The following is a 63,807-nucleotide window of genomic DNA, read 5'->3' as shown; positions in this document are numbered from 1 at the left end:
ATCCTACCAGTTGGAGACGTTGCAGAAAACCTACCTTCATCAAGCTCCTTCCACCCTCCTCCTCTTGCAGTACAATTTTATTAAATATTTCCTCTCTATATGTTGACGTTGACCTCCAGCCATGTTATGCTCTTTGCTTCCACAGACATGATTTACAGAACACAAGAGGAGAAGGAAGGTCTGTTGCGTTGACCCCACTTACTGTTGTTCAGCTTATTACGTCTTTGAGCTCACAGATTCTTTTCTTCTGTCCCCAGTGTTTTACTTTGGTAATTCTATTTTGCAGTTCTAAAATTTCCGTTTGGTTCTCCTCTGTATCATCAATTTCCTCACTGAGATTTTCTACTTTTTATTTGTTTCAAGTGTATTCATAATTGCTTGTTGAAGCATTTTTATGATTCTTTAATATCTTTGTCGGGTAATTCGAACATCTGCCCATCTTGGTGTTAGCATCTTTTTTTTTTTTTTTTAAATTTGAGATTTTCCTGGTTCTTGGTGTGATGGATGATTCTGATTGTATGCTGGGCATCTAGGTGTTATGGAACTCTGGATCTTATTTAAATCTTCTATTTTAGCAGGATTCCTCTGACATCATGCCCGTTGTGGGGAGGGGTCACCTCACTAAGGCCAGGCAGTGGTGAAGGTCTGGGTTCTCTGCTTAGTCTCCTTTATGAACCCAGGGTTAGAGAGGTAAAGCCTCCCTGCTGGGTGGATACGGTATCTCAGACCCCCAAGGTGGCCTCCTCTGACACTTTGGCAAAGACAGCGAAGGCCACTTTGCTATGTCTGGATGGGGAGCTCATTGTCTCTGGGCAGGAATGGAAGTCCTGGATCCCCACTCTGTCTTCTCTGATACTACTAGATACTCCCTGGGGTGGAGCATGGGGAAGGGTATTTCATTCCAGCTGGGCAAGGGTGGGGACCTGGGATTCCCCTTGGGCTCTGCTTAGAGGTGGGGGTGGGGCCACAAGGTTTTCCATGGTGTTTGGCTAGAGTAACTATTGGCAACTATTGTCTAAAAGTTTTAGGTCTTGTTGGGTTGCCTTCCCCCTGGTTTTTTGGCTACAGAAAGACAAGCAGGCTTTTCCCAAGACTTTATTTTGTTTGTGCCCATGGGCATTCCTGGGTCGTTCCTCCAACACCCAATCTAGCACGTAGGAGTCAAAAAGCAAACTCAGGGAACTCATTGCCACGTCCATCCTCGGGTTCGAAGGTCCCAGTCAGTCTGCCTTCCCCTTCTCACCTTCTGGAAACTTCTTGCGTTGTTTTCCTATAAAACATCCAGGGTTTGTGCTTCACGGGAGGAACTGGAAGAACTGAATGCACTCCTGACGCATTTCCTCCCTCAGGGCCTCAGAACACCTTGACGCCCCATCAGGATTCAGAACAGGTGAGGGCAGTGAGAGCCACACGAGTTGTGGCTTGAGGACTCAGGGTGGAGCCCAGGCCTCGCTCTCCAGGGCTTGTGACCTCGGTCAGGTCATGTCTCTGAGCCTCCATCTACTCTTCAGGGATGCGATGATAGTGGTAAGGCAAGATTATAGGTTTCCATGGGACTGAAACAAGCTTATAAATGCCTAATAACCTTCCAAGCCGTGCAACTGTATACAAATGCTACAATGTTACAGTTAAAAGGTTCTTTTAAATAAGAGCTAGGGTGAGTGGGAGGGAAGGGAAGAGGGACAAGGCAGGGCAGGTTGGTTCTGTCCAGGCACTGTGAACTTTCAAAGTGCTGTGAACGGATCCCCAGCTCCGGGAGATCTGTGCCAGCTCCAGCTCCCTGGAACGTGCAGATGTTACCTAATGCACAGAAGACGTGACTGTGCTGAGCATCTCGAGAGGAGGCACTCTGCAGAGGTTATAGTAGTGGGTCCCAAGCACCACATGCGCTCTTGTAAGAAAGAGGAGGAAGGAGTTGTGGGAGAGACAGACACACAGACGAGAAGGAGAAGGTAAGACAAAGCGAAAGAGGCAGCCACAGGCCAAGGAACAACCACAGCCACTGAGTGTGGAAAGGCCAGGAAGGGATTCTCCCCGCCGAGTGTCTGGAGGGACCACAGCCCCTGATTTCAGGCATCTGGCCTCCAGGACCGGGACAAAATAAAGTTGTGTTGTTTTCAGTCACCACACTCGTGGTCGCTTACTACAGCAGCCTCTGGAAACGGATACAGGAACCTTGCAGACCATGTGTCCACGTCCTTCACCTACCGGAGGAGCTAACCGAGGCACGAGAAAGGAGAGTGACCGAGGGCGCACACCCACTGGGCCAACAAGGGAAGGCCTGGGACCCTGCCTCTCCTCCGCTAGTCCACCCACTAAAGCACACCATCTCTGTTGTGTTGTTATTTTTTAGACATCCTCAATGAGGTATGACTCACTACAAGTCACCCACTTAGTGCAGAGCTCAATGTTTTTATGTACATTCACAGGACTGTCCAAGTGTCATCGCAGTCCAATACGAGGATCTCTTCATCCCCCGCAAAAGAAGGCCCTGCCTGTTAGCACTCTAGTCTGTCTTTTCTGCCTCCTCGTTTCAGAGGCACTGGGCTCATCTCCACTCCTCAGCCAGACTGGGCTGCGCCGTCTGTTACTTCTCATACTCCTCTCTCATTTCCCAGTCCGTGGCTTCATTCAGGGTGGTGGTTTAACCGGCTGCCCCGTACCCCTGTTAGAGGGGTCCTGAGAGGCTTCGGTGGAGCGCTGGGCCTGCCAGTTTCCCTCACCTCCCTGGTTGGGAGCTGACCTGCAGGAAATGGCCAAGCCACTCACCACTCCCTGAACCGACCATCAGAGACGTGCAGACCAAATGGCCCTTCAGTCCCCGAGTTGTGAAGGGCCCCCAGCATCCCCGGGGGAAACGCTACTGACGCACAGCACACTGGGCTTCCCACTGGCTGGGTCAGCATCTCTGGATGGCCCGGGACGCCCGAAGAGAGAACAAGACCTCGGACATGGTACTGAGGGACACTTTTTCCGCACTCCTGGGGTCTTCTGTCTTGGAGCAGAGACCCTGTTTCCAATACTCGTAGGCTCTTGGCATCCCGGCTTTCACTCCCTCTCCCCGGTGAGAGAGCACCCACCGGGTCTGCTCCTTCCCGTGACTTTTACGGAAGCTCACCTCATGAAGGAGAGGCCTGTGGTTCTCCACCGACCAACAGGATGGGGTGGTGAGTCAGTCTGATCCCGGTCTTCCCATGAGGAAGCCCACTGTGACTGCACATGGAGCGTTATCTGCTACAGAGGAGACTCCTTCCACCTGCCTCCATCTCTGTGGTGTCTGCAGGAGCGGGGGCGTCCATCATCTCCTGCCCCTGGGCATTCACGACGCCGGTTCTCAGGCCTGTGGACTTGGACTGAATGACAGCAGTAGCTCTCCTGGGTCTCCCTTGACTCCCAAGGGCAGATCGGGAGACGTTACTGCCTACTTGATTGAGGGAGGCAGTTCCCATAATCCACGCACACACACACACACACACCCCTACGCGTTCTCCTTCTCCGGCAAAGCCTGACGACCCCTGAGCCTTCTCACCTCCCAGCTTCCGGCCTGTCCCAAGCCCTGCTGACCGAGAGCCTTCAGGTTTTTGTCACTGTTGTTGTTGTGTATGTGTAGAGCACTTTAAACTTCTGAAAGGGAAGAGAGCAAAGAACGTTCTCGGAGCCTCCATGAAGACACATCCTTAGTGTTTCGACATCGTTTTATTTAAAGCGGTAACTCAGAGACGGCAGCAGCAACCCCTTAGCGCCTCTGTCTCTCCTTACCCTGGCTGTGGGGCGAAGGGCTGCACCTGCTCAGTCCTCTCGGGCACCTGAGGCTCAAGAGTGTGAGTCTTTGCTCCAAGTCATGCAGGAATCAGTTCAGAACCAGACATTTAACTTGAGAGAAACAAAAAATCCAACCTGGGGCTCTTCTTACTCCAGTGCTCTTTGTACTGTGGTTCTGTTCTTACATCTCTCGGAAGCCCAGATGATCCTTAATGTACCTGGTATCAGTGCACGCTCACCCGCGGGGCTGCTGATGGCCTCTGCTCGCCCCCGGCTCCCTCGGTCCGGCCAGCACTCACTTGACTCCCAAGTGCCACCTCTTGTGTCCACCTGCAGCAGTTCCTTCCTGCTCCTCCAGCTCTCTGCCCTTGACCCAGCAGACACGGGCCTTCCCGCAGGGAGCCTTCATGGCTAGAAGCTGCTCTGTCCTCATCACCTAAACCCACAGTCCCCCTTGCCCCCCGGCCTGCTAAGTTTGCACATTTGTCCTTCCACCAATTCATTTACTTATTCATCCCAAACACGTATCGAATGCGGATTTGCAGAAGAGGCCGAGCCAGGAGCTCTGGGCTGGGGCTGGGGGAAACAGTAATAAATCAGAAGGGAGATCTGGGGAAGCTGGCATGTCGCACACGACCATCATGCCAGGCTGAAGCCATGATGATGCCATCCACAGTCCTTCTCCAGTGTGGGCACACCCTTCTGGCCCGAGGGTTCTTGCTTTCTCCCTCTGAGTCTCTCACGCTCATTTGTAATGTCTCCAATGGCTCTTTCTCGGCACAGCACAGGAATATTCATATTACCATTCGTGGTAATATTGCTGGGCACCTACTATGCACCAGGCAGATACTGTATGTAGTCGGCTGTGTGACGGTTACCCGACTTTATGTCCCATGCTGGTCCCCCGAACATGTGGCTGTGTTACTTTCTACAGTGAAAGGACTTTACAGATACGATTGAGTTGAAGGTTTTGAAACGAGGGCATTGTCCCAGATTATCTGAGTGGACTGGATGTAATTACAGGAGACCTTTTAAGAGTTAGACAGAGAGATGATGTGACAACAGAAGCAGAGAGACAGAGAGAGGGAGAGGGAGGGAGAGAGTGGGAGGAGTGGAAGGTGCTGCGTTGCTGGCTTTGGAGACAGAGGAAGGCGCCATGGGCCGGAGAGTCCAGGCTGCGTCTGGAAGCTAGAAAAGACAAATAAACAGATTCTTGCCTACAACCTCCCCAAAGGATGCAGTCCTGCCAGCCCGGTTTAAGACCTATGATCTCCAGGGCCATAAGAGAAGAAATCCGTTTAGTTTCAAGTCACCAGGTGTGTGGCAGTGTGTCGTAGTCATGGGAAACAAATACGCCAAGCCAAGTCTCCCTTACCTTATAAAAACCAAAACAACCACCAGAAAACCCTCCCCGGATGCTGTGTTCTCTCTCCTTCCATCAGAGCCAGGTGAGCGATAAGAGCCGTCTTCATCTGTTTCCCTGCACCCCTGCACCTAAACCCACTCTGATCCCCTGCCCAAGCCCACCCCCCAGCCCGTGTTCTCCAGAGCCAACAACCGTCTCGTCCTCCCAAGTGTACGAGCCTCTCCCCATTTATCTGGGCGCGTCAGGACCGCCCAGCCCCTTTGCTGAGCTGCTCTGTGCCCCGCAGCTCTGGAAGCAGCACCCCTGCACACTGCTCCTCCCTCAGTGCCCCTCCTTCCCCCCTCATCCACTGCCCTTTTGCATGCTGCATGGTCCCTCCGGCCCAGCTCCAGGCTTTGATTTCTGGAGTCTCCTCTGCTTGTCCCATCCATTCTCCTGTGTCAGCCTGCATGTCTGTGGTCCTGTGCCTGCGTCCAGATGGCACCCCCGACCCCAGGCTCTAGGTCCCACTGCATGGTCCTGTCCTGCTCACCCCTGCAGGGCAGCGTGAGCACCACAAGCCGTCCCCTCCACCCCATCCTAGGCCTTCCTTTCCCGTCTGCCTCTCCCCTGTCCTCACTCCAAAGTAAGAAGCGCAGCAGTCTAGCCGGCCTGCGCGTCCTCCCTGGCTCCTGTCCTCACTCAGTTTCGATACCCCCTCGACCCCACTTCTGAAGGGCCCTCCATACCCACCCCTCCTCCTGACCCTCCTGCTTCCTCCTCCGTTGAAGCATTCATCTCCCGGTCCTGGCTCCTCCTGCAGGGTTGGTCGGTTGGCCCTCATGCCCTCTCCAGCAGCCTTATTCCAGGATCATCCCCCTTCTCGAGTTAGCAGAGTATTAGCCATACAAGGCAGACCACTTTCCTCTTCAAAATCTGTCATTTGCATTCCTGTTACCTTGAGATAAAGTCCAAGTGCCCCACATGGTGTAGAAACTGCATTCACATCCTGCTGAGCCTACCTGCCTCGATTAGTCTCCTGTCCCCTTTCCCACGCATCTCGTCCTCTTTCTCCAAAGAGCATTTTCACCAGCCTCCAGAGCCAGGTGGCCAAGGGGCGAACGGCTGCTGCTGGCACTCACACTCCTGGTTTGAGGCCTGGCTTCAGCACTTACTGTGCAAACTGTGATTGTGTTCAAGTGTTTTCTTCACTTCCCTGCCTCCATAAAATGGGGTTCATCACAGTGCTGATCCCAAAGAGTTGTAAGAATCAAACAAAGCAATACTTGCCCCGTTCCCAGGGGCAAGGCTCCTCCAGCAGGCTCGGCGCTCAGCAAGGCGATCTGCTTCTGCCACCGCCTGGCCTCTGCACTTCCGCCTGCCGCTCTGCGTCTCTCCCCTCTGCTTCTCTGTGCACTCAGCTCCTGCTTTAAGGCTACAGTTATTTTCCCTGGGACCTGGACCTGAACCTGCAAGCCATACATGCATAGCCCCATCAGAGTACTTGGTGCTCAGTGACTTGAGAGCAGGAACTGTCTTTGCCGTAGTTTCCCTGAAAACTAGCATGTAAATAATGCTCATATACATTTGTTGAGTGAACAGCAGAATGTGATGCTCTGGGTAAGCTCAAGTTTTAGTTAACCCAGAAACTTGGCTCTTCAGACAAAGCTGCCGCCCCCGTTGTAAAGGAGAGAACAGACAATTCAGGGCCAGAGATATGGGAGGGTCTTTTGTCTGGAACTGCCTCCTGGGAACAATATTCAACTTTATCCTAAGGCTCCGAAAGCCAAGCAGCACTTTTCTGTTAGCCTGTGGGACAAACCTGTCCTTTCTGCTCTATCGTGGGGGTGTAGAGAGGGAGAGGACAGAGGAAGGAGGCTGTAGCTCCCGAGAACTCTACCTGGTGTCTCAGCATAGGCATATGTGCTCCAGGAAGCTGTCCACCCGTCATCCTGTCCTCACCGGCGTGAAGGGCCCCAGCCAGACCCGCATCACAGCTCCCTCACTCCTTCCAGGTCAGTTAACAGTGGCTCGTTGGACAAAGGAAGGAAGGATGTCACATCCAGAGGCTGTGGTGGAGGACAGGAGATGCTGGGGCTTCCCTTCCACTGCAGTCACAGTGGGAAGGAGATCCTCTGGTGCAGAAGGATCTATGAGTTTCCTGAAAGTTACGTGAACAGTATGGAAATCAGCAGGGCCTGAGCAGTCTTGCTGGTTCTCCTCCCAAGAAAACCGGTAGCCCGGGGAGCCTTGTTCACCACCAAAGGGGAGCCTGAGGGCTTGCGGAAACAGTTAAGCTGCAGCAGATTCCCCTTCTGGGATGACGCAGTGGGGAGAGCCTCCAGAAAACTCACCTGTGTGCCCGTAAGAGCTGGCATTTGGGCACCTTTCCAGTGGAAGGTGTCCATGACCAGTCAGCCTTACCCTGAGAGGCAGAGAACCAACAGATGATTGTAATTACGTGCCCAGTCAGGTAAAGGAACCCCTGTCCTTCCTCCCTAATGAGTCCTCCAGCTCCCAATGCAACAACTTGTTTAAATTAGTGAGAGTTCTACTGAAGGACCGAATGCACCAGTTCTCCAAACCAAGCCCTACAGGAAGCCTGGCTGGAGCTCGGGGCGGGATGAGATTGGAGCTTTAAAGCGGATTCACTCGACTGGACTTTTGATAGCCAAGGGAGCAGAAAGCTATAGAATCCGTCTGAGCCAGAGTGTGGTGGAAGGCTCTGGAAGAAACCCCATCAGGACGGCGCTCCGCAGAGCTCGGGATGCTCATTAAATTGCTTCTATAGGAAAGAAGCCCTTGGGGAAGAGAAAGCCTGGTGCGTTAAAGGGACTGCCAATGTGTGAAGATGGTTGGAACACAGAGTGGGACAGCTCTGCTGTAGGAGGCGGCGGGCCATTATTCTGGGGTAAGGGGGAGCCGTGGCATGTTTTAATGATCATATTTGCATTTTAGAGGGATTCCCACCGGGCTGGGGTGGGGGCCAGACCCAGGGAAATCACTTAAGAAGAGACGGCGATGATCTGTGAGCGGCGGCAGGGATGGAAGAGCGGCCAGAAGGGAAGGGGCGCAGCAGAGAATCGCCGGGACGTGCAGCGGAGGGACGGCCCGAGCAGCCCGTCCTCTCCCTCCCGGCCGCCCCTTCCGGCCGCCCCGCCTGCGGCTGCTGCTCCCGGGGCCGGCGCTGCACCTGCTCGCTCGTCGGGCTTCTCCGGCACTGGGCCCAGCGGCCCGGCGGCCCCGGGCGGCCCGCCTGGGTGCACAGCACCGGCCACCGGCCCAGGGCGGCTGTAGGTGACCGGCAACCCCACGGCCGTCGGCTACACAGGGCAGATTGCAAGCCCTGCTTTAGGGCTTAAAAGAAAAAATAACATCTCATTGCTGCATCCTGAAGTGAAACATGCGTGGGGGGGAAGGAAGACTGCATTTCCCCAAACACAATCTTTAGACTGGCTCTGGGAAAAATCAGAGCCGGGCGGCCTTCACGGACAGGCGGCCAAGGGAAGACACGGAACTGCGCATGCGCCACAGATCCCAGGCCCGCCCGGGGAGGACGGGAAAGTGCGCATGTGCGTCAGGTCTGAGGCCCGCCACGGAGTATAGGGAAAGTGCGCATGTGCTTTAGTTTCTAGGCCAGCCACAGGGAAGGTAGAAAGTGCGCATGTGCAACAGGTCGTAGCACGACCCGCCCCGCCAGGAGGAGAATGGCGCATGTGAGCCAGTGCGCATGTGCTGCCATCCAAGGCCCGCCCCAAGAGGTGGGGAAGTGCACGCGTGTTACTGTTCCAAGCCCCGCCCCGGATGAAGAGCGGACGGATGTCAAATGAGGGGCGTGGTACAGGCCCTTCGCTCAAGTAACCCGCGTTTCGTTAGTGAAACCCAAGCTACCAAAGATCCCATATTTGGACCTAGGACCTAGGCCTTTCGTTTCTTGTCCAGTACCGCACTTTTGGAATCCGCGAGGGAGAAGCTGAACGGGTCACGTGACAGAAAGAGCCCTCCCTTCCGGTGGTGTTTCTGGGGCAAGGAGGTTGAAGAAGCCCATTGGCTGACGGGGGCGGAAGAGGTTGGGTCGCTCTTCCTGTGCGTGGGGCATGTTGGGTGTTGTAGTTCAAGGGAGGGCTGCGGGGTTTCGGACGCGGGTCTCTGCTGCGGCGCGGCGGAGCTCTCCGCACGGGAGAGCCTGGCGGGGCGGCGCGGCCTGGCTGCGGCGTGGTCCCGCCGTTTGTGTTCCGGTGGCGTTTCTTGTTTGCCTGCGGGGCCTGCGCTTCGTCCCGCTCCGGGCTTCCGTCTGCAGAAGCGCGTGTCCCTGCAGACCTCGGTGCCCCCCGGCTGGCCTCGCGCCCGGTCCCGGGTCCTCCGCGTCCTCGCTCGGGGCCGAGCGCGTCTCTCCGGGACCGGGCAGACCTGGAGGGCAGACCGGGGGCGGCGGGAGACGCGGGAGGACCCGCCGGGCGAGGCCGGGGGACGTCGGGGGCCGCGGCGCGGGCGCGGGCGCGGGAGGAGGCGCCTCTCCTGCTCCTGCGCGGCCGGTGGCGCGGGCTGTGCGCGGGGCCGGAGCGCGCCTGCCGGGGAGCGCGGGCCGGAGCGGGCGGGCTGGCGGCGGGCGGCCCCGGGGGAGCGCCCTGCGTGTCCCCGGCTCGCTCCGCGGGGTCCGCTCTCCTCGCACCGCCCTCGGCTCCGCGCGCTTCCCCCGCGCACCGGCCTGTCCTCCGCGCTCCGGCCCGCGCCGGCTCGGCCCTCGGACGCCGAAGGTGCTGCCGGGCGGCCGCGCTCGCAGGGAAACGCGGTGCGCCACGTCGGGCCTCGCTCCTGTGCGAGAGGCGCCCGCGATCCTCCCCGGCCGGCCGCGGACTCGCTGCAGCGCCCGGTGCTCCGGCGTCCCGGGCCGCCCGCGGAGCTGCTGTCGGCGCCGTGCGGGGAGGCTCGGAGCTCGGGGACGCGGGGGGACCCGTCCGCGTGCGGTGACCAGTACGGCCAGTACGTTGGTGACCAGCACGTTTCTGGTTTTTAAAGCCTGCCTCAGTGGATCGACCCAGCCGGACCGGAAGAACGGCCCTTTCGGAAGATTTCTTTTTCTTTTTGAGCCGCTGGTCAGTCTGGTTTCCATCCTTCTCTAAATGGTCTTCCTGGAGGCCGTGTGGTGGGGGCCGGGCGCGGGTTCCCAGAGTAAACACTCTCACTACCGCAATTCTTCACGTTAGGAATGCGTCGCATGCCTCGGGGCGGTGTTTGCTTTCCTCGCTCCGGACACAACGAAGGGAAACTTCCCCCAAAACGGTGTTAAAGTGATTCCTCTCGAAGCCCCTACTTGATTTGGCCCCCGCTTCACGCTCACATGTCCCTCCTGCTCTCCTCGTGTGGCCCCTCGGCTCTGGCTACTCTGACTTCATCGCTCGTGTGTGAACGTGCGGAGCTCCCCTCCCTGGAACAATTTCTTTTTTTTTCCAGGTGTCTGTTGGGGACTTTACCCAGATACTCATCTCAGAGAGGCGCGCTCCAACAGCCTTACCTAAAAGGGCGCCCTAATCACGCTATCATTAGATCTTCCCCAATTTCCCTCTAGTATTGTTAGTACTTGAAAACACCCCCCCCCCCCCACTGGTTACACACACACACACACACACACACACACACAGGTTCCTTGTTTATTGCCTGCTTCCCAAGTAGGAAACAAGCATCGTGAGAGTATGTTCCTAGTGTTCGCCTTTCCTGCAAAGGGGCTGGTCCACAATGAAGCTGGAAGCCCACGTCTTCCAAGAAGCTGTGTGACGGCTCTCCTCTCCGGCCCACGAGGGACGAGTTTCCCCCCGGGTCCACCACTGCTGTACTTTCACACCTCTCTAACCTGTTACATCGTGGGTCCTTTGAGGGTGGTCACATGAAGGGCTGTCTTCATGGCATTTCAGGTCACAGGCCTCAGAGTCCATCAGGCCCAGGGTTCAATTCCAACTCAGGCACTTGGAGGCTGTATGTCACCTGACTCAGAGTTGGTCTCGAGTAATCTTACTATCTTTGTACCCTCGGTTTCTGGCACCGTGTTTAGTGCTGTCGGTTTTATTTTCTCTGAAATGTTCCCACGTTCTCTGCCCTTCTGCTATTCATGTGGGTCCTAACAAGCTAATGCGAGGGAGTGACGGGAGAAGGTGTCTGTGTCAGAGAGAGGATGGAGGTAGGAGTAGTGTGTGTGTCCCCCCACCCCACCCCCCAGTGCTGCCATTGACTGTTAAATGTGCCCAGTGTCTGTGTCATTAGGGTCAGTTGGCGGCAGTGGGGTTAAGTGTCAGCCACGTGGGGCAGAATCAGATGACAGATTAAACTCAAATATTTGTACTTGCATTTGTAGCGTAGAACCCACAAGGACAACCAAATTTGGGTGTAATGTCTGACATTGCTGCCTTAAATCAAGGGTGGATTTATTTTGATTCGCAGTCTGTACTGTAACTCAGTCATGACTTTTGTCTCAAATGAAACCATGGAAATAGGTTTCAGAAGTTCAAAAGGGGTCATTTGAAGTCCAGTTAGATCTGCTTCAGAGAAGGAGTTAATCATATCTCACACTAAAGTCTCACTTCAGCCTCACATTCAGAAAAACACTTGGTTCTACTTTTTAAAATATTTTTTATTTATTTTAGAGGAGAGAGTGCGAGTGCCTGAGTAGAGGGAGGGGCAGGGAAAGAATCTCAAGCAGTTCCCCTCTGGGCCCCATGTAGGGCTCGATCCCACCGCCGTGAGAGATCACAACCTGAGCTGAAGCCAAGACTGTGCTTAAGGACAGAACCACCCATGCGCCCTGCTTCCTGCAGAACCATCAAAGAAGATATTGAAGAGAGAACGTACTTTATTCTGCGGTCGAGCGGGGATAACTGCACACGCTCTGCAGACACCTGCTGGTCTACCGGAGAAAGCAGCGGGCTCTAGGAGGCAGTTCTGTTTGAGCTGAGGAAGCTGGTTAGCCACGGCCATGCCTCTGACGGCATCTGCTCCCCACGTCGCCTCTCTGCTGTTTTCCCCCAGCCTCTGTGGTGTGGCCCCGTTACTCTGTCACTCTCGGGGTTAAGCTGTCCCTCCTGGGTCCTTGTGGCTCAGTGTCTCACATGGGTGCTTATGGTGTCACGGCCTCCGCTGGCCTTGACCGCCGGCTCCTTCCTGCCACCTCTGAACCGTTCCTTCGCCCTTCCGTCTCAGCCACAAATGGACGCAGATGAGACAGTAGCCGACAAGAAAGGGCATGTATCCATGATGCCTTTCACCTTCACATCCACTTGCCGTGTCTTCTTTACCCGCGGAAGCCTTTCCTGAGCCTCCAGTCTACACTCCTGGTGTCGTCGGTGCTCAATAAACGCTTGTTGAGGGAAGAGCTGAGGGAGCGTGAAGCCCACCTCTCCTAAGTCCTGGGAAGCCTTTTTGCTTCCTTTTCCCCATCGTTCTTCTGTAGCAGCAGGATCTGTGAAAAGTGCCTGTGTGTGTTTCTTCCAATCTTAGTTTCCTTCTTTTAAAGTAAACGTTAGGACTCTGTAGCTCTTGAGTCAGTATGACTTGAAGATAGAATTTCCCTGGTAGAATTTCCCCGGTAGAATCGTTTCTTGCTGGTTGCACTGAAATGCAAGCAGCTTTCCTGGCAACGATCAGCGTTGAGTCATGGCCTTGCGAAGAAGTGAGGTTTGAGAGGAGGTCCCTATCTCCAGTTTGGGGGCCGTGTTCTCACGTGACCCTATTTAATACTGGGAAGTCTGACGGCTTCCCACACATCCCAGAGCTGGAGTTCAGAGTCCCCATTCGGGGTTCTGGAAGGACCGTTGTTGTGCCCTCTACTCGTTCTCTGTCCTGGCTGTATTGACTGTGGCGTGTCTCCCCAGAGATGTAGGCGTCCCAGAGACTGTCCCTCCTCCACCTGCCTGATTCCTTGCAAAACTGTTCTCTGCCACGGCCTCTGTTGTTGTCAGTGTTTCTCTACCCTTCTCACACCATGTCGAAAAGACTGCTCTGGTGGGGCACCTGCCTTCAGCTCGAGTCAGGTCCCAGGTCTTAGGATCGAGCCCTACACCGGGCTCCCTGCTCAGTGGGGAGCCTGCTTCTCCCTCCCCGCCTTCCCCTGCTTGGACTCTTTCTAGCTCTCTCTCCTAATAATGGGTAAAATCTTTAAGAAAATAAAATAAAAGACTGCTCTGGGATTCAGGACCTGGGATTTAAATTCTTCTCACAAAACAGTTTTCCTGGAGACATTTCGCTTTCACTTGAAAAATGAAAGGATCGGATTAGCTGGATACTGAAATCAGTCTAGCCCGCTCTGTCAGCGGGAGTCGGGCTCGCCGCTGTCCTCGTGCTGGGGCTTCCCTGGGGCTGCACACTGTGTCTTCCCAGGTGACTCGTCAACCCGACTGGAGACCCTAGCTGCTGGGAAGAGAAACGGCGGAGGAAGGGGAAGCAGGAAGAGGAAGAACAGTTTACTTAAAAGGAGAGACGCTACTTCTTGAACTCTGTTTGGAAGAGGTCCTACGATGGATTCATTTATCCTCTTTTAGGCCTGAGGGTTCCCGCTAGGCTCCTGGGCCACATGTGCATTTGAAACGCACAGAAGAACCCCGAGAAGGTGCAAGGGCATGATTAGGACTGCAAGGAGCAAGTCTTGTCGGGGGGGAGGCAGGCGTGTGTTTGGAGAAGCTGTAGGTGAGGAGAGTGCCTGTTGTAAGCTAGGCCTTCCTCCTCTTCCTGATCACGGTGACTGGTAGTGGGGAATTTTAGGACAGGGCTGAAGTCACCAGGACCTCGGAGGCCCATGTCACCTGGTCCTGAACCGAGGGAGCGTTCCCGGATTCAGTGAGGTAACCTCTTCAGACGGTGGTGCTGACCTTCCCATGTGAGGCACATTGACCACGAGTGAAACAGCAGCATGTCCTGACTCACTGCTTCAAGAGACAGAGCAGATGAGAGAACCAGGGTCTTTCTTATAATTCCTGTGCACTCTCTCGGCTAAGGAGTGCAGTGGGAATGCAGGGCAGTGGAGTGATTGGCGTTTCTGGTACCTCCCCTTGATCCTACCCCAGTGGGATGCTGTTGGGAAGGGCTTCTGGGATATGGACGTGGAGGAGGTGCCTGCTGAGTGGGGACGGCTTGTGCTCCTGTCTCCTGCCCCTCGGCCTGACATCCTGGCCTCTGAAGACTCAGACACACTCGGTGCTGACACACGCACTAGCAGCTTGACTGCAAGGAGAGATCTCAAGGCAAGGGAGGCACATTCGGGGCAGAGTAGGAGACCATGTTGGTCCTCAGGTGTCTTTGGGGATACTGCTGCTTTTCCTCAAATGTCCCATGTCTTTGGTCTGGTTATGTATGTGTCTGGGGTGGAGTGGCTGGTGCTTCAGGAGAAGGAACACATGTTCTGGGCTCTGCGACCTCATCTGGTCCTGCTGGAGGCCGACCTAACCAGGAAACCCTCCTCTGTTTATTCATTATCTGTTGCTTCTTGCTCAAAGCTTCTGGGTCACCTCCTCCTCTTGCCACCAGGAGGTCTCTGCAGATGGACCTCTGAAGAAGCTTCTGGAGAATCAGCCAGCATCTTGTTTATGTTCTTGGGGTTAGCAGAACTCACAGAAAACTCATCCTTTCTCTTTATAGGCTCAGGAAAGAGACTTTGCTTCCTGTGCTTTATCAGGCTTGGCTATTTGACTATAAATTGAAGTTTTTCCCCCTCCCGTAGATTATGAAAGCAACATTTGTATATTGTACGCATTTCAGAAACTCATAAAACTGAAACAAAAGTCCCCTATTTACATCCTTATTCAGAGAAAGCCCCGGGAACATTGCGGAGATTTCTCTTTTGGTAGCTTTATCTGCACATGTATAAGAAGTTCAAATACACAACGATCTTTAATATATTTTTAATTATAAGCAAAAACGTTAAAGCTATGGCGGAGGACCAAAGTGTCTGTAGAGTCAGCAAATTAGTAGCATCTTTTGTGAGTATTTTTTTCTGTCCCTGGATTCTTAGAGAACAGCAGGGGGAACGGTGAACAGCGCCAGGCTGCCGGCACTGCGGGGCCACGCGGGACTCCGGGGGAGCCCGGGCACGTGGAATGTTGGTGCCTGCCCGCAGCACTGTGGCCCTGGTGTGGTTTTCTGGACCCGGCGCTGCATGGCATAGGGCTGGGCCGGCCGTTCCTGTGCATCAGACACGGGATGGGCAGCAGCACGCACGGAAGCCAGGGAGACTCAGTGAGTCAGGCCTGGTGGGTGAGCGCGGCTGGCCACACAACTGCGTGCCTGAGTTAGAATGGGCCTAAAAGAGCCATGTCTGCTAAAAATAGAATGGAAGCCACATATGTAAATGAAAAGTGCCTGGTAGTCATGTCAGAAAAGGTAAACAAAACAAAACAAAACCAACAGATACGCTTTATTGTAGTATATTCAGCCCAATACACCCCAAATATGGACGTTTCAGCACGTGACCAGTACTTTTAAAATTATTCATCATGTTTTCTCATCTGTGAATCTGGGTAACAACCTTACCAGGCTGTTGTGAGAACCAAAAGAGAAAAATGAGCGTCCAGAGTTCGTGGAGTCCTGGACAAGTACCCGTTCGGCGGACCCTAGGGGTGAACGGCTTACACCACAGAAGGCAGGCTCACTTCCTTAAGCTCCTTTCCCTCACTGGTTTGAACTTTGGTTGACCTGTCATGCCCCACGATTGGTCGAGGCTGTAGGTGGAACAGAAACCACCCCAAAGGGTCAGGCCCAATCTCTGCCAGAGCAGCCACAGTGTCAACCCCATTTTGTTTAAATAACTTCCACTTTTGCTGGGCAGAGCTTGGCAGGCATACGGCCATCTGGGATGAGGGCCAGAGCAGAAGGGAGCCCGGAGACAGAGCAGGGAGAAGAGGGAGGAGGAAGTAGGACAGAGGAGGGGATCCAGGGTGGTCAGGAAGGAGGGCAGGGGGAAGACGGGGCAGGGCGGGGGACAAGAAGACTGAGAGATCCCTGAGATCCGAGATCCGCGAGATCCGAGATCCGTGAGATCCCTTAGACAGAACTCCTGGCAAGTGCAGCTATGTGTCTGTTACAAAAGGTTTATTCTTCAAAGGCGTTTGGTTTGTGAAGTGTGCGTCATGGAGTTGTAGACCCAGTTCCTCTCCTGGAAGTCAGAGTTGTAGACTGCGAGAAGGCAGCCATTACGACATGTTTCCTCCATCTTTTGGTGAACCTGTGAACTGTGTTCTATTTCATTGCTTAGGTTGGTTCCTGGAGCCACAGACCATAAAAGGAGAGTGCACAAGATTAGACTTTGTCACGAAACTGAAGAATCATAGAATCAAAGACCTTATTCCACACAGTAATTTCTTTCCCAGCATATTTGGCAAATGGTCCCCCAGGTCCAGTCTGGGCCCCCCTATGGGCAGAGCTCACACACACACACACACACACACACACACAAAATCAGACCATCTTTGATTGAATAACGCTGGGGGCTATGAAGTTGTCTCGCTCTTGTGTTGCGCTACACTTTGTCTTCTGGTGACTTTCACACGTAGGGCCCAATGCCACCTGGCAAGGCCACTGGCAAGTGAATGAATGCCTGTTTCTGAAGGTCAGACCTCAGACCCTGGCTACTCTGGCTAGTCCCTTAAATTGTTCTTCATTCTGATGATTTCAGACCTTTCCCCATTTTGAATGACTCCTTCGGGGCAGGACATCCTTGTAAATGCTCTTCTATAATCCAGCTGCCCAGAACAATATCAAACCCTGTAGTGAACAATTTCCAAAACACAGTAAGGTAACAAGGACTGCCTTCCCACCCCAACACGGAGTTTAAAGACTTACAGATTTAACCCGAAGATGATAACCCAGTGAGGCTCAAACCTGCCTCAAAGGAAAAGAAACATGGGCTCCGTGACAGTCAGGGTGAGTGACAGTGGTAGTTCATGTGAATTTAAGTCCTGCTTGCACCTGGCTGCTGGGGGCTGAGGCGTTGCAGGGTCCTGTGCAAGGACAGGAGACTTGGCCTTGGTATTGTGGGAGGTAGAACTTGCAAAAGAGGTCACCTTCATAAAAAGCTGGATCCTCTAACAAGTGTAAAGTCTATGACAAAAAGCCAAGAAAGCCCTGCCGCAAGCCTTAGAAAGCTATGAGAAAGCTTGCTAAGGATTTGGGTAAAATGAAAAAAAAAAATGCATATGTATGTGTGCCTGTATGTATATACACACACACAGAGAAGAGAAATTACCCCCAGGCCTGTGATATGTACTGGCTAGAGGCCTTGCCATTTGTCATCTGCCTAGACTATGAGACACACACTGAGGAGTGACGTAAGAGCTCATCCGGGGCCACTGGCATTCCAAAGAAGTTGTCAGAAGCAAATGCAAAACGGTTCTCCATAAATTTCCCTCAAGGTCTAGGTCAGATGGGACTGTCACAGGGAAACAATTATAAAATATCAATGAAACTTTGTACGATGAGGAGGACATAAGACATATACGGGTTAGTTGTCAGCAGACACAATAAGAAAATTCACATCCCAAAATTGCAGATAGCAAAATAAGGTAAAAGACATAATAATAAAACAAGTATGCCAAAAATGTTAAAAGAGGTAAGAAAAGGGACTGTGTGGAGAAACCCTCATGGAAAGAACAGCATGCTAAAAACAGGAGGATTTTCTAAAAAATCAAATAAATCTTTTAGGACTTAGCAACTAGTCTCCAGTATGAGCACATCAACAGAAAAGTTAACAGCTCAACAGAGATCATTGAGTTAGTGAAGCAGAAGGTGGCTCCCCAGAAAGGACCCAGATGTGCGTGAAGAGAGAGACAAGGAAGGAAAGAAAAACCAGAGCTGAAGAGATGCGGGAGAGTCAGGAAGGCCAGCCTGTAAAGGCTGTGGAGAGGCACCTCTGGAAAAGATAATAAAGGAGAGGATTAGAAACTAAAGAAATAGATGAAAGTGTCACTTAAAGAAGCACAAGTACTCCCAAGCTGATGGCCCCAAACCGTTTTCAGTGTGGGCTCCTTGCAGACACCACTGCCGTGCACACATGTCGGTGCATGTGTGTCAGAGGGCATGTGTGTTGGTGAGCACAGGAGCGCAGGCTCACAGGGGCGGGCGTGCACGATGCCCATAAGGTCACGATTCACTGTGCCTTTGCAGACCTGATGTGGGGCTCTTTGAACTTAATTTGTGGTTTTGTGACCCTGCTGTATGACTGTAGCACACGGAGCCCAACTCTTTACCCGGGGAGCATGTCAGGAGAACATGCGTGAGTTGCCCACTTCCCCCCGCCTCCCACTGTCTCCTTGGTGCTGGTCATTGCGGTGTCACCTCGATGAACACTGAGCAGTGGAATCACGCACTTCTGTCCTAATTTCCTCTTCCATTCTCCCTGACCACCTTCTCTGCCGCTGTGTCTCTTGGGCTCACATCTGTATTCACATTCCCGAGTTAGGTTTGACTCTCCCAGGAGAGCAGGATTCTCGAGTATCTTCGGGCTGAAGTTCCCACACTCCCTCACCCTCACCTACTTCCCCAGACTTCGTCCCTCACCACACCTCCCCAGCACATTCAGGGGTCCCCCGGGGGTAATACGAGGAAGGTGCAAAGTACAGTGCAAAGAACACGATATCTGGGAAAGAAGACACCTGAGTTGTGGTCCTAGAGTCAATATTTATGAGCTGATGAAAGGTAGTGAAAATCTCTTTTGTGAAAATCATTTTGCCCAGCAATAAAATGTGCATTAATACCACCTATCTTCATTTTTTGGAAAAATACTTGAGTGCCTAAACTGTCCCAGGGAAGACTCTAGGTGCTGAAGACAGCAGAGAACAAAACCAACAAGAGACCTTTTGGGGTCTTTACCAGGATTCAGTAAGATACTGCTGCAAAGGGCTTAGAATGCTTGCAGGCTTAGAAAATGTGCTCAGCAATATTTTTGCATAATAAAAACTGAGTATCTACAATGTTGCAGTCAGTATTGTAGCCCCTGAAGATACAGTATTGATCAACACCAGGGGCAAGAGGTGAGAGCATGAACAAGCAAAATAAATGAGTCCTTTAATTTCAGAAAGCCCTGCGCTTGCCCCATTCAGGAGCAATCAGTCAGTGCAAACAGAAGCACCTGGAGATCGGTGGGGAAGTTTTATTTCAGAAACTTAAGCCAAGGCAGCCACTTGAACAGTAATGCCAGGTGTGGAGGGACAGCTGAGGAAAGCAGCCCGCTGTGCTGCGATGTGGCCCAGGGTGCACAGGAAACCCGCCTGAAGCCTGCAGGTTGACCAGCCGTGCTTGGGGACATCTCTTCCTCTCCTAGGAATTGGGTTCTGGTAAAGCCCTCAGATCCTGGGCTTCTGATAATGACTCCATAACTAGTCTTCTTTGTGGCTATCGTTAGCCAAATCATCTGTAATTCTCTGATTCTACTCCAAACTTACTCCGATCTTAGACATTTCTACTCTTCTCCAGCTGTGATGTCCTAGGGTTACACACCCACAAGGTGGGAAGAAACCGCTGGAGTCCTGTCATTGCTGCACCTCCGAGTAGGGGGTGGCCCCTCAGAAGGCGGTCCTGAGGAAACAAAGTTCTTCACCGGGGTTAGCAGATGGCGATTGGAGTGCTGGCGCACGTCCACTTTGGTCGGTCTGCTTACTGACCCATTACAGGTAATGACCCCGCTAGCAGTTGAGATGGGGAGTAAGCAAAATAGGCTATGTGGAAGCACTTTGGGAATCCAAAATGTTCTAGAAGTGAGGGCAGGATTGATCCAGGGGCATGTATGGCAGCCAGCTCCTGGCACTGGGGGAGCGCTCTGACCCCTTCTCCCAGGGACACCTGTGCCCTGCTTTAAAAAGTGACCTCACCATGAGGGACCTAGCCTTGCTCCTGGCATCCTTTGACTCAGTGAGTCTCCTCCTGAAGGAAGTGGCTAAAGTTGTCATGGCTAAAAGCATCTGATTCAACCGACCTTTGGAAAATTCGTTGGTGTATCTCCATAACCCCAACATCTGAAGGTTATACTCCCTGGCTTTTGTTTCTGATTAGAAACAAACAAACAACAACAACAACAACAAAACCAGGTCTTGTTTTTAGTCTGAAAGGATGTTATCAGAAAATTTCAGGATGCCGATCAACTAAACAGAACTTTCCAAGTTTTACAGGAAGTGGGACACTTGGAGAACGCCGGTGAGGCCCTGGCTGTGACTGAGCTGTGAGTCCTACAGTTGTTCTTTTGACTTCTGCCCCCCAGTCCCCTCCCACCTAGGCCTCCAGCGATTTCGTATCTTAATTTAATCATGAACCACTTACTGGTAGCAAAAAATTTTTTTCTGTGTGATCTCCAAGTGTTTTGGGGCCACGCTGAGCACACAGAGGAGGACCAGACGTAACCTCTTCTCCTCAAGGACTCTCCCTGTACTCTGGCGGGGACCTGGGAGGGCTGGCAGCGACAGAGCTCCCCTGGCCCTGTATTTACCAACCGATGTGTGCGGGGGTGTGGGTGGGGGGTGACGAAGCTGGCAGCACGGGAGGAGTCCCGTTAGGGCCGACCTGTCTGCCTTTGTTCATGCAGGGGGATCTGGGAAGTCCCCCTGAGAAAATGACGTTTGAACAGAGATCTGGGTAGGAATAACTAGACTTCAGAAGGGGGTGAGGGGAGGAGAGAGTCTAGAGCTTTCCAAGCAGAGGGAACTTTGTGCAAAGATGTCGGGCAAGAAGAAGCTTTGCATGTTGGAGGAACTGAAACCCTGGTGGCGGGGCTAAGGCACAGAGCAGGGGAGACTAGGGTGGGGAGGGAGACAGAAGGGGACCAAGGTCAGGTCAGGCCAGGCATCAGCCCGTAGGCCTTCAACCTCTGTGGTCTCTATCCTGAGAAACCCCTGTCAGAAGATGTGGCAGGTTAGGGCAGCGGAGGAGGTGGAAATGTAGAGAAGGGGACACACTGGAGAGATGTTTCCGGAGAGGTAGCCTAGAGGAGTTGCCCAGGATTTGGATAAAAGGAGTGCTGGGAAGGGGGGTATCAGGGCGCCGTCCAGGTTCTGAGCCGCCGAAGAGGGGCACTGGCCGTTCTGAGCCGCGCCGTCCGGATGTTGGTCCTCCGTGTGAGCCCTGGGGCCGCCCGTCGGGGTGCACACCACAGTGTGGTCTAGTTTCCCGAGCAGAAGCTCAGGTCTGGAGAGTGAGTGGGGAGCTGCAGGAGACAGGGAGCTCGCACAGAGGCAGCGGGGCTGAACCGGGGTGAGTGGGAGGGGTACCCGGAGATGCAGGAGGAGAAGGAGGGGCTGGGGACACCAGGGGGGTGAAGGTCAGAGGTTAGAGGTCAGGGTGCCTGTGGGGTCAGGGGGATCAGAGATTCCAGGAAGATGGGGGCGGGAAGGTCCGAGGTTGGAGGGGGAAGTGGGGGCGGGGATCAGGCTTTTGTGGGGTTCTCGGAGAAAGTAGGGGGAGCATAAGAGGTTGAAGGGGAGGGTGGAGAGGGGAGATCAGAGATTGTGCGGTAGAATGGGCCGGGGGGGGGGGGGATCAGAGCTTGCACAGGGGAGGATGGGGGGTTCAGACTTCTGAGGGGCGGGGGTGGAGCGCGGGGGTGGGAGGGTAGGAGGTCGGAGAGGGGGCATAGGGCAGGAGAGCCGAGGTGGGAGGGGGACCCTGGGGCGGGGATCAGACTTGAGGGGTGGGGCAGGGAGGATGGGGCGGGGGTATCAGCTTGGGGGGGAGCATAGGGAGGGTCCAGGAAGGACTGAGACAGTTTTGGGGCGAGGGGGATCAGAGATGCGAGAGGAGGGGGCAGACGGAGGTGGGAGGGTCGGGGGCCAGGGGCGGGGCGACCAGAGGTCCGCAGGCTGGCAGACAGGCGGGACCTTTCCGAGTCCGACCCTGGCGCCCTCAGGTGGCCTCAGTCCCCGCCGCTCCGGGGGCTCCCCCAGGTTCCGGGAAGTCCTGGGGATCCGTGGGGCAGCGCGCGCCGGGGGCGCCGGAGACCGACGGTCCCGGCGCCTCCCGCGGGACGCAGCCGGCGCCCCCGCGCGCGGGGAGCGGCCCCCGGTCCGGAGCCCGCGTGGCTGGTGGCTGCTGTTGCTTTGGTCGCTGCCGCTGGCCTCGGGCGAGCTGTGCGCCCCGCTGGCGCGCGGCCGGCTGCAGTGCCTGCAGGTGTCGGTGTTCGCCAACCGCAGCTGGGCGCGCACCGACGGCCTGGGGCGGCTCGGGGAGCTGCAGGCCTACAGCTGGGCCGACGGCTCGGACGCCATCCGCTTCCTCAGGCCCTGGGCGCGGAGCGGGTTCAGCGAGCCGCAGTGGGAGCAGCTGCAGCAGATACTGCGGGTGTACCGCCGGAGCTTCACCAGGGACGTGCGAGAATTCGTCAAGATGCTGCGGCTGGACTGTGAGCCGGGGGTGGGACCCAGGGCCGGCGGGCGCTCTGCCTCCCCCTCCGAGACGCCCAGCTCGCGCGCGCGTCTCCGGATCCCCGCTTCTGCCCGGGGCGCTCCCCACCCCTGACCCCGCACACTGCCTCCGTTCCTCCTGCCGCTTAACCCCCACTCCTCTCCCGGGACTCGGCGTCCCCAGGAGAGCGCTGACATGCATTTTTCCTCCTCGGCCCCTTCTAATCCGTTCGGCCCTTCTTTGGTCTTTGGCCTGTCCCCTTCTCAGATCCCTTTGAGATGCAGGTGTCTGCTGGCTGCGAGCTGTGCCCCGGGAACACCTCGGAAAGCTTCTTCCATACGGCATTTCAAGGAAAAGAGATCATGAGTTTCCAAGGAACTCATTGGGTGCCAGCCCCCGATGCCCCCTCTTGGGCAGGCAGGGCCACCAAAGAGCTCAATCAGGACCAGGGGACCAGACAGACCCTGCAGTGGTTATTAAACGACACCTGCCCGCAGTTCCTCAGAGGCCTCCTGGAGGCAGGGAAGTCGGAGCTAGAGAAGCAAGGTGAGCCCGCTTCTTTCACCCCTGCCCTCCACTCCTGCGCTCTGGCTGGTTCTCCCCCTTAGACTTCACAGCCCTTGGATCATCCTGGGGCCAGAACTGCTGAGGAAGGCATGGGCGAGGACTGAGGGTCATCCCACAGACATTAACTGAGCCCCGACTGGGTTCCATGAACTGAATTAAATACACACTGGGTCAAACAGGGTCTCTGCTGAGGGGAGGATGGGAACGCAGAGCCTCAGTTACAGGCATGTTTGAAACCCTTGCAGAACACAGGGCGCTCCAGGGGCCAAGCAGATGCTCTCACGGGAGCCTGGGATGGGGCGTCAGGGAAGGCTTTCCTGCAGAGGCCAACGCGAATGGACAGTCACGGGCTCCACCTCCAGAGGGGGAGATGTGGGCTGCAGAGTTCCGGCCTTGACACCCCCCACTTCCTTATCGGACACAGTGAAGCCGGAGGCCTGGCTGTCCGCCGGACCCCCTCCCGGTCCCGGCCGTCGGCTGCTGGTGTGTCACGTCTCCGGCTTCCACCCGAAGCCCGTGTGGGTGATGTGGATGCGGCGTGAGCAGGAGCAGCAGGGCACCCAGCGAGGCGACGTCCTGCCCCACGCGGACGGGACGTGGTATCTCCGAGTGACCCTGGACGTGGCGGCCCGGGAGGCGGCCGGTCTGTCCTGCCGAGTGAGACACAGCAGTCTGGGAGGCCAAGACATCGTCCTCCACTGGGGTGAGAAAGAGCTGGGGCCTGTCTGGCCATGGCGGATGTGGTCCTCAAGCATAGAGGGAGGCACTGGCCATGGGGTGGGTTTGGACACACACAGGATAGAAAAGTTTCCAAAATGACCCCCCCCCCCCAAACCAAGAGGGTTAGAAGAGGGAGTTTCAGATACTGGAAGGAGGGGTATTGAAGTCTGAACTCAGAAAGGGTTGAGATAAACGACCCATATATAAGAAAAAAATAAACCCAACAGTTCACAGGTCTGGAAGCTGCTGGTAAATAAATAGTCCCCAGAGAGCTCACCATGGATTGTGGAAAGGCTGAGGCTCGGGGCCGGGGGAGCAAGGCAGTTGCCGGGTCCTAAGTGCTCCTTGACTGCCCAGCATGGCGTCCACTTGTCCCCGGCTCCTCTGGGACAGGTGCCATCCTCCTCATTTTACTGTCGAAGACGTGGAGACGGAGCGAGGTCAGGCTCAGTGCTCTCGGTCTCATGGGCGGTGGAGAGGGGAGGAGCTGGGTCCAGGCTCAGGTCCCCGTGGCTACCTGGTTGTCCTTCCTGTGCTAAACCACTGTGTGCGGAAGTGAAGGGGCCCCGGCCCCCAAGCCCTGAGACAAGAGGGGGCCTCGAGACCGCCGAGGAATGGGAGTGGACACTCCACCTGCGGGAGGCAGCGAGAGGCACCCGTGGCACCCTCCCATAGGCTTAGACCATGGCTGGGACTAGGGAGGGTCCTGGGCTGACAGCCCGTGTTCTGCACGCAGAGGGGAGCCTCTCCTCCACGTGGCTCATCCCGGTGGCCGTCCTGGGGTCCCTCCTGATGAGTGGATGCGTTGGATGCTTAGTCTTCTGGTGCAGGAAGCGTGGGTAGGTCTCCCCTTCCCAACCGCTCCTACCGTCAGCCTCTCCCCCTTTCCTCATTCCTCCAGCCCCTCGCCCTTTCCCTTAACATTCTCTCCCTTCCTATACTCTCGCAGCTCCTATCAAGGCATCCTGTGACTGTGGTCGCTGCACCTGTCTGTCTGGGACTCAGGACCCCAGCTGCTCAGGAGGTCAGCTCAGCAGCTGAGGTTGCAAGGAGAGGTGCCTTGAAGCAGCAGAGAACGCAGGGCAGCTCTCATCACATCCTTTAAACATTTTATCTAAGATAGCTGAGGTTCTTTTTCTGTATACTGCAAGTTTATAAACTCCTATGGTTCTGTAAAAATAGACATGCAAATGTCTGGGGACAGGCAGATACAGGCTGGGGTGTGATGTCGTGTGTGGTCACCGTGTGGGTGGTGTGATCTGCCGTGAGCTGGGAAGTGCCTGCCCCTGGGAAAGCAGGTCCAGCTGTTGCCAACAGTCAAGGAAGAGCGACCAACAAAATGAGTGAGTTTCTGAAAATAAGACCCTGGCTGGGCTGCAGTCTACATTTTTCAAGAGAAGCAGATGTCTGGATTTTCGTGTGAGCATGCCTGATATAGGACTGTGCACTGAAGCTTTTACGAAATGTTTGGGACACCCCAGATACATCCATCTCTGTTTCTTGATGGCCATGTGGGGGCTTCTTGAATAAAAGTTGGGCCTAAATGACAAATTGGTAGTTTTAGGGCAGGGTTTCTTCTGTGAATTTGGATTTATAAAGGGGGGGCATTTTCTTCTTTAAAAGAAAGTTAAGTTGTAAGGAACAGATGTTTCTTAAGATTTTATTTGGTGTAACTGATTTATAAGGAGAAATCATAACGTATGTCTATTAGATAGGACAGAAGTTACTCTGGGTAGGGGAGTTTCAAGTGACCAGTTGCTTTTTTCACATCGGAGGAGGACAGTCATAAGGTGTCTCGGCAAACAGGCTTCCCCACTTACAGGTCTTCAGTGGGACAATGCTCCGAAAGGGGTGAAGCCACTTGGGCAGGTGTGGGCTGCACAGATCAACACCAGCCGTCTGCCCTGTTCCTAGTTAAGGATCCTTGAACATCCAGAAAACATGGGACTAAACCTTCAGAGAGTCTTTGCTTAAGAAAATTAAGATTTGGCCTCACTGGTCGAGCCTCGGGTGTGGGTGAAGATCTTGCCAGTTCCTGAACCGGTGGTTCCCAACTGTGACGTCCTGACCAGCCAGCAGCCTCAGCACCACTGGGAACTGGCACATAGTCTGGACCCTGTCTCAGACCTCCTAAATGAGAAATGGGAGTGGGGCCCCGTGTGACCTGTCTGGTGTTTCAGGCTCTGTGCTTTGGGTCATGCGGGGCTACAGATTCCTCCGAATGGTAAGTGAAAGTAACGGCCTGGGTTTTTCAGGGAAGGCTTTCTGGAAGGGGCACTGACCCAGGACTTGGACAGGTGGTGAGGAAACCAGTGCCCTGGCTCTAGACATCAGAGTTCTGGCCTTGGAGTCCGTGTCCTCCTGCATCAAGTGGAACCAGGAAGCAGATCCTCAGTCCGGCCAGAACCGGCTGCTGCCCTGGTCTTGGACGGCCCCCAGGCCTGGGAACTGGGAGAGATGCCTTTCCATTGTTCGTCAGCCGCTCCTCGGACGGCTTTTGTCAGTGCAGCCTGCGCGGGCGGAGACGATGCTCTCACAGAGGGTAGGGAGCACACGTGTGCTGTGTGTGGCTGTCTGCAGTGCCTTCAAACTGTGGGCCTCTTACTGTCTTTGGTGTCTCCCCACCTCACCCCCCAAGCCATGCTGTTCAGCTTAGCTTCCTCCAGCAGCATCCGGGCTCTGAAGCCGACCCGACAGGCTGTGTTCTTAGGGCGAGAGTGGTAAACACCCTTCTGAAATCGTTTTGGAAATGCTTCAGCATGGACTTGCAGAAACTCTGGGTCTTTTTAAAGAAATTGATTTATTTTGGAAATAAAGTCCTGTCTCTGGGAAAATCTGTCTTGTCTTCAAATCCTCAGCCCAGAACATCTCAGGAAGCCCTGAGAATTCATTTTAGACTGTTGACACTCTCTTCGTCCATATCTCTTCATTATTTAGGGCCAGGCTGCTTGTCCCTGCGCTCCAGATTCGTCCTTCTGTGCTCGGTGACAGGTGACAGTGGGTGGAATTTCTCTGATCACTTCTTTAAAGTTAGCATAGCTTTAAGCTTTTTCGGTTGAGGGCCCTAGAGAGACACTGCGGGAGGAAGGGGCTCTGCTGCAGTTTCCAGCTACCGCATGACCGTGGCTGGGGGTGGCAGGTCTGCAGAGTGGGCACAGAGGCACCCGGTGCACTGTGGTCCCAGCCATGTGCCCAGAGCTCACGGACCCTGGTGACCTTGGAGCTTCAGCCTGGCCATAGTCTTCCCATGCCCCGTTGATAGGGACACTGGCACCTCCTGCTCCTGCTGGTGCCCCTTCCCTCGGCCAGACCCTCACGTGGCCTGTGCTTGGTCCACTTAGCGCCTGGAGGTTTCCCCTGAGTGCAGTCAGTCCCCGGGCTGAGGTCTGCAGAATTGCTCCCAGCTCATCCAGTGACTGCAGGCCAGCGCTGGCCTGGACAAGCCTGCGAACATCTCTGCTACACCTTCTCCGATGAGGTGTGACCCCAGCCTTGGGGAAGGGTTACCTTTCCAGGCATGGTCCTCCTTGTATATTCTCCCCCAGCCCTGGAGTTTTATAGAATTTTGTTTTATCTTCATTATTATCTTATCATAGTTCACAAATTCTACTCAACCTCTTCTGCTTAGCTTATTGTTTGGTTTCTGCTTCCTAATAGGACCCAGGTAGATGCACGTGGGTGCGTCTGTGACCCTCCCGAAGCACTGGTGAGTTTTACGGGGCTGTGACTCAGATTTACTTTTGTTCTCCAGTCTGTGGCATCGGGTCGATGCCCTTTGCCGTGAGCTGTAGCTTTTCCTCCCAGAACTTTGACTCGATGTTCTTTGCCAGGCTATCCTCAGAAGTTTAGGGTGTAACTGAGAGGGGCTCTCAATAAGCCAGGGCAGGTGTAACCTGGGACAGATGCTCTGGTGACTGTTTGCTGTTTGTGCTGAGCTGGGGCTCCGTCCTGGCTGCTGTGCCTCTGCTTCTGGGCCGGGCCTGTGTTCCGAGACCAGGCATACCTTTCCACACCACTGTCACTTCCCCGGCTCTCTCGTCCCCTCCGTCTTCCCTTGGCTTCTGGGCTCAGTGTGGCTCCTGCTCAGTGATGCGGCATGAAGAGGCTTTACCCTCTTCATCTTTTTTTTCTGAACTCAGGCTGGGTTTTCCCATGGCTTGTATTTTCCTTTTGCTGATTCTTTTGAACCATCCCTTGAGGGGCTCTTCCACATTTTTGTGCCCTGGCTTTTCACCCTGCATTGAGCTATTTTTCCCATTTTCTTGTGAAAGTCGGGATTACCCAAAACAATTTCCACATCTTCCTCCTTCCTGGCTCACAGGGTGAGTGATTTTCCGCTCATCCCCTTCTGCAGGGAGATGTCTGTCTTTGCTAAGCCAGAACCTTCCATCAGGGGTTTGCTTGGCACAGCCCTGGGGCTCACGTCGGTGTCTTGCCACCCACAGTTTCTCCACGTTTAGCACACCACTGTTCATAGACAGCCGGTGACGTTTACAATACAAACACAAAATTTTTGCCTGTGGGCAAAAGCTCCTCTTTTTGAGAAATCTTGAAGTTCTGTATCTGGATAATATTTAACATTTTAACATATGTCTGAATTCCTTTCCTTGATACTTTGTTTTTCATTCTTATCCATGTAAGATATGCAGCGCATTTCTGTGTGCCTCAGGGGAAGAATGTGGCAGAATAGAAAACAGAATCTCTAGCCTATGTTTCCGAATGTTCGGTGATGGAAGACAGAACAGGATGTCAAGCCTAAACAGAACATCCTCATGAAACAAGAAGATCTTCCTACGCCAGAGCACAGTGTTTCTCCGGGGCAGAGAGGTGTGTAGGGGCTCTAAATGCAGACGACACCTGTTCCCTCACGCCTGGCAGTATTCCCAGGGAGGCAGCAGCTCCCAGCAGGGTGGCACTCCCGGGCAGCGGAGCAGGGAAAGCTGAACAAAACTTCATGCTCATGTTTGTGGCACAGAAATGTCAGAGAGTGCGCAGGGTCTGTGAGGCTGCGCAGGAAGCGAGGTGAATATCTGAGCAGTGACCTGTGTGGTTCAGTGGATGCGCACCAGGGGCTGTTGGATTAGAGTCAGGACTCCAGGGACTGGGGCAGAAACCGAGGAAAGCTATGGTTACACCTCCCCGACCACAGAGTAGAGCGATGCTTAGACTTAGAAGTTAGAGGTTAACCAATAGAAACTGAAGAAAGTGCTATTTCTTGCCCATTGAATTTATAGTCTAAGATTTACACCTGTTACCGGCGGGTTGCTGCGTCCTGCATAAATGATAGCCCTTAGCACTGGATCTGGTGCATGTAGAGACGGGAGACGCGCTGGGACTGTGCTGGAAAATGTACTGCGATGCTTCGTTGGCAAGTGGACACACGGTGACGTCGGGTAGAAGAAACAGAGGGTCAAAGTAGCCTTGTTAGAACTTCCAGAAGTTAGATCAACTTCTTTGGGTTCCAGAAATACAGCTCGAAATGGAGGGAAGTGGGAAATTACATCTGTGTCTCGGTTTCTAGATTTCAACAGCAGTGACCACATCAACCCTAGCCCAACAGCTCCATGACAGTCCTGGCCTGGGGAGCTCCATCTTAGAAATATAAGCCTGACTCCCAGGAAACACGTTTTGCAAGGTACGAAGGTGCACGTTCTGTGCTGCATTTCAGACTTCAGAGTCCTGGTGCTTCCAAAAGAGAGAGAGGGAGTGTAGTTGGTTTCTTGCCATGTGATCAAAGAGCGCCGAACACAGAATGTGCTGGGAGGTCCAGGCCTTGCTGGTGAGCTGTCCTGAGCCTTGACAGTCGAGATGTCTTACTGGCTTGGTGGCCTTTGGAAAGGTCCTCTTGTCTTGGGCCTGAAAGCCAACTGCCAAGGCAGAGGGACCCTTGTGTCCCCTACAGATGTGACAAAAAGAACTAAACTTAGCTCTTTCCACAGGTGATAAGGCCATGTACCTGGGAAACCCAAGCAACCATATTTGATAAAGCAAATAACAACTTGAATTTGAACAGGGATTTTTGTCATGTGGACAAGGTAAGTGTAGGAAAATCAAAGCTATTCTCTCTATTAACAACAATCAATTAGAATTGAAAATGTGAATAAATAGTCCATTCAAAAAAAGTGGCAGAAATATGAAATTCTTAGGAAGGAATTTCACAAGAATGGTACACACACCAAATGAAGAAAAGCAGAGTCTTCCGAAGGGCAAAAGATGTGTTCTGAATTAATGGAAATATATGGCCTATTCTTGGTTTGGAATAGTTAATATAATCAAATATCAACCACTAAGATGTGTAAATTAAATGAAATTATAAGTATTAAAATGGCCAAAAATGTGAAAAAAAAAATGGTGTGGATATGGGACCTGCCATACTGAATATTAAAACCTAGAGGCACCGTCCTCAAAATTCTATGGGACAGGGCAGTGGGGATGGCACAGGGAGGGACAAGACCGACCACGACTGGACAAAGTTGAAGAGAGTAGCAGAGAAGTCCTAGAGATTCTCATGTACGGGAGAGGGAATACAGAGCCACCCGACTTGCTGAGAGACCAGATTTTAATGATCCCAACCCTTAGAAAACAATCATTATGTGACGAGAGAGAGGCGGTCATTACTGCTACGACGGCAATCCTGTGACAATGTAGAAATGTATCAGATTCACAGGTTGTATACCTTACAGGTACACAGTGTTATGTGCTAGACATATGGCAATGGACATAAAATAAATTAAAAGCTAAGAAGAAAGTAGTGTGGTAATAGAACTGGAGGTAAGGGATAGAGTGATTTCATATCACTGCAGAAGAATAACCGATGAAGGGCTGGCTCTCCATCCAGGAAAGAAATATTGGAAATCTACCTGACAGCATTAATAAATTCCAGATATATTAAGGACTGAAGTTTCAGAGATTTTTATTATTTTTATTTATTTATTTATTTATTTATTTTACCAAAATAGGAACTCGGAAACTATAAAATAAAATAATACATGTTAAAAAACTTAAATTTTGTATGGCAATAGATAACATCATCGACCCTAGATTGGGGAAAATTACAGATAGCTCGAGCTGGTATTAATGATGAGAAACATCTCTTCGTCATTTGTAAGAACAAGCTCAGTGCTCAGAGAGTAACGGCAAAGACTGAACAGGAAACTCAAAAGAGCAAATCCAAGTTGGCTAAGAAACTAGGAAAGATAATCATAGTCCTTAGTAATCACGGAAATGCAAATTACAGCAACAGGAGACACCGTTCTTACCAGGTGGGCAACAAAAAGGGAGAGAAATACAGGATTTTTTCCAAACAGACTTGGGGAAAGCGACTTGACAGACTCTCTTTGCATGAAAAACGGACAGACCTCTCCACCCAGACATTCTCCTCTTGAGATTGTATTTTGGGGAAATAAAGGCGCGAGAATGTGAGACCGTGCCTGTGAGGCTGTGGCCCTTCACGTAAGGATGTAGGAGAGCCCGGATTTCACAAGGACGACAACCTGTGAACAAACATCGGCTAGGCCTCGCTCTAGTTGCTTGAGGCAGGAACAGCCCAAATAACAGAATAACGCGGCAGAAACAGACTACAAGTTCATTCCTCTCGCTGGATGGACACCCGGAGGAAGGCGTTCACAAGCGGATCCGTGAAGGGAACAGGGACCCGCGTTCCTTCCTGCTCCCCGCTGCTGCTCACGGTCAGGCTCCTGCGGGAAACGCCACCGTTTTACCCACCAGGAGAGCGTTGGGGGCAGGATCTGGGAAGGAGACACCCCCTTCTTTGCACCTTACGGTGACTTCTCAGGAGAAGGACACAGCCAGCAGAGCCTTTCTCCGTATGTATTCCCCCGTGGGACAGGTGCGTTTTGCTGGTGATAACGTGCCCGCTCCATGTCAGGTGATTTGGGGAGGCACCTGCCATCTCTGCAGCACAGACCAGAGCAGGGGACCGCCACCGACGGAAGTGATGAGGTCTGTGACAGCTGGAGGGGCCACAGCAGCTTTATGAAGTTTTCAGAATCCATGACCGACTTATTTCTCTTAAATTTATCTTTCCTTGATTCACAAGGATGGTGATTAACACATAAGTGTGGTTTAAGAGAACCCTTAAAGCTAGAACATGAAATGATCAATATTGTGTTTTTGTGCATTTGTCAGATTTTCCTTCCCTAAAGGGAGCCTAAAGTATTGTCATACTGACGGTCGAGGGCATCCTAGTATGATGAAATATGAAAATAATTAAAATTAACCTGGGAAAGGCTGAAGCAACACGAAGACAACAGGTGGTCCATGACTCCGGGGTCGTACTTGCTGGAGATGGTGCACAATCTTCACTCTTGGTCGTCCCCCCCAAACAAGAGCGACACGAGAGCCCTAAATGTGGGCTTCCTGGGCTACATGGGAAACTCTGTGATCCTTTCAAGGCTGGCTTTGGGTGTTAGGCAGGAGGAGGGGTAGACCTTCGTCAGCATGAATTGTGACCCTGGCTTGTCACCTTTCATCTAACCATGTTTCCTGGGGTAACAGGTGGGAGGGCTCTGCCCGAGGCCCCAGGGCCTGCTGCACATTGTCTCCTGCCTGCCACTCTGCCCTGGAAGTGTATCCTCCTGTGGCCGCTGAGCTCCCGGCATATTGTCAGCCCAGGGACGCTGCCTGGCCCCCTACTCATCCCACCCCCGGCTGTGCTCAGAGACTCCTCAAGTCCTGGGCTGAGGTGCCTGACTCAGCCTCCATGTGTTCCCTCTCGCAGACACAGGCTGACCTGTTCCGCCCAACGTCCAACGTCTGTGCCGTACGCACTGTCCATGGCTCTACCTGGGTCAGGCCCGGGGTAAGTGGGTTCTGCTTTTCTGTCTTGCGGGCAGAGGAGGTCCTTTCATGTGATCTTGGGAAGGCAGAAACTGTGTGAACTTTTTCCTACTATGGGTTTCCTCACTCGAGTCGTGGCCCATAAGGTCCTCGGCGCCCGTCTCTACTTCCCATCCTCCCCACCTCGGTGTGTTCAGAGACAGTGGCCGTGGTTAGCAGCGGTTGCAGAAACTCGCTGACCCGGCGTCCTACTCGCTGGGCTAAACCACTGTGGTGTGGTCTTGAATTTGGTAGATGAATGGTCCTTTCCTCTCCCAGTAGCCACTCTGACCCAGGTGTGAAATGCCCAATGGAGTGACCATGTTTTTTGTTTTCTGTATTTTATGGTGTTTTGAAGTCTTGAGGACCTAGCTGGCCAGGACAGACTGTCCCTCTAGGGCTGGCTGATTCCTAACTAGCACATGACTCCCTAGGAGCACACCTTTCACAGGCAAACCAGCCAACCCACGTCCCGTGTCTGCAGCCACCTTCCTCCTCTAACTCAAACACCAAACTAAGATCTCCCCCTCCTCTAATGACCCAGGGCACCAACCAACACCTTCCTGCTTGTTCACAGCCCGCTGAAATTATTCGGACTGCCTTACCCTGAGTCGCCGACCCTCCTGCCGACCCGCCTGCCTTGCCATTGCTGTGGAAACCCGCAGGAGAGGCTCCCACCCTGCTTCTCCTTGCCTTGCCTCCAGTCCGAAGTGTGCCGTGTTCCACGTGGCCCCTTCTCCTGGGGTTTGTACGTAATAAAACTCTTCCTTCAAAGGCAGGAGGTCTGTGTCATCACCTCCACGGCTGACTGCTGGAAAGCCTGGTACAAGCTACGGCCTCTGGGAGTCACTTCGGCTGCTCTCAGCCCACACTCTCATCTCTTCTTTCCAACAATTGACAACGCCCTCTTGCCTGTGTTCAGTCTTTCACCGCACAAGACGCCCAGGCTGCTGCTTTCTCTTCCTTACGGACTGCTCTGCAGATTCACACGGCAGGCCCTATAAGAAGAATTTTCATAGTGATATTAAAAGTCATGGGTGAAGGGAACTGAGTCTTGCTGTAGGGTGGGTGGGGGAAAAGAGCTCCTTGGCGGAATGCCTGCCTCATCCGGGAACAATAAGGCCAGGCTTCATTGCCTGGGTTCGTCTACAAACACTAAGTCTCTATCTTGAAGTATTTTTTTTTTTTTTTTTAAATCTATTTTAGAGAGGGACAGAGAGTGAGAACACGAGCAGGGGGAGGGTCAGAAGGAGGAGAAGCAGGCTCCCTGCTGAGCAGAGAGCCCGATGAGGGGCTCGATCCCAGGACCCTGGGACCATGACCTGAGCCGAAGGCAGAGGCTTAACCCACTGAGCCACCCAGGCGCTCCCCAACCCTGAAGTCCTTTAAAGGGCTTTTCAGGATGATCTGAGTTTCTTCACGTTCTACAGGACAGGGGGTTGGGTCAGCTGAAGGGGCAAACCCCACAAATCCTGAAGGTATTTGTTGTTCTAGAATCTGTCATTAATTCCGTGGATATTCAGGCCGAGGAGATACTCAGAAGTTTTGGAGACATACACACTGCTGTAATATTCTTTTACGGATCGAAGAAGTTCTGATCATTGCCACTGGCAGCCAGAATGGCCCTGGGCCACCTTGGGACTCAGCACACACCTGAGAAGGGCGAGCCCGAGTCCAGATCACAGACTGCACGCTCTCCAGCCACCAACTGCCCAGCTGCTCCCTCTGGTGGCCACACGGCCCACAGCCGCGCCACCGCCCACACCTTCATCCCAGCTCCGTGGCTCCCTCTCGCCTTAGTGGCTGGGGAGGTGGGTCTCGGAAGAGGTGGCACAGCCGCAGGAGGGGCTGCCGCAGAGTTCCTTCCAGGCTGGGGCGCCGGAGGTTGCAGAATGGGGCTGGGGTTGGTGGTCATTTCCTGTTGAGAGACAGATAGTAAATGCTCTGGGCTTTGCGGCCACCGTGTCCCAGTGACAACAGCTCCGCTCTGCGGATGGGGCACAGAAGCTGGAGCATGTAATGACCAAGTGTCTGTGCCGACAAAACTTGATTTATGGATGCGGAAACGTGAACCTCGTGTGACCTCCATGTGTCATGCACTGTTGCGCTTTTGATTTTTTTCAACCATCTGAAGATGTAAAAAAACCACTTAAAAGTACACTGGACATTTAAGGGGACTCGAGAACTATTTGCTGTTTTAGGTACGATCCTGATATTGTAACACGCGCCGCAGTGCTTGTCGATAAAAGGGTAGGACCCCTGGAATTTGTGGGGGTGTGGAGGTGTGCGAGGACAGTGCAGATACGGGTGGGGCTGTCGCTGTGCAGGGGGGTGTGGGTGGAGGTGTGGAGGGCGTAAGGGGGGGTGTGGTTATGCAGGGTGTGGGTGTGGAGGGAGTGTGGGAAGAGTTGTGGGTACGGAGGCTGTGCAGGGGGGTGTGGGTATGCGTGGGGTAGGAGGGGGCGGATGGGTGTGGGGGCAGATACGGGTGCGGTGTGAGGGGTGAAGAGAGGTGTGAGGGCTGGTGTGGAGGGGCAGGGGTGCGGGGGTGCCTGTCGGAGAGCGTGTCGGGGGACGACCAGGCCCATGGCCCACGGGGGATGAGCCACTTAGCTCCGTCACAGTACTGTGCCTTCCTTTGCCTCTTCCATGTTTAAATTCTCCACAATAAAGCCTCCATGATAGGGAGATGCAAGATTTTGCCGATTACCCCAGACTTTGCGAGCCGCCATCTCCCAGGAGCACCATTTAACCCAAGAAAGGCTGAAGGCTGTGAGGCCCGGGAGCAGTCCCCTGTAGGCCCGCTGGGGTCCCCCCCCGTCTGGTCCGGACACCTGCTCTTCCACACCTCAGGCTGGCCAAGGAACCCATAGGAGCGTGGCTGCGGACACTGCTGGCCAAGGGGCCGTCCAGAGAGACCTGCAGGCCCCGTGTGGACCCCGCTCTGGAATCAGCTGTGTGTTTGGCCACTGAGGCTTTCCTGGGCGCGACCCTGTAAACCAGGAAGGGACTAAACAGCCCCGCCACACCTGCTCGGGCAGAAGGTCCTCGCGAGTCACAGCGGCTCTGGCTGTGGTGGGAGGGTGGGGCTGTGGCCGGGGACCCCCTTGGGGTGCGAGCCTGTCGCATGTGTCCTGATGTGGAATTCAGACTGGATCAGAATTTGTATTTGCCTAATTTTACCAGGAACCGAAACTCCATCAAATCAACAGATTGACAATTTTTCCAGAACTGCGTTGAAAAGATAAGTCCTGCTTCATGAAAATGATTGACAGGTAAAAAGACTCTATTCAGGACCACTGCTAATGTTTGAAGACGAGGACTGTTTTAAAGAATCTAGCTAAGACGGCGGATCTGAACGTCTTCATGTCTACTGTTCAGTTTCCTTTCTCTCTCCGTGTCTGTGACGCCCCGGGTGAGACCGTGAAGCCGCGCCCGGCCCGCACGTCCCTTCGTGGCTCGCCCGGAGCTGGGCTTCACAGCGCCCACGACGGCAGACGCTCCAAGTCCCACGCGTGGCAGCTCCCGTTCACCGCTCTGCGGTGCCTTTCTGTTCTCCTACTAAGGATCTCTTCGTCTACGGGTCGGGCGTGAGACACCGAGGGTCGAGCTCATCAGACTCCTCGGCTCAGGGAATGTCAGTGTAGGACAAGGACAAGGGCAAAAACACTTTCTTCTGCTTAAGCATTTACTGCATTTGTTCTTATCAGCCACTTACATGCCCAATTTCATACACACACAACCACTTTCCTATTGGGTGACTTCTAATTTCTGTGTATGTCCTCTTGCAGATAGTTTTGTGTGCACGCATTTTACATTGTCATAAACGGTGTTTGATAGCGACATTGCTCTGACCCTTCCCATGGTTTCCCCCAAACGCTGCCTGAAGACTCATCCCACTGCGTGTGTACATCTAGCCCATCCATAGTCGCCGTGTGAAGGGGCGGGTCTGGCACACAGCGGCTGTCACTCACCTCGGGGGACCCAAGTCACCTCTGATGCCGCACCGTGAAGACCTATGTTTGTTCCGTTATGGGCATGACACTATAAGCCCTTTACCAAGGTTACAATCTTTAGGGTACCGAAACATTTTCTCAACAAAGGTCTCGAGTATTTTAATAAGGAGTAAGTGGGCACAGCCATGGACTCCCCAGGGCACAGTGGTTGGCAACTAGGATTCCCGCTGATGAACACACAGTACAAGGAGCACCAGGGAGCTCCCACCGCCTGCTGATCTGGAATAGTCTGCCTCGGGGGGCTCTATTTCTTACTTTTTACTTACACTCTCCTGTTGTGTATAGAGAGGTCTTAGGGATGAGCCGTGCTGGCCAGTGGAAGTGCCACACACAGGGCAAGTGGGCAGAAGCTCCATTCCTCCCATCCATATGGCCTTTCCTGCTGCCACAGCTGGCATGGTCCTGAGGACAATGGGGGAGACAGGCTGTCCCCCTCAGGAGCAATTCATTATGTAGGTAAAGGAAGGTAAGTGCTCCCTGACCAAAAAATCAAAACAAAGTTGAACAATAGGGGTCCTGACCCCAGAGGACAATGTACTACACTGACCCCGTATGTAGCAGGATACAGCAGCAGAGACCATGTCCCTGGCTCAGGTACGGTCATCGTCTGTCAGGGCACTTGTGCCGTCTTACCGAGAATTTGGGGTGGGTGGGCGTTTCCACGAACCACTGAAAGCAAAGACGTCACGGATGCTGCCATCTGGGTCTTCCTTTCCCCGAGGACACTGCATACCTCGCTGGAGTCAGGTGTTCAGATTGGCGTGTCTGCTCAGCCCCACTAAGAACACACGATCATTCATGGGTCCTTCCAGCGTGGAGAGCAGCGACTGGAAAACACGGGATGAGAACAGACGCCCTCCGGCAGAGCCACGGCGCGCCAGCAAACCAGGAAACAGAAGGGGAGGCGTCCCACGCCTACATGACGGGCCATCGACAGGCTCCTTCATTTCAGACCAGACTTCAATAGTTCAAACAAACGGAGATTCCGTGTGGCAGAAGGGACAGGAAGCTGTGTGGCTTTCTCTTCTTTGGATGCCTCCTCACGCCTCCTCACGCTGTGTGCTGTGTCGACCACTACAAAGTCATTGTAACTTCAAGATGAAAGCATCAGCAGCTTCTTTGCAGTGAGTAATTCCAGGCTCCTGAGGGATTAATCTGTGACTCTCTGGTGAGGACTGAGCTCCGAGCGCCTGTTCCAGACTTAGTTCTCCCTCCTTGTAGTGAACTTCCTGCAGAACCATCAGGGTTCCCATGCCCTGCTCTGCTTCTGCGTCTCTGGGCTGGACCCCTGATGCCCTTGGCTCCCCACTGTTCCATTGCCTGCCCTCTGACATCAGTGGTTTACTTCTCTGGGTCTCCTCTGTGTCCCAGAGCGGAAGCGCAGCCGCTGCCCCTTCCTCCTTCTCTGCAACAACTCCTGGCCCTACTCCTACTGGTTTTTCATCTGTTACACATTTTGTGTGTTTGCTTTTGAAGAAGCCAACTTAGAGAGACCCTAGACTCTGTGGGTCACAGTCTCCAAGAGTATGTCCCTTCTGCGTTCTATGTGCACAATAGGATCTCCTAGGTTCGTGACACAAAAAGGGAATCCTAGATCCCGTACCGAGTTTTAAATGTAACTGCCTTCTTTTCCTCTTTCCGTTTTTACACCAAGCAGGAGATAAGTACCATAAGAACCTCATGTTAGAAAAAATAAAATAAAGAGAAACTGTAGTTTTCTTTGCAATTTGGCTAGAATTTAAACACAATAAACCATTTCCTGGCTGAGATATGAAAGGATGTAGATCTTTGTTTTCATTGTAACACCACAATGTTTAGGGAGTATAAACACTGTACTTATCGATGAAGCCACTGAAGAGACGTGGAGGCACGAAAATCCCCAACGCACAGATGTTCAAAGAGAGGCACTCTTTACACATGACCGTGGAGGCAGCTCTGGAGAAGAAAGCCTGCTGACGTTCCAAGAGACACGCCGGCCGTGGTGGGGGTGGGGGCGGCTGGGGCACTGGGGTCTGAGAGACTCTCAAATTCAGCGATAATTTACTTGAGCTAACAGTTCTCGCTGACTTCCCTCCTGTAGTGCTGAGGAAAGGGCAGTGTGGGTGAGTCCGTAAGTAGAAAGACTCTAGTCTCATGTACTCTTGTGATTTTTAGAAACAGAGGACGCTACCATTGACTCAAAAGGTGAAACACGTCCAACTCCCACCGGGCTCCGGGATCGAAAAATTGAGGAGACCAACAAAGTCCGACTTGGCTCTGGGAGGAAGGCTGAGAGGCGAGGTCAATTTTAAAAACATGCCTAGGCCGACCTAATTTCATACCTGGGACAATCTGGATACTGACTTCCTCACTTGAGCAGCCGTGCGTTGGACAGAGGCTGCACACTCCTAGAAATAAAAACAAAGCAAAAGAGCTGACTATTTAAGCCCCCCCCCCCATTATCTATGTGCGATGCCCAGCACGTCATAAAACACTGTGAAGTATGTGAGGAAATGGGACACATAAAAAAAAAATTCGAAAGAAAGGGATCCACTGATAACCCCGATGTTGAAACTAGCAGAAAAGGAACTTAAAACTAGTATTATCAATATAACGCTATTATATTGCAGCATTTGGCTGGCTCTGTCCCTCAAGTAGAGATCACTGCTCTTCTCAGAGTGGTTGACTCTGTGTGACTTTCTCCCTCTGGGTTCCAGGAATGACTCCCTCTGTTTGGCTAATAGGCCCTGAGCTGGGGATGGCTCTGTGGCTCCTAGCTCTGGGTTATGTTGCTTGAGGTTCCCCTACACTGTGTAAATAGTCCTTTTATAAATGAAACCTCTTTCCATTAAAAAAAAATACATATATGTATCTAGAAATTTACAAGTCAAGATTAAAAAAATGGGTGAACATATGGACAAACATATAGAATATGTGAAAAATTTATTTTTTAAAGGTTTTATTTATTTATTTGATAGAGACATCACAAGTAGGCAGAGCGGCAGGCAGAGGGAGAGGGGGAAGCAGGCTCCTGACTGAGCAGAGAGCCCAATATGGGACTGGATCCGAGGACCCTGGAATCATGACCTGAGCTGAAGGCAGATGCTCAACAGCTGAGCCACCCAGGCACCCCCATATGAAGACTTTACAAATGCGTAGAATGTGTTCTGAGAAAAGCGTAATGGATGATCTCAGTAACAGGATAAACACTGTGGAAGAAGGAGTCAGTGATCTGGAAGAAAGGGCCATAGAAAATACCTGAAATAAAACACTGGGGGAAAAGCTAAAATAACTGAACGGTACCTCTGACTAGTGTTATAATAACTAGATAGAGGCAGAAAAACTATTTTTAGAAATAATGGCCAAATATTTCTCAAAATTGATGAAAGTTCCAGAACCCGTATCAATGTATGTCATAGTCAAAATGCTGAAAACCAAAGAGAAAGAGAGAATCCGAAAAACAGCCATGAAGAAAGACACTACGCACAGGACAAAGGTCAGAATGGCATTGCCTTCCTGCTAGAAACATAAGCTAGAGGACAATGGAATGGTATCTTCCCAGGGTTAAGGAAAAAGCAAACAAAACTATCAACTTAAAGTTTTATAGAATGCTAGATATAATCAGCAAAACTATCCTTCAAATTTAAAGGTCAAGTAGAGATATGTCCTGATAAATGAGAGCTGAGGGGATTTGTTGACAGTAGACTTACTAAGAAATGCTACGGTGAGTCTTTCGGGATAAAGAGAAATGATACCAGCTTTAAACTTGGATATACAAGAGGAATTAGAAAGATCTGGGAATAGTAAATAAGAGGAATATTTAGTAATGATAAAATGATCTATTCAGAGGGATGCCTGAGGACTCAGTCAATTAAGTCTCTGCCTTCTGTTCAGGTCATGATCGCAGGGTCTTGGTGTAGAGCCCGATGTCGGGCTCCCTGCTCAGCGGGGAGTCTGCTTCTACTGCTCCTGCGTACTAGTGCTCACTCTCATATTTCTCTCTCTCTCTCAAGTATATAAATAAAATCTTAAAAAAATAAAATCTTAAAAAAGGGATTAGTTCATAAAGAAAGCATAAAAACCGTAAATGTCAATGCACCTAATAACAGAATTTCACAACTCCTGATGGAAAGATTGGCAGAATCAAAGGGAGAAATACACAAATAGAAATCATGATTGGAGAGTGTAACACACCTGTTCTCAGCAATTAATAGAATAAATGAACAAAAATCAATAAGGACATAGAAGACTCAAGCAACAGGATAACAATATGACTAATATACACCCACTGAACGTTGCACCTTATGAATTCTGGATATATATATGAATTTCCACTGTGCATGAGCAAGTATCACTGTAGACCATTGTGGGCCATAAAGTAGTCTCAGTAAATATCAGAGAACTGAAATCACTCTCTGTATTCTCTGATCAAAATGGAATTGAATTTGAAGTCCATAATAACAAGACATTTAAAATACACAAATATTTGAAAATTAAGCAGCACAATTCCAAATAATTTATTGGTTAATGAAGGATTTGAAAGGGGAATTAGAAAATAGATTTAACTGAGTGGTAATGAAGACATAGCATATCAAAGGATGTGAGATTCATCAGAAGAGGTACAGAACAAAGAGGAACCACAGAGTTTAAAAGCTTGTATTAAACGTGGTGAGAAAAATTTAAAATCAGTGATCTATGTTTTCCTTTGAGAGGCAAGAGCAGAAAGAGCAAAGTAAACCCAACAGAGATGGGAAATAATAGGATCAAGAGGAAGTCAGCCAAGGAGAAAACAACACAATCAATGAAGCCCCCTGTTTGGTTTTAAAAGGATTAATTGAATTAATTTATAGAAGTTTACCAACATGAACAAGGGAAGAGGAAAAAACAAAACAAAACGAACGACCAGTATTAAGAAGAAAAGAAAGGATATTACCACAGACTTTATTACTAAAGGAATATGATGGGAATTCGGAAAACTTCACGCCAACACATTGGAAAACATAGATTAAAAACAAAAAGCCTCCTGAGACATGCAGTTCCCTGTAACGAGAAAAGAAGAGGGAGTACATCTGACTAGCTCCGTATTAATGATTCGTTAGGAATAGAATAAACTTTAAATAGTAAAAGTAGTTTACTTAAATTTTGGAGATTTAAGGAGAATGCCTCCCCAAAGCTGGAGAAATTAGGACTTTCATTACAGATGTGACATAGAGATCTCATTGGAGGCTGACGGTGGCTGTGGGAAAGAATGGGGGATGTGGCCCACAGTCAGATAAAGTCCCGCACCTGCAGCAGAGCCTTCCCGCAGAGCTCCCCACGTCGATGGAGGTCGCTTACAAGGCACCAGGTTGCACCCGCCTGCTCTTCTTAAAGTGGTGGTTAAGATCAGGGTCCCCACCGACGAACAGATGTCACAGCAGGTGACGGGTCACACCCGCTGACAGGCACTCGGTACATCAGGCTCTGGGTTTTTAATTCGGAACGAGCGAGTCTGAGCCGCACGGAATTCGGGCGGTTTCCGCAGACATCATGCCAGCATGGGAACTCGGGGCTTGTGGATGTCTGTATTCCCCGGGCGTCCCTGGGGGCACGTTCCTGAACACACTGGTGTCTTGAAGTCTCCCTATGAAAGAACTGGGTGATTTTCTGTATAGATTATGTTTTGCTTGTTTGCTCATAAAACCCTGTGCCCTGCCTCACCCCTCCTCAGCCCAGCTGCTGGGAACCCGCTGCAGCTGCCCTGCTTATCTCCTGCATTTTGGCGCCACGGTGTTTTCTCAGCATGTGGTTGGGGCCCCCGAGTGAAGCGGGTTATGACTTGTGGGCGCTCGGGAACTGCAAGCATGGGGAAGTAACAGCCCACCGGGCAATCCTGGACTGTTGGGAGGGTCTGGCTCTGTGCTGCCCTCACATTCCTCAAGGGTACCATTGAGGATCAGGGCTTCTGGTGACCACTGTGAAAACATGCCGTTGTGCTGGCTTTCTCGCAGTTCCCGGTCTCTCTTCCCAGCGTCCCACAGCAACGGCCTGGTGTCATGTCTTAACCTATGAACGCCCCAGGTCAGTGCGCTTTTGATTCTCTCTCCTTCCCTGTTGTGAAGGAACCTACGCGTGACCCAGTGCCCTGCTGAGGAATATTCTCAGCACCTGGTAGTCTCCCTCGTGGTCCTTTTATTTTTTATTTATTTTTTAAAAGGTTTTTAAAATTTGTTTATTTGACAGAGAAAGAGAGATCACAAGTAGGCAGAGAGGCAGGCAGAGAGAGAGAGGAGGAAGCAGGCTCCCCGCTGAGCAGAGAGCCCAATGCGGGGCTCGATCCCCGGACCCTGGGATCATGACCTGAGCTGAAGGCAGAGGCTTAACCCACTGAGTCAGCCAGGTTCCGGTTCATGGTCCTTTTAAAGACAGCAGATTTCCCCTCTCCATCAGCACAGAGCAGTTTTGATTCTGTCCTTCACTTCCCGTCACTAGACTCACGTGGTGTGCCCTACTCTGTCTGTCTCCCCCCCAGCAGGGTGACTTCTCCCAGGCTTGTCCATGTCATGCCATGGAGTGGTGGCTCTGTAGTAAGCCACCGGGTAAATATACCACAGTCTATCCATTCTGCTGGGCACGGACATTTGAATTGTTTCCTGACTTTACCTATTTTGAATCGTGCTGCTTTGAACGTTTTTGTATATGTCTCGTTGCGAACGTGACCACTCATTTCTCTCGGGACTGTGTGTGGAAATGGAATGGCCGGCTCACAGGTCACACGTGGTTTTTGCATTTGGTGGATGCTGGCAAACAGGTTTTCACAGTGGTCCACCTTCCGCCTTCCCCACATCCTCCTCTATCCTAGGTACTAATCCTTTGAATTGAAGCCATTCTGATGGGGACATAGTATATCCACTGGTTGTTTTAGTTCCTGTTTGGTGACTAACGGTATGTACCTTTCTCTCATAGGCCCATTAGCCGTTTGGATACTGTCTTTAGTGAAGTACCAGTTTAGGTTTTTAGCTCTACGTGTTGAGGGGAGGGGTCAGTCTTTTTCTTGTTGATTGGAAGTTCTTTATCATTTCTGTATACGAATCCTTGGTTGGACATAAGATTGTGAATATTTCCTGCCAGGCTCTGGTTTACTTTCCAGTTTTATAAAGTCATATTTGGGTGAGGAGGATTTCTTTTTAACAGGACAAAGTTTGTGGATGCTTTTCTTTATGACTATAGTTATCTAATCCTGTGAATTAGTCACTCTAGTCCTGAGGTCACGAGATAATCTCCTGACTCTGTAATTCTCAAATTTAAGTGGAATCACCTGGAAGGCATTTTAAAGCACAAATTGTTGGCACATACCTTTAGAGTTTCAAATTCCTTATATTGGGAAAGAGGTCCAAGAATTAGCATTTCTTACAATTCCAGATGATGCTGTTTCTGCTGGTCTGGGGATCACCTTTGAAAACCACTGTAGTATTTTACCTTTGAGAAACTCAATTATTTTACCTTTTACATTTAGATCTATAATATACCTGGAACTGATTTTTGTGCCTGGTGTGAAATACAGGTAAGATTTTTATTTTTAGCAATGTTAGTCACTTCACTAAGGCCAGTGCTATGTAGCACCAATTACACTGGGTCTGTATATACGGATCTGTTTCTGAGCTCTTGTCCCATTCCTGTGTTTTGTAAGTCTGTTATGCAATGAAATCTGCTGAAGTAATCTTAATTATTTAGAGTTATAAGAAATCTTAATACAAAAGTAGCTCTTCCTTTTTCCTCTTTTCAAGTGAATCTAGTGGAAGAAGGGGAAAATGTGTTTCTTTTTCAATTTGATAAAGAAACACCAGAATAATTTATACATCTTAGAACATAGATGTTGATTTAAACATAAACACCAGAGCTGTAACTATTAATAAGAAGACAAAACAGAGTCACAGGCTTTGGGAAAGCGGACATTATTTTCACAAGCCAGAGCAATAGTCTCTGAGGTCTAGAAATCAATAATACCCTTGTTAAACACACACATACATGCACACGTACACACACACATGTGCACACATGTATGTATGTACACACACACACACACACACACACACACACACACACACACACACTGGATGGGGTGCCCGGCTGGCTCACTGGGTTCAGTGATGAAGTCTTGGTTTTGGCTCAAGCTGTGATCTTGTGGTCACGGGTTTGCGTGCCACATCAGGCTCCGCACTGAGCATGGGGTTTGCTCTGGAGTCTCTCTCTCTCGCCTTCCTGCTCTTTCTCTCTCTTAAATAAATAAATAGAATCTTAAAAAAAAAAAAAAAACCACATTTGAAAGTGAAGAAGATTTTGAAAAGTGAGCTGAGCTGTATCTCCTGGGAATTCATATTTTGAAGCCTTAGCACTCAAGAGTAGGGCCTTCGAAGAGTCATTAAAATGAGGCCTGAGGGTGGGCCCTAGTCTACTCTGAATGGTGTTCTTAAAGAAGAGGAAATTTGGACATTGACACGTGGGGTGTGCAGAGAAAATGTGATGCAAGGACACAGGGCTAAGGTGACCATCTGTCTACAAGCCAAGGAGAGGCCTTAGGAGGAACCAAACCTGCTGACCCCTTGGTCCCAGACTTCCGGTCTTTGGAACTGTTAGAAATATGTGTTTGAATATTATACTTAAATGAAACAATAGAATGAAATAAAATACATATCATAATTAAAACAAACAAACAAGAAAATACATGATTGAGCCCCCCTGTCTAGGGTATTTTGCCATGGCAACCCCAGCAGACTCATACAATGTTTTCTTCTGGGTAAATAGGCATTAAGCAAGATAGCAAAGTAAGCAAACATAGAACAATCCTTGCAGGATAGTAAGTAAACACTTAGGCAGCATTTTCAGAACTTGCTAGCAAAACTTCACGTCTTCTTCAGGTCATGTTTGTAGAGGATGCTCTTAAGGACGAGTGTGAGTAAACACGCGGCAGAGAGTACCTTCACCGACTTTCTATCTGGTAACAAGGGTCCTGGCAAAATAAGTCAGAAAAAAAAAATCAACATTAAATGCAATCAGTACAACTCTATTTGTTACTTCCTCTACCCACTGAGTTTTTAATTACAGTGGTAAGAGTTTTTATTTCTAGAAGGTTATTTTGCTATTAAAAATCTGATATTTTTTGATAATGTCTGTTTCTTTTCTGGTGTTATTTCTTTTTATATCTTTGAGCTTTTAAAATATAATTTCTGCTATGTGTGATTTCTTGTGGGATCTAGTGTATTATTTATTTGCCAACTTGACTTCGTGATGCATTATATCTCTCTGCATTCTCTAATTTAGGAGTGTGGCCTCATACAAGGAAAGGCTTTATGCGTGGGGAACCCTTTGTACCTGGTGTTGAGGGTGGCTCTCTTGAGGTTAACATAGCATGAAAATTTCACCAAGTGACACAGGTGTGTTCCGAACTTGGAATCGCCTATTACTTTAATTTGTCAGATTGTGTACTCCAGTGTTACACAAGTGAAAAATTTGTGAACTCCAGGGTAACCCTTGTGATTAGTAATTCTTAGAATGAGGAACAAGCAAATAAGGAAGCCAGCATTCGGGGAATACACAGATGGACCAGCTTCCTCTTCTGTACAGTTGGGTGGTTTTCTTCTGATTCCTCCTGTCACTGAGAGGAGACAGCAGAAGGCTCGATGCCAACACTCATCCATTCGCCTGGTCTCAGGCGTTGTGTCCTGATCTGAACAGAGCAGCAAGAACAACCAACCCCTGGGGAGATACACATGGTTACTGGTATGCTCACACGCCCTGTTTGCCATGTCACCTTTCCATTTCTTTCTTTTTTTAAAAAATTTTTAAAATTTATTTTCAGCATAACAGTATTCATTGTTTTTGTACCACACCCAGTGCTTCATGCAATCTGTGCCCTCTCCAATACCCACCACCTGGTTCCCCCAACCTCCCACCCCCCAACCCCTTCAAAACCCTCAGATTGTTTCTCAGAGACCATAGTCTCTCATGGTTCACCTCCCCTTCCAATTTCCCTCAACTCCCTTCTCCTCTCCATCTCCCATGTCCTCCATGTTATTTTTTATGCTCCACAAATAAGTGAAACCATACGATAATTGACTCTCTCTGCTTGACTTATTTCACTCAGCATCATCTCTTCCAGTCCCATCCATGTGGCTACAAAGGTCGGGTATTCATCCTTTCTGATGGAGGCATCATACTTCATAGTGTATATGGACCACATCTTCCTTATCCATTTGTCCGTTGAAGGGCATCTTGCTTCTTTCCACAGTTTGGTGACCGTGGCCATTGCTGCTATAAACATTGGGGTACAGATGGCCCTTATTTTCACTACATCTGTATCTTTGGGGTAAATAACCAGTAGTGCAATTGCAGAGTCATAGGGAAGCTCTATTTTATTTTTAATTTCTTGAGGAATCTCCACACTGTTTTCCAAAGAGGCTGCACCAACTTGCATTCCCACCAACAGTGTAAGAGGGTTCCCCTTTCTCCACATCCTCTCCAACTTTTGGGACTTCCCATTTCTTTTGTGTTATTCTCTGGGTGTTTCCATTTTTTTTTTTTTTTTCCCACTATGACCACAGATCTGGATTCAGAAAAAAACTAAAAGACTTTTTTTTTTTTTTTTAATTTTAATCTTGCATTTCTGGATGTTTGTTTTTTATGTCTTTTCAAGTTACGGAGCATGTCATCTTGCCAGAATAGAGTTCATATCTGTTCTGTATATTTGCACGCAGAATTCCAAAGGGCATGTGAGAAAACAGTGTTTCAGGTTTGAAAGTGAGTCTGGAAGGAAGGACTGAGATTAGATTGAATGGGCAGGAGGAGGAGGAAATGGGGGAGGGGGTCCTGGGAGCTGAAGTGAAGGTTGTGTGGACCCCATGTGGCCACAGAGCAGAGTAGGGAGGAGCAGGACATGTGGGTGGGGGGACACAGGAACACAGGAAGGCGTGTGGAGTGTCAGAGCCCAGGGTACTGCGAGAAAACATTCACTTCTTTCAGTCCTGTCATAATACAGATGAAGACATTGAGACCAGACACCAGTATGTTTTCTCCAACTCACTGCATCTAGTGCGTGTCCACCCAGGACTTTTCTTGATGCTTAGCCCAAAGCTCTTTTAGTACAAGAGATGTGGTGTGAGAGGTGAGAAGGGCCCAGAGTAGATGTGGGGAGAGCTGCTCGAGGCCAGACAACTGGGAGAGAAATGGGAGGCAGAGTGTGGGTGGAATGAGAAGCTCAGGAAAGGGAAACGGTTATTAGGGGCAGTGGATTTCTTCAGCAGGGAAGTTGAGGTTTCTGTTGGTGGGAAGGGCACATCAGTTGAGTGTGTGGGGCTGTTGGGGAGGGGGATCACATCTGGGTCCTGTGGAGGGAGGAACTCAAGGACTATGATGATGTTTGGGGGGCATCCAGTAAGGGCTTTTGGAGAAACAGGACTGTGCTCAAGGTCTGAGCACAAATGAGCCAAAAGGAGGGTCTTAAGGACATCTGGGGACATGGCCGATGCCCTGATCTCTGAGGGGGGCTTGAATATCCTGCCAGATAGCCTCCAAGCACCTCCTAGATTTCTCCTTGGGGGGCTCCTCTGTCCAGGGATTACACAAGTGTCAGTGACATGACAAACACTCCTTCACCCCCAAAAGTTTGCTCTCTCTCTTGAGAAGACCCTCTCCTATCTACTGCTTCAGAGCTTGTCCTCTGTCCACTATCAGCCAAGCATACACAGAAGTGGAGCAGGCTGGTGAAAGACCCGTGGATCCCCTAACCCAAGAATCCAACACTGCCACTGGATGCAAACAGCAAGAGGTTTATTATCACGCAGGTACCGGCGGGTGGTCGGCAGCTCCAGCTAACCGAGCACACCTGGTTGGGGTGGTGCAGGATTTTTATAGACAGGTACAAACAAGTTTTGGGTGGGGTGCAACTGATTGGTGGACAGTTTGAACTTTTGAAAAAGGCATACTTGGTGTTAGCGGATTGGCTTTGGAAGACCCCCTCGCGCGAAGAGAAAGGCGGGAAGGGGAAACAAAGAGGGGGAGTTTGACCTTATTACTCAGCAGAAAGGCATCCTGCCTACCTGACTATGCAGCCCCCTGTCTACGTGACCTACATGACCATGCAGCCCCCTTGCCTACGTGACCATGCCCCGGCTATTAGGGGAGGGTATCTTGTTCAAACAGGAGTTAAGTGTCATGCCTTAGTAGCCAAGCTGTTACAGAAAAGCAAACAAGCGGTTAGTTATCCTATCTATCTTCCCGGGTATCTAAAAGCCAGCGGTTTACAGAAAAGCAAACAAGCGGTTAGTTATCCTATCTATCTTCCCGGGGAGGGGTCTTTCAGCTGGTACTTGGGAGGAAGAAATTCCTCTGCCTTTCACGGTCCTTCTAGCTGGACTAAGAATCAAACTGACACGAGACAGATTAGCAGAAAATAAAATCCAATTGCATGTGTCCAGGGAATCCACACAGATATGGGATTCCAAAGACAGTGAGGCAACATGAAGCTCATGTGAGCTCAGGAGAGGTGCACAGGTCTGGACAGGAAGGGGAGGAAGACCATTAAGGGGAAGGTGAGGAGAGGATGGAAAACAAAGATGTTTTATTATGCAGATAAGTTTTTTTAGGTAAAGAGGACTCTCTGTTGATAGCTCTCTTCCTGGTACAGTCTCCTTTCCAATGTAAATTTAGACAGTTGAGGGTGAGGCAAAGAGCTTTTTCTGAACCTGCTGGATTTTGATTTCTTTTAATTCACAATAATGTTCATGCTAAAGTGGTCCACACTGGGGCAGCCTGCCTTTGACCTCGATGCTGAGAAAGTGGCAGATCTTCAGTGGAACCATGACTAATGCAACAGCTACTTCCTGCACCACTGATTGGAGTCATCCTGCCCACAGGAGCTGAGCCGAAGGATGAGGGGCTCCCCTCCAGTTCAATTTCCAACCCTCTTCTGCTTCCTCTTCCTTCACCTCCTTCTTCTCTTCCTTCTGTTATCTGAAATCTGCTTGCCTCTTGGTAGGTATTGAGTCAAAAGACACAACCAAGCCAAAGAATAGGACAAGGAAGGGTTTTACTTGCAACAAGTAAGGTGAACACTGGGGATTTTCCCAAAGCAGTGTTTCCACAGACAACAAAATTGAACAAGTTTAAAGTATGGGCAATGCATGCATTTGCAGGAAGGGACTCGTGCAATGAGGAATTCAGCATTGAACTGGGGGAAAAGTCACCTCAAGATGACAGAGTTTGGGTCAGTCATGAGGTCAGCAGAAGTGGGCATCACCTATAATCTGACCCCCATAGGTCCAACATCTGGGTGCCCAACGGGCTTAGATACTGCAAAGATAACTCAAGAGTGTGTCAGGTTAGTCTTCATTTTGAACCAGCCCTGCGAGTTTTACCACTGACTTATTGTGAAAGGATTAGACTCTCTCTTGGCCTGATAGTGGCTGTTCATACCTACTTCACAGAATGGAGGTTTAAAGTGACTTTTCTTATGTCAGGAAAGCTATATTTTGCCTTTTTTTTTTTTTTTTCCTGGAGACCCCTAACTCCTCTTGCTTACACTCTGTCTTCTGGCTCCCTCCTTCTCTTGCATCAGTTATTTCCTTTGGTGTCTCTGATCATCTCTGGACACTTTGATCCCAGAATTGCACTCTTCATTTCGTTATCACTCTTTCTTCTTCCTCCTCAAACCTACCACCCCCTCCCACTATCCCCACACCAAACTTAAGGGTGTTAGTACTGGACATTTATAATTTTCGTGGTCTAGTGCAAAAGGCAATTGTGAGGTGTCATACTCAAAAAGAAGGGGAAAAAGTGCTCTTAAAGACTTTAAAATACAAAAACTTCTCCTTCCTTTGAAGTACTTACCATTCAACCTGTCATAGTGTTTCTTGTTGCTGTAGGTTTTGTTCATTTCATGTGCAAAATGTCACTCTCCCCTGGGTATAGGGACTCAGAGGGCAAGCGCAGACTCTCTTAGGTGCCAGGGGGACACCATTCACCTGCATTTATTTGCACGTATTTAATAATTTTTGAACGAACTGCAGACATCTCATTAAGATAAGACTCTGAGGCACATAGAATATATATTTTAGCATGGAAATGCTTCTGCCTGTTCTTTTGCTAAGTGCTGTGTAGGGGGTTCAGTCCTTCTAGTCCAGTTACCTGGGTTTTTGTTGGTGGCTCTGTCCACAGTCCTCACATTCTTTTCCCATTACTTTCTTTGTAGGGTGGGGTTGTTTGCCTGAGGGCTTACTTCCTATCAACTGTGAGTGTTACGTTTGGGATGTGCCTCAGGGTGATTTATCTTTATAGAGACCAATAGCAGACCATTCTAAGATGGGTGACTTTGAAAAAAACAATATTTTTAGTTAAAAGCTATAAAAATGAGACAAATTCAAGAAAAGGTCTTTACCTCCCCCTCCCCTGCCTGCCAACACCAGGAAGAGAGCTGAGATTCTTCTTTACCTAAGAAATTTATCTGCATAATAGAGCACCTTCCCCCACCAAGACTCTCTTCTCACCTTCCCACTAATGGTCTTCCCTGCTTCGTATCATTAGACCCCTACACCTCTCCTGAGCTCACATAAGCTTCATATTGCCTCAGTGTCTTTGGAATTTCATGTCTATGTGGATTTCCTGGACTTAAGCAGTTGAATTTTATTTTCTTTTGTTAATCTATTTCATGTCAATCTGATGCTAGCCTAGTGAGAGGGACTGTGAAAGGCAGAGAAATTTTTTTCTCCTTGACATCTTCATCCTTTAGTCCCTCCATTAGCAAGAGCTGCTGTTTGTACCCTGCTGGCTAGCCTACTTTGGACAGAGCAGGACACTAGCTCTGTTCTGATCCAGGCTCATACTCAGCCTGAGGCTTTGTTTTTCAGGTTAGGGATTGGGCCTTCTAAGGGTTTCCACCTTTCCCTCAGCTGATGGAGCTTCTTAGTCTGGGACGGGATGTGGTATTCTCCTTCCCCTACAGGCCCTTTCCCCCAGTGGCTGCATGGCCTCACTTGTGTGCTGAAGCAATTCCCTGACCTCTCCACACCTCATGAATGCTTCATTCTGATGAAGTCCCAGAACCTAAGTCAGGTTCGGTGGGGTGAGGAGGTTCGGAGCCGACGACTAAAGAAAGAATTCTTAAGACGTTGTTGGTGCAAAAGGTGATTTATTAGAGCACGGGGACAGGGCCCGTGGGCAGGCGGAGATGCGGCTGCCCCGGGTTGTGAGGGGTGGTTGCAGGCGGAGATGCGGCTGCTCCGGGTTGTGAGGGGTGGTTGGTTATATACGCAGGAGTTGGGTAGGTGAGGACAAAGGGTTATTGGGGCAAAGAATACTATCAGGATATTGAAGGCTTAGTTACTATTAAGTAAAGACAATTGAGAGTCTCCTGGTGGAATGTTACATTCCTGCCATCAAACATCCTTGTTAATGAGATTTAGGTTTAGAATGAATTTAACTTTATTTGCTTTTCCTTCTACCTCCGCCTCCTTCCGTTTTTATGGAGGGGAGGATGACATTAGGCTTGAGAAACTGAGTTCTGTGTCTTTGGAATTTGGGCTATTGATAAGGTAACTTCTTTGTTTGTAAATCTCAAGGATATTTGCAAACCAGGGGAGACTCCTGTCTTGTAGGATTGTGATCTTAGCAAGTTAACTATTTATCATTTTATGGCAGTCAGGGGTGCCTAAGGAATGCTACACCTATGGAGGGGAGCGGATGGAGGGGGGGGTGCAAGGCGCCAGCTCTTGCTTTGTCCTCAGCCAGCCTCCTGCTCCCTCATCAATTCTGCGTGGGAGACGATGGCCTTCCTGCCCTTCTCAGGTAGCAGGTCCTCTCAGGCCTCAGGCTTGTACCCCAAGAAAGCAGTTCTCTGGTCCATATCTTGGATTCCAGCCTGTCAGGAGCCCCCAGAAATGTCAACAGGAAAAAGCCTAAAGAGACAGAGAACTTCCTGAGTCCATGACTCTCGAAGGCTCCAGGTGCTCACCTTCAGACATTTGTTAATCATTTCAGTGGAATTTTTCTTTCTGGCTGTAGAACATCTGGTGTCTGTCCCAAGTAAGTGAGGATTTGTATCTCTGTTTCCTTAGAGGAGACTGTCTTTTCCAAGATGTTAGGTTAAGTTGCTCTGATCCCTCAGCTCTGATGAAGTCAGATGGAGTCAAGAGATTTTGATTATCCAGCTTTTCATAAGATTAAATACAGCAGTGATCTCTTTCCAGTTTTCTAGATTCCAATCTTAACTTTCCAAAAAATGTTATCTTTATAATGTTAGCCCGAGATTATTTGTTTACTTGTAAACCAAGAAACGACAAGACAAATAGTTCAAACACATTTATCCAGATGATATAAAGCACAAACAAATACTGAAGAACTTTTAGACACTTACAAACACCATGAAGGAGGAAGGTCAGCATGTCCAGCAGAGGCCAGCTCATGATAAGACAAGCAAGGAGCTTTCAAGCAGGAACAGTAAGAAAGGAATCTGGATACATGATTCCAGAACACTCTATTAACTTTCGTTGCTGCAAATTCTCATCATTTCTTACTACAAGTAATAGGAGATTCACAGCAGAACCCTCTGTGTAAACATACCGATTATTAGCATCTGGCTTTATTCTAAGCAAAACTGTATACGATTCTCATTTTATCAAATAGGATTACAACTAATATATTGTGATGCTAAAAAAATTTTATGTTGAAGATTTCCATAATATTTAAGAATAGTTGGATCCCAGAGCTGAAGTAATCGATCATTCAGAAATAATCTTTGAGCACTTACCACTTGCCAGGCCCTCTTTAAGATGTGGGGATCAGGAGGAGGTAGAAACACCTGGGGCCAAACAGTGAGTCAAGATTCTGAGAGTGCAAACATCAGCAAGGGTCACCACTTTAGAAAATGTTGTTTCAAGCAGGCTTGTTTTTGTCTAGAGTGTGCATTTTACAATAAATCTCAGAACACCAAAATTAATAGTCTTGGTTTACATGCTTTTCTTCTCAAGTAGGGTAAAAGCTCCTTGAAGAAGGGATTGGGCTGTCAACACTGTATTTTCATCAGAGTAGCACAGTGCCTAGATCCAGGCAGGTGTAAGTGACTGTTCCCTGAGTGAACATATGTTAACACAAGGCAGCTGTTTCAATGTCCTGTGGTCTCTGCAATTGCTACTGGTTCTTCCCTAAGACAATGGTGGACTGGTAGTTGCAGGCAATCAAGGGGAATCTGGACAAACAAATAGATTAACTGTTGAACAAAAAGTGGGCCCCAAATGGTGCCATGGGCCATGCCAAGTCCTTAAACCTTGCTTACTCCCTAACCTAAATGCAGTTCTAGCTCCCCCCAGAAATGTCCACCTGTCACTGAGGAATTCTCTGGTCAACACAAGGGAACTATTCTGTCACAGGGGCCCTCTCCAACCCCAAGGAGGAGGGGAGATCATCCTTATGATATCACCCCTGCTCTCCCAATTAAGGGAGGGTGACCTTCCCTGAAACACTCCTTTCTCTTCTTTGCCAACTTCCTTGCTATAAAATCTTCCCATTTGCACCACTCTTCAGAGCTCCCCTCTACTGGCTGGATGGGATGTTGCCCCATTCTTTAATCACTTAATAGAACCAATTAGATCCTCAAATCTATCTGTTGATTTTGGTTTTTAACATAAACAATGTGAAGTCAGAGATGTGAATGAGTTAGGGTGGGGTGAGATGGGGAAGGAAATACATGGGGTGTTGTCACAAGGGCCTTAGGGACCCAATGGCAGCAGTTTCCAGGGCTGGGTGGTGGGAGCCATGTGATTTCATGGGTTACTGTCTGGATGAGAAGAAAATGTAGGAGAGGTAGGGTCATTTTCTATGCCACATAGGACTCATCCTATAGCAACTGAGTTAGGGGACAGGGAACAGGATAGAAGTTGGTGACAGGGAGAAGATGGAAGTCAGAAAGGAGAATCAGACCATGAGGGGAAGTGAGATTCTGAGTAGGTGTCCAGGGTTGAGGGAGAAACATATTTGCATTGTTTCAGAGACTCAGGGAAGGTTGTGTGTGGAGAGGAAGTCAGAAGAGAAGTGCTATGTGGGGGGTAGGTTTGTTAGAACAACCGTCAAAGACCAACTTTCTAAGAGACAGAAAGAACATCTGCAAATACAATGCTATTCTTACAACTTGTGTTGCTGGTGTTTCTCCTCCCAGGTGGTGACAGTGAAGATGGTGAGAACTGTGGCCCTACACTGTGTGTGTGTGTGTGTGTGTATCTGTTTCTGTGATACGTGTACTACACGTGTTTGTATGTGTGTGTACTCATGTACACATGTGTGTCTGTGGGTGTGTTTATGTGGGAGTGTGTAAATGTGTGTATGCTGTATGTGTGTATTTGTGTAATCATGTGTATGTGTACACTGGGGGAGTTGGTTCCCTAGCACATACCTGGGAATGAGAGCGTCTGCCTGGTTCCTTCCTGAGCATTCCCAACCCCAGGGCCGTGTGCTCTTCTGAAGGATGGGTATGAAGCTCTGGGCTGTGGGGCAGCACATGTCTCCTGAGACAACTATGGCTTCCTTGTCCCCTAGATTTTGGTTCCCCTCCCTGGCCCTATCTTCTCCATTCTCTCTCATGTGCTCCTCTTCCAATATCAAACTGTTCTCTTCCACAGATTTCGAGGAGCCGACCTCCTTCCAAATCATCCTGATCTCATCCTTTTACAACCATCCCTGGGCACAAAATTCGGGCTCAGCGTGAGTGGATGAGCTGCAGCTGGTGGATGCCTGGGACAGCAAGACTGGAGCTTTCACATATCCGCAGCCTTGGTCCAAGGGCAGCTTTAGCAGGGAGATGCTCAGAAAGGGAAAGGATACTCCATACAAACGCTATGAGATTTTTTCAGATAATGTAATCATGTCAGTGAATGGCTGTTTGAATGTGAGTTCAGTTTCCTCCTGGGTGAGATGAGGGTGGCAGCTGTGTGTGTGTGTGTGTGAGTGTGTGTGTGTCTTCTTGAGCTTATTTTTCCTCTAGGAAAAAGAGGAGGCATCTGAAACTCATATCTCCCTATTATAACTGAATCACACTTGTGTGGGCAAGAGGTAGAAGCCAGACCCTTGAGAAGCTTCACATCTTCTGCTATTTCCCACTCCTCTCATTGACTACAAGTTGTGCTATCCTGTCTCATAAACTTTCTCCTGTGACATCCCCCTCACTGGTCTCCAACCACACACCCACATGTGCTTCCTGACATGTTTGTAGTGGTTGAAATATTTGGTACTGTTAATGTTAGAAGTGTCTCACTTGGCTACAGTCTTCAGAATTTCCCTGTTCTTGTTGACATCTCCAGGCCCCTAAATAGAAACAAGTTTTCATGTGAAGGTTTATATTATATAATTATAGACACCTACTGGAGTGGACCTGCAGCTCCAAGTATTCTGAATAAAAAGAGGAAGTTAGGGTGCTTGCTGTTTGTGGGGCTTGGGGACAGCAACACTGTTGTCAGCATGGGGCTTGTTGGAAATACAGGGTCTTGACCTCAGCTGAGACCCAATGAATCACAACTTGCATTTTAGCAAAATCAGCAACAGATTCACATGTGCATAAATGTGATGTCTGAGAGGTAGCAGTGTAAATGCATCCCTGAGGGGAAAAGAGATGCTCCAGGAAATAGAACAGGAGTGTTGTGGTCGGGAATGAATGAAGATCCAGCGGGGACCGTACATACAGTGATTCCTGGCATTTGTGGCTGCCCTATACAGTCCTGAGGACTCAGAGTCAGTGACTGTTGAACCATTGCTCCTGGGGGAAATGTGGAGTTGTGTTTCTGGGGACCTCTGCTTACAATGCTTGCCAACTGATGACCACCTGATCTGATTCCATGTGTGTTTCTGTTTAAAGACAGTGTCTCCTAAAATTTGTGTGGAATCAGAAAAGACCCTGAATTGCCAAGGAAGTGTTGAAAAAAAACCAACCGGGGGAATCATATTGTCTGATTTAAAGCTATATTATAAAGCTGTGATCACCAAGCAGCATGGGACTGGCACAAAAACAGACACATAGATCAATGGGAACATAATAGAGAACCCAGATATGGCCTTCAACTCTATGGTCAACTAATCTTCCACAAATCAGAAAAAAAAAATATCCAATGGAAAAAAGACAGTCTCTTCAATAAATGGTGCTGGGAAAATTGGACAGCTATATACAGAAAAGTGAAACTGGACAATTTTCTTACACCATTCCCAAAGATAAACTCAAAGTGGATGAAAGACCTCACTGTGAGATAGGAATCCATCAAAATCCAAGAGGAGAACATAGGCAGTAACCTCTTAAACATCGGCCATGGCAACTTCTTTCAAGACATGTCTTTAAAGGCAACAGAACCAAAAGCAAAAATGAACTTTTGGGACTTCATCAAGATCAAAAGCTTCTGCACAGCAAAGGAAACAGTCAACAAAACAAAGAGGCAACCCACAGAATGGGAGAAGATATTTGCAAATGACAGTACAGACAAAAGGTTGATATCCAGAATATATAAAAAAATTCCTGAAACTCAACACACACAAAACAATCATATCAAAAAATGGGCAGAAGATATGAACAGACACTTCTCCAATGAAGAAATACAAATGGCTATCAGACACATGAAAAAATGTTCATCACTATCCATCAGGGAGATTCAAATTAAAACCACATTGAGATACCACCTGACACCAGTTAGAATGGCCAAAATTAGCAAGACAGGAAACAACATGTGTTGGAGAGGTTGTGGAGAAAGAGGAACCCTCTTACACTGTTGGTGGGAATGCAAGTTGTTGCAGCCACTTTGGAGAACAGTGTGGAGATTCCTCAAGAAATTAAAAATAGAGCTTCCCTATGATGCTGCAATTGCACTACTGAGTATTTACCCCAGAGATACAGATGTCGTGAAAAGAAGGGCCATCTGTACCCCAATGTTTATAGCAGCAATGGCCACAGTCGCCAAACTGTGGAAAGAACAAAGATGCCCTTCAATGGATGAATGGATAAGGAAGATGTGGTCCATATACACTATGGAGTATTATGCCTCCATCAGAAAGGATGAATACCCAACTTTTGTATCAACATGGACAGGACTGGAAGAGATGATGCTGAGTGAAATAAGTCAAGCAGAGAGAGTCAATTACCATATAGTTTCACTTATTTCTGGAGCATAGCAAATAGCATAGAGGACAAGCTAGAGAGGGGAAGGGAGTTGGGGGAAATTGGAAGGGGGAGGTGAACCATGAGAGACTATGGACTATGTAATATAATAATTATAATTATATAATAATTATATAGCTTGAGGCCCCACTCCTCAGTGCATCCTCAGGGAAAATCAGCCAAACCCTCTCTTGTCTTCATGATCTCTATCTGCACTCTGTGCTCATCCAGCCTGTGACTGAGTAGTTCTAACTCAAGTATAAAACCCCATTTGGAGTCTCCACATGCTGCAGGCTCCTATGGCTCACACCTGCACTGCTCCTTTGATTCTGCTGCTTGCTGGGACCCTGCTCAGAAAGTGGCCACTGGAATGTGTGGTAGGTTATGGTACATGGCAACCCCAAACTGAGAGCCCACTCTTAGGCTCACTGGTTATAGCTGGCTTCTGTGCTCTGATGCCTGGAAACTCTGCTGCACTCTGGCACCCTGTTCTTCCTGTGACTTCAAGGATCCTGAGACCACACTGCCCCTCCTAGGATTCTGTCCCACTTGCCACCTGAACATCTTTCATACAGAGATGTCCCTCACTGGAGCAGACTTCTAAAAGTTCTGATTTTGTGCTCTGCTGCTGTATCACTTTCCAGTAGCTGGCTTAGAGAGTCTCCTTCCCCCTGTGGTTTATCTTCCCATGTATCACTTTGGATTCACTTCTCTGCACCTCCTACCTTGTAGAAAGTGGTCATTTTTCTATTAGCAGAGTTGCAGGTATTGTTTTTTTTTTTTTTTTTTTTTTTTTTTATATCTCTGGTTGCATTCTGAAGTGTTCAGAATGATTTGATAGCTGTCTAGGTGAATTCCTGGGACCAGATGGAACTAAGTTCCCCTACTCCTCTGGCATCTTGGACTCCCTCTCCCTTGCATTTCTATACAGTAGTGATGAGGCAAAAGGAAGAGAAATTAAGCAAACCATCCCATTTATAATTACACCAAAATAATAAAATACCTAGGAATATACTTAACCAATGAGGTGAAAGACGTTTATGTACAATTAAAACTATAAAATATTGATGACAAAAATTGAAGGTGACACAAAGAAATGGAAAGATATTCCATGCTCATGACTAAAAGAGCAAATATTGTTAATATGTCCATCCCATCCAAAGCAATCCAGAGATTTAATGTAATGTCTATCAAAATACCGACAGTATTTTTCATAAAATGAGAGCAAGCAAGCCTAAAATTTCTATGGAACCACAAAAGACTCTGAATGACCAAAGCAATCTTGAAAAAGAAAACAAAGCTGGAGATAGATTTCAAGTTATCTGTCACAGATCTTGTAATCATAGTACAGCACTGGCATGAAAACAGACACAAATACCAATGGAACATAGTAGAAAGCACAGAGATAAAAACACTACCTTATGGGCATTGAATCTTGGACAAAGAAGGCAAGATTATGCAATGGGAAGGACAGTGTCTTCAACAAATTGTGTTGGGAATATTGGACAGCTATAAAGTTAAAGAATGAAACTGGACCACTTTCTTCCACAAAATACACTCAAAGTGGATTAAGAACCTAAATGTGAGACTTGAAATCATAAAAATCCTAGAAGAGAGCACAGGCAGTCAGGTCTCTGACATTGGTTCCAGCAACATTTTTCTACATATGTCTCCTGAGGTGAGGGAAACAAAAGCAAAAATAGACTGTTGGGACTACATCACAATAAAAGCTTGTACACAGGAAGGGAACAGTCAGCAAAGCTGAAGGACAATCTACTTAATATGAGTAGGTATTTGCTAATGATATCCAATAAAGAGATAGTATCCAATATATAAAGAACTTGTAAAAAAACAAAAGAACAACTTGTGCAACTCCACAACAAAAGAACAAAAAAAATTCAATAAAACAGTAGGCAGAAGACATAAATAGACATTTCTCTAAGAAAGTCATCCAGATGTCCAATACACTGTTCAAAAGATGCTTAACTTCTCTCATCATCAGGGAAATACAAATGAAAACCACAGAGATATCACCCCACAGCTGTCATATTGGCTAAACCTAAAACACACACAAGAATAAGTGGTGGGGAGGATGTGGGGAAAAAGAAACCCTGAAGCCCTCTTGGTGGGAATGCAAACTGGGGCAACCACTGTGGCAAACAGTATGGAGGTGCCTCAACACATTGAAAACAGGAATACCACCTGATCCAGTAACTGTACTACTGGATATTTACCCAAAGAATGTGAAAACACTAAACTGAAAAAAAAAAAAAAAAAGTGCATCCAAATGGTTACTGCAGCATTACTTACAATAGCCAAATTAGAGATGCTGCACACGCATCCATAGACAGATGAATAAAGAAAAAAGTATGCGGCATATACACACAGCAGAATGTTACTCAGCCATAAAAATGCGTGAAATGTTGCCATTTGAAACAATATGGATGGAGCTAGAGAATATGATGGGAAGTGAGCTAAGTCAGTAAAAAAAAAAAAAAAAAAAAAAAAAAAAAAAGGCAAGTACCACACGGTCTCACTTATCTGTAGGATATAAGAAACAAAAGAAAGGAAGAAAAGAAAAAGTGACAAAGGGAAACACAGACTCATCTATAGAGAACACACTCCTGGCTCCCAGAGGGGAGGTGGATGGAGAGACGGGGAAACAGGTGAAGGGATTAGCATTGCACGTACACTGATGAGGACTGAGTACTATCTAGACTCTCTGGATTACTATATTGTACATCACTAATTTAACCCTGACTTAACTAGAATTTAAAAAAAGAACCAACTAAACAGAAAAGTAACTCCGCACTCTGAAAGTTATAGTTCTCAGTTTACGTGTGTGTGTTTTTTTCCTCCCGAGTAGACGGAAAGCTCCTTGAATGAAGTGACTGCACGGTGCACACCATATTTTCATGAGGGTGGCGCAGTGCTTGGATCCATGCAGGTGCTAAATGTTTGGTGAGTGAATATATATTAATGCAAACCAGATTGAGGGGGTCTTATTCCTCAGATGTTTCAACGTCCTGTCGTCCCTGGGATGGCTACTTGTTTTTTTTTTTTTTTCCCCCCCACATTTTATTTCTTTTCAGTGTTCCAAAATTCATTGTTTATGCACACTCGTTCTTGAAGAGTAGGTAGACTGGTGGTTGCTGATACTGTTACACAGGCAATCATGGGGGATTCTGGAAAAGCAAAGAGAGCAAAGGTTAAAAAGAAACCCATGGGTCCAAAATGGCACTTTGTGCCAGGTCAAGTACCCAAACCTTGCTTAATCCCTAACCAAATTGCAGATGCAACCACCCCCAGAAATGCAAGTCTTCAACCATCAGTGAGGAAGTCTCTGGTCATTGGTGGTGAGGTATTCTGTCATATGAGCCTTCTCCATCCCCCAAGGAAGGGAGGTCATCTGCATGGTAAGACCCCCTGCTTTCCAAATTAGGGGAAGGTGTCCTTCCCTGAAACACTCTTTTCTCTTCTTTTGCCAAACTCCTTCTATGAAAACCTCCATTTGCACCACTCCTCAAAGCTTCCCTCTGCCTTCCAGATAGAATGCTGCCTAGTTCTTGAATCATTTAATAAAAGCAACTACATATTCAAATTTACCTGGCTGATTTTGTTTTTTTAACACAAGCAGTGAGAATGAGGTGGGCTGGGAGTGAGATGGGGAAGGAAATACATGTGGGGTTTCACAAAAGCAGAAGGGACAGAGTGACAGCACGGTCCAGGGCTGGGTGCTGGGGAGTCATATGTTTTCATGGGTTATTGTCTGGATGAGAGGAAAGTCAGGGGAGAGGTGTAGTCACTTTTCCATGTCACACAGGACTGGTTCTGCAGCAACTGAATTAGGAGATGGGCAACAGGATGGAAGCTGGTGACAGGGAGAAGCTAGAAGCCAGAGAGGAGGGTCAGACCAGGAGGGGAAGTGAGAGTCTGAGTAGGTGTCCAGGGTTGAGGGAGGAGCACAATTCTATTTTAGCAGAGACTCAGGGAAGGCTGGTATATGGAGAAAGAAGTCAGAACAGTAGTGCTGTGTGCGGGGTAGGTTTGTTAGAACAACTGTCAAAGACCGATTTTGTAAGAGACAGACAGAACATCTGCAAGTACAATGCTGTTCCTGCAACTTGTGCTGCTGGTGGTTCTCCTCCCAGATGGTGACAGTGAAGATGGTGCGAACTCTGACCTTATTCAGTGGGTGCACACGTGTGTGTTTCTGCCAATCTCTCTCTGTGTTTGTGTGCTTGTGTGAGTGTATGTATGTGTTTTATTATGTGTATGTGTGTACATGTATCTGTATATATATGTGTTTCCGCGTTTGTATACTTGTGTGTATATGTATCTGTGTCAGTTCTTTGTATAAGTGTTTTTGTGTATATGAGCATCTGTGTACCTGTGGGGTGTGTTTGTGTGTGCGTGCATTTCCCTTTGAGTGTGTGCACTTGTGTAGTGAGTTCTCCAGCATATATTTGTGGAGTGAGCGTGTCAGTCTGATTTCTCCCTGAACATCCTGACCCCAGGGCCCTGTGCTCTTCTGAAGGATGGGTACCAAACTCTGGGCTATGGGTGGCACATGTCTCTGGAGACAACTATGTCTCCCTTGTTCTCTAGATTTTGGCTCCCCATTCTTCCACTTTCTTCACCATTCAGTCTCCTTTTAATGCCATCTTATTCCAGTCTATCTGTTCTTTTCCACAGACTTCCAGAAGCCGATCTGTATCCGAATCATCCTGACCACATCCTTTTACAACCATTCCTGGATGCAAAGTCAAGGCTCAGCTTGGCTGAATGAGTTGCAGACTCATGCCTGGAACAACAAGACTGGAGCTTTCATTTTCCTTCAGCGTTGGCCTAAGGACAAATTTTGCAACAAGGAGCTGATGGAAGTAGATGAATTATTCTCATCATACTACACTGGATTTCTTCTAAAATTTCATGACCATGGCAGCCAATGGCAGCTTGAATGTAAGTTCATTTCCCTCAGAGATGTGATGTGATGGAGGTAGCTGGTGTGTGTGTTTCTTTGAGTTCTTTCCTTCTCTAGGAAAGATCCTCCACCATCTTCTGAAACTCACATCTCCCCGTCATAAATCTGAAGCACACTCATCTAGGCAGGGGTAGAAGCCAGACCCCAATTCTTGTTAAACTTAACAACTTTTGCTATTTCTTACTCCTCATTGACCACAGTCTGTGCTCTCCTGTCTCCCACTAATGTCTCCTGTGACCACCCCCTTCTCTGGCTTCCAACCGGGCACCCTCTGCTCCCTCATTCTGTGACTGACGATTGCACTGTGCTTTTGTTCCCCATTCAATCCCAGCAGCAAAATCTGACTATGCTTTCCCCAAGCCCCACTGCACTCCTTTGGCTCTAGACTGTTTTTATCCTCAGGTTCCCCACTGAGCCCTTCCTTACTCTCTCCCCACACCCTTCCTATCTCTCCTCCAACATTTGTTCCTTCCTCAATAATTCACCTCTTCCTCTCCCTCTATCCACCACCACTTCCCCTTTGTGTGAGCCCCCCATCAAACCAAACTTTGTTGCATTCCTTCCATTCCCCTGAGACTTTTCCTTTTGCTTCCTCCATTCCTGGTTTCCACTCATCTCATTTCTTCTCTTTCCCTCTGTACAACAACTCAGAGTCTTTCTTCCCCAGATCCCTTTCAGGTACAGCTGATAATAGGTTGTGAACTGCACTTTGGAGAAGCATCAGTAGGCTTCATGAGGATTGCTTATCAAGGATCAGAACTTGTGAGTTTCTGGAACATGACATGGTGGCCATCTCCAACAGGAGGAAGTAGGGGTCAACAGGTCTGCAGACTACTCAATCAGGACCATGAAGACAACGAATTAATGCATACATTCATCATAGATTCCTGTCCTCTTTACCTCTCAAGTTTTCTTGATGCAGGGAAGGCAGATCTCCAACGAAAAGGTCAGCCCCGGTCCATCCCTCTCTCCAAGTATTCTGCTTCTGCACTCACAAATTTGCACCATACACTCATTTTCAGGGTAAGAAGGAGTCAAGAAGGAGAGAGGATGGTGGTGGCAGAATTCTACAGGTGGAAAA

The 63,807-nt window shown here is 49.5% G+C and overlaps 3 protein-coding genes and 3 long non-coding RNA genes across 18 annotated transcripts in view; 3 read left to right on the top strand and 3 right to left on the bottom strand.

Annotated features, from left to right (window-relative positions):
* Positions 1-463, bottom strand: part of SMIM42 (small integral membrane protein 42) — a 1,965-nt gene extending 1,502 nt beyond the window's left edge. The window contains exon 1 of the mRNA XM_059145450.1: positions 1-463. This exon is cut by the window's left edge and continues 1,502 nt beyond it. The gene's annotated coding sequence lies outside the window, so the exon portion shown is untranslated.
* A 2,654-nt stretch (positions 464-3,117) lies between these two features.
* LOC131814511 (uncharacterized) lies at positions 3,118-7,686 on the bottom strand. Its single transcript, XR_009347316.1, has 3 exons — positions 7,462-7,686; positions 7,008-7,268; positions 3,118-4,950 (listed from the first exon to the last, which is right to left on the bottom strand). It is a non-coding gene; the product is annotated as an uncharacterized LOC131814511 (long non-coding RNA).
* Positions 7,687-7,931: 245 nt separating this feature from the next.
* Positions 7,932-25,306, top strand: LOC131814505 (antigen-presenting glycoprotein CD1d-like). Of its 7 annotated transcripts, XM_059145445.1 has the most exons (7): positions 7,932-8,018; positions 19,556-19,752; positions 22,345-22,466; positions 22,736-23,014; positions 23,460-23,738; positions 24,492-24,594; positions 24,705-25,306. In XM_059145445.1, exons 3-7 carry the CDS (start codon positions 22,451-22,453, stop codon positions 24,724-24,726), a joined length of 699 nt encoding a protein of 232 aa, XP_059001428.1. In that variant the 5' UTR covers positions 7,932-8,018; positions 19,556-19,752; positions 22,345-22,450; the 3' UTR covers positions 24,727-25,306. The 7 variants fall into 7 exon arrangements, with proteins under 7 accessions (XP_059001428.1, XP_059001430.1, XP_059001429.1 ...); XM_059145447.1 differs by lacking the exons at positions 7,932-8,018; positions 19,556-19,752 and adding an exon at positions 20,279-20,297; XM_059145446.1 differs by lacking the exons at positions 7,932-8,018; positions 19,556-19,752 and adding an exon at positions 20,763-20,983.
* Positions 25,307-27,467: 2,161 nt separating this feature from the next.
* Positions 27,468-32,025, top strand: LOC131814509 (uncharacterized). Its single transcript, XR_009347314.1, has 4 exons — positions 27,468-28,582; positions 29,277-29,390; positions 29,695-29,790; positions 30,715-32,025. It is a non-coding gene; the product is annotated as an uncharacterized LOC131814509 (long non-coding RNA).
* On the bottom strand, positions 30,652-38,023 carry LOC131814510 (uncharacterized). The gene is made up of 2 exons (XR_009347315.1): positions 37,243-38,023; positions 30,652-33,591 (listed from the first exon to the last, which is right to left on the bottom strand). It is a non-coding gene; the product is annotated as an uncharacterized LOC131814510 (long non-coding RNA).
* A 23,494-nt stretch (positions 38,024-61,517) lies between these two features.
* Positions 61,518-63,807, top strand: part of LOC131815006 (T-cell surface glycoprotein CD1a-like) — a 7,920-nt gene continuing 5,630 nt past the window's right edge. For 2 of the 7 annotated variants that reach the window (XM_059146570.1, XM_059146568.1), the window contains exons 1-3: positions 61,522-61,911; positions 62,438-62,704; positions 63,394-63,672. In XM_059146570.1, the coding sequence (XP_059002553.1) occupies positions 61,851-61,911; positions 62,438-62,704; positions 63,394-63,672 (607 nt within the window). In that variant the 5' untranslated portion in view covers positions 61,522-61,850. Of the gene's footprint in view, positions 61,934-62,437; positions 62,705-63,393; positions 63,673-63,807 lie in introns of all 7 variants that reach the window. The other 5 variants (XM_059146572.1, XM_059146573.1, XM_059146569.1 and 2 more) reach the window with 5 other exon arrangements.

The sequence above is a fragment of the Mustela lutreola genome, chromosome 14 (assembly GCF_030435805.1).
Source record: "Mustela lutreola isolate mMusLut2 chromosome 14, mMusLut2.pri, whole genome shotgun sequence".
Classification (NCBI taxonomy): Eukaryota; Metazoa; Chordata; class Mammalia; order Carnivora; family Mustelidae; genus Mustela; species Mustela lutreola.
This window is presented reverse-complemented; position numbering and strand designations above follow the sequence as displayed.

Coding starts and splice junctions, on each gene's coding strand:
- LOC131814505 (XM_059145445.1), top strand. Junction 23,015..23,459: donor GTCGGAGCTAGAGAAGCAAG/GTGAGCCCGCTT, acceptor TATCGGACACAG/TGAAGCCGGAGGCCTGGCTG. Junction 24,595..24,704: donor TTCTGGTGCAGGAAGCGTGG/GTAGGTCTCCCC, acceptor ATACTCTCGCAG/CTCCTATCAAGGCATCCTGT.